At 46.8% G+C, this 71,706-nt stretch overlaps 1 long non-coding RNA gene across 1 annotated transcript; it reads left to right on the top strand.

Annotated features, from left to right (window-relative positions):
- Nucleotides 1-27,568: 27,568 nt before the first annotated feature.
- On the top strand, nucleotides 27,569-45,481 carry LOC140733449 (uncharacterized). The gene is made up of 3 exons (XR_012100291.1): nucleotides 27,569-27,652; nucleotides 37,993-38,059; nucleotides 44,645-45,481. It is a non-coding gene; the product is annotated as an uncharacterized lncRNA (long non-coding RNA).
- The last annotated feature ends 26,225 nt before the right edge of the window (nucleotides 45,482-71,706 follow it).

Raw genomic sequence — 71,706 nt, 5'->3', positions numbered from 1 at the left:
AACCGGGAAGGGTAAACAGAATTCGGAGCAGGTCAGAACCCGGGCAGGGTAAACAGAATTCAGAGCAGGTCAGAACCCGGACAGGGTAAACAGAATTCGGAGCAGGTCAGAACCCGGGCAGGGTAAACAGAATTCAGAGCAGGTCGGAACCCGGGCAGGGTAAACAGGATACGGAGCAGGTCAGAACCCGGGCAGAGTAAACAGAATTCAGAGCAGGTCAGAACCCGGGCAGGGTAAACAGAATTCGGAGCAGGTCAGAACCCGGGCAGGGTAAACAGAATTCGGAGCAGGTCAGAACCCGGGCAGGGTAAACAGAATTCAGAGCAGGTCGGAACCCGGGCAGGGTAAACAGGATACGGAGCAGGTCAGAACCCAGGCAGAGTAAACAGAATTCAGAGCAGGTCAGAACCCGGGCAGGGTAAACAGAATTCAGAGCAGGTCAGAACCCGGGCAGGGTAAACAGAATTCAGAGCAGGTCAGAACCCGGGCAGGGTAAACAGAATTCAGAGCAGGTCAGAACCCAGGCAGGGTAAAGAGAATTCAGAGCAGGTCAGAACCCGGTGATGCACCATCAATAACTCACGCCGAGACTTAGGAAGTGAGATATCGGCTTTTATTGACTGAAGAACAACAATACATCCTGGGAAAATGAGGGAGAGCAGCAGACCACAGTCGCCTTTATACAGGGGTCTGTGGGAGGAGCCACAGGAGCAGTCAGCAGGGTCTGTGGGAGGAGCCACAGGAGCAGTCAGACAGGTATATCTAGTTCACCACACCCGGGCAGGGTAAACAGAATTCAGAGCAGGTCAGAACCCGGGCAGGGTAAACAGAATTCAGAGCAGGTCAGAACCCGGGCAGAGTAAACAGAATTCAGAGCAGGTCAGAACCCGGGTAGAGTAAACAGAATTCAGAGCAGGTCAGAACCCGGGCAGGGTAAACAGAATTCGGAGCAGGTCAGAACCCGGGCAGGGTAAACAGAATTCGGAGCAGGTCAGAACCCGGGCAGGGTAAACAGAATTCGGAGCAGGTCAGAACCCGGGCAGGGTAAACAGAATTCAGAGCAGGTCAGAACCCGGGCAGGGTAAACAGAATTCAGAGCAGGTCAGAACCCGGGCAGGGTAAACAGGATACAGAGCAGGTCAGAACCCGGGCAGGGTAAACAGAATTCGGAGCAGGTCGGAACCCGGGCAGGGTAAACAGAATTCAGAGCAGGTCAGAACCCGGGCAGAGTAAGCAGAATTCAGAGCAGGTCAGAACCCGGGCAGGGTAAACAGAATTCGGAGCAGGTCGGAACCCGGGCAGGGTAAACAGGATACGGAGCAGAGTACGGAGCCGGCAGAGAGCAGGATACGGAACAAACAACCACCCGCCTGGTCTCAGTCCCAAGGCCCCTTATAAACACCTGCAGCTGAATTGGCCACAGGTGTGCCTCTTAAAGCCAAGAGGATCCTAACTGGCTCAAGGGTGACGGGAGGGACAGCTGCAAGACCCGGAGTCCGCGGACCGGATCAAGACCCGGAACACGGGTTACGGACTGGATCGGACCGGATCCCGACAGTACCCACCCTGTCCAAGGGAGCCTCCTGGTGACCAAAGAGGGGCTGTCGGGCTAGGGACGGTATGGGTGGGGGGGGGGGGGGGAATATCCAGATCAACGATGACTCCAGGCTAACGGGAACTAGTCTCCAGTGCCTGCGTTGCTGGGTCCATGTGTGGGGTGGTCATTCTGACTGGAACGGGGACCGGAATGGACCCAAGTGCAGGACGCAGGCACTGAAGTACTAGGGGTAGGACAGGAGGGGAATGCCATGGCATGCAAGGTGTAATGCTGGGGTTCAGGCAGAGCAGGATTCCAGAGTTCTGGCAAGGCAGGCAGAGTAGGTTCCCAGAGTTCAAGCAGGCGGAGTAGGCTCCCAGAGTTCAGGCAGGCGGAGTAGGCTCCCAGAGTTCAAGCAGGCAGAGCAGGATTCCAGAGTTCTGGCGAGGCAGGCAGAGTAGGTTCCCAGAGTTCAGGCAGGCGGAGTAGGCTCCCAGAGTTCAAGCAGGCGGAGTAGGCTCCCAGAGTTCAAGCAGGCAGAGCAGGATTCCAGAGTTCTGGCGAGGCAGGCAGAGTAGGTTCCCAGAGTTCAAGCAGGCGGAGTAGGCTCCCAGAGTTCAAGCAGGCAGAGCAGGATTCCAGAGTTCAGGCGAGGCAGGTGGAGTAGGTTCCCAGAGTTCAGGCAGGCGGAGTAGGCTCCCAGAGTTCAGGCAGGCAGAGTAGGTTCCCAGAGTTCAGGCAGGCAGAGTAGGCTCCCAGAGTTCAGGCAGGCAGAGTAGGCTCCCAGAGTTCAGGCAGGCGGAGTAGGCTCCCAGAGTTCAAGCAGGTGGAGTAGGCTCCCAGAGTTCAAGCAGGTGGAGTAGGCTCCCAGAGTTCAAGCAGGTGGAGTAGGCTCCCAGAGTTCTGGCGAGGCAGGCAGAGTAGGTTCCCAGAGTTCAGGCAGGCGGAGTAGGCTCCCAGAGTTCAGGCAGGCGGAGTAGGCTCCCAGAGTTCAGGCAGGCGGAGTAGGCTCCCAGAGTTCAAGCAGGCAGAGCAGGATTCCAGAGTTCTGGCAAGGCAGGCAGAGTAGGTTCCCAGAGTTCAGGCAGGCAGAGTAGGTTCCCAGAGTTCAGGCAGGCAGAGTAGGCTCCCAGAGTTCAAGCAGGCAGAGCAGGATTCCAGAGTTCTGGCAAGGCAGGCAGAGTAGGTTCCCAGAGTTCAGGCAGGCAGAGTAGGTTCCCAGAGTTCAGGCAGGCAGAGTAGGCTCCCAGAGTTCAAGCAGGCAGAGCAGGATTCCAGAGTTCTGGCAAGGCAGGCAGAGTAGGTTCCCAGAGTTCAGGCAGGCAGAGTAGGTTCCCAGAGTTCAGGCAGGCAGAGTAGGCTCCCAGAGTTCAAGCAGGCAGAGCAGGATTCCAGAGTTCTGGCAAGGCAGGCAGAGTAGGTTCCCAGAGTTCAGGCAGGCAGAGTAGGTTCCCAGAGTTCAAGCAGGCAGAGCAGGATTCCAGAGTTCTGGCAAGGCAGGCAGAGTAGGTTCCCAGAGTTCAGGCAGGCGGAGTAGGCTCCCAGAGTTCAAGCAGGTGGAGTAGGCTCCCAGAGTTCAGGCAGGCAGAGTAGGCTCCCAGAGTTCAGGCAGGCAGAGTAGGCTCCCAGAGTTCAAGCAGGCAGAGCAGGATTCCAGAGTTCTGGCGAGGCAGGCAGAGTAGGTTCCCAGAGTTCAGGCAGGCGGAGTAGGCTCCCAGAGTTCAAGCAGGCAGAGCAGGATTCCAGAGTTCTGGCAAGGCAGGCAGAGTAGGTTCCCAGAGTTCAGGCAGGCAGAGTAGTTTCCCAGAGTTCAGGCAGGCGGAGTAGGCTCCCAGAGTTCAAGCAGGTGGAGTAGGCTCCCAGAGTTCAGGCAGGCAGAGTAGGCTCCCAGAGTTCAGGCAGGCAGAGTAGGCTCCCAGAGTTCAAGCAGGCAGAGCAGGATTCCAGAGTTCTGGCGAGGCAGGCAGAGTAGGTTCCCAGAGTTCAGGCAGGCGGAGTAGGCTCCCAGAGTTCAAGCAGGCAGAGCAGGGTTCCAGAGTTCTGGCAAGGCAGGCAGAGTAGGTTCCCAGAGTTCAGGCAGGCAGAGTAGGTTCCCAGAGTTCAAGCAGGCAGAGCAGGATTCCAGAGTTCTGGCAAGGCAGGCAGAGTAGGTTCCCAGGGTTCAAGCAGGCGGAGTAGGCTCACAGAGTTCAAGCAGGCAGAGCAGGATTCCAGAGTTCTGGCGAGGCAGGCAGAGTAGGTTCCCAGAGTTCAGGCAGGCGGAGTAGGCTCCCAGAGTTCAAGCAGGTGGAGTAGGCTCCCAGAGTTCAAGCAGGTGGAGTAGGCTCCCAGAGTTCTGGCGAGGCAGGCGGAGTAGGTTCCCAGAGTTCAGGCAGGCGGAGTAGGTTCCCAGAGATCAGGCAGGCGGACTAGGCTCCCAGAGTTCAGGCAGACGGAGTAGGCTCCCAGAGTTCAGGCAGGCGGAGTAGGCTCCCAGAGTTCAAGCAGGCAGAGCAGGATTCCAGAGTTCTGGCGAGGCAGGCAGAGTAGGTTCCCAGAGTTCAAGCAGGCAGAGCAGGATTCCAGAGTTCTGGCGAGGCAGACAGAGTAGGTTCCCAGAGTTCAGGCAGGCGGAGTAGGCTCCCAGAGTTCAAGCAGGCAGAGCAGGATTCCAGAGTTCTGGCAAGGCAGGCAGAGTAGGTTCCCAGAGTTCAGGCAGGCAGAGTAGGCTCCCAGAGTTCAAGCAGGCAGAGCAGGATTCCAGAGTTCTGGCGAGGCAGGCAGAGTAGGTTCCCAGAGTTCAGGCAGGCGGAGTAGGCTCCCAGAGTTCAAGCAGGTGGAGTAGGCTCCCAGAGTTCAAGTAGGTGGAGTAGGCTCCCAGAGTTCAAGCAGGTGGAGTAGGCTCCCAGAGTTCTGGCGAGGCAGGCAGAGTAGGTTCCCAGAGTTCAGGCAGGCGGAGTAGGCTCCCAGAGTTCAGGCAGGCGGAGTAGGTTCCCAGAGTTCAGGCAGGCGGAGTAGGTTCCCAGAGTTCAGGCAGGCGGAGTAGGTTCCCAGAGTTCAGGCAGGCAGAGTAGGTTCCCAGAGTTCAGGCAGGCGGAGTAGGCTCCCAGAGTTCAGGCAGGTGGAGTAGGCTCCCAGAGTTCAAGCAGGCAGAGCAGGATTCCAGAGTTCTGGCAAGGCAGGCAGAGTAGGTTCCCAGAGTTCAGGCAGGCAGAGTAGGTTCCCAGAGTTCAGGCAGGCAGAGTAGGCTCCCAGAGTTCAAGCAGGCAGAGCAGGATTCCAGAGTTCTGGCAAGGCAGGCAGAGTAGGTTCCCAGAGTTCAGGCAGGCGGAGTAGGCTCCCAGAGTTCAAGCAGGTGGAGTAGGCTCCCAGAGTTCAAGCAGGCAGAGTAGACTCCCAGAGTTCAAGCAGGCAGAGCAGGATTCCAGAGTTCTGGCAAGGCAGGCAGAGTAGGTTCCCAGAGTTCAAGCAGGCGGAGTAGGCTCACAGAGTTCAGGCAGGCAGAGTAGGTTCCCAGAGTTCAGGCAGGCAGAGTAGGCTCCCAGAGTTCAAGCAGGCAGAGTAGACTCCCAGAGTTCAAGCAGGCAGAGCAGGATTCCAGAGTTCTGGCGAGGCAGACAGAGTAGGTTCCCAGAGTTCAGGCAGGCGGAGTAGGCTCCCAGAGTTCAAGCAGGCAGAGCAGGATTCCAGAGTTCTGGCAAGGCAGGCAGAGTAGGTTCCCAGAGTTCAGGCAGGCGGAGTAGGCTCCCAGAGTTCAAGCAGGTGGAGTAGGCTCCCAGAGTTCAAGCAGGTGGAGTAGGCTCCCAGAGTTCAAGCAGGTGGAGTAGGCTCCCAGAGTTCTGGAGAGGCAGGCAGAGTAGGTTCCCAGAGTTCAGGCAGGCGGAGTAGGCTCCCAGAGTTCAGGCAGGCGGAGTAGGCTCCCAGAGTTCAAGCAGGCAGAGCAGGATTCCAGAGTTCTGGCAGGGCAGGCAGAGTAGGTTCCCAGAGTTCAAGCAGGCAGAGCAGGATTCCAGAGTTCTGGTGAGGCAGACAGAGTAGGTTCCCAGAGTTCAGGCAGGCGGAGTAGGCTCCCAGAGTTCAAGCAGGCAGAGCAGGATTCCAGAGTTCTGGCAAGGCAGGCAGAGTAGGTTCCCAGAGTTCAAGCAGGCAGAGCAGGATTCCAGAGTTCTGGCGAGGCAGACAGAGTAGGTTCCCAGAGTTCAGGCAGGCGGAGTAGGCTCCCAGAGTTCAGGCAGGCGGAGTAGGCTCCCAGAGTTCAAGCAGGCAGAGCAGGATTCCAGAGTTCTGGCGAGGCAGGCGGAGTAGGTTCCCAGAGTTCAGGCAGGCGGAGTAGGCTCCCAGAGTTCAGGCAGGCGGAGTAGGCTCCCAGAGTTCAGGCAGGCGGAGTAGGCTCCCAGAGTTCAGGCAGGCGGAGTAGGCTCCCAGAGTTCAAGCAGGCAGAGCAGGATTCCAGAGTTCTGGCGAGGCAGGCAGAGTAGGTTCCCAGAGTTCAGGCAGGCGGAGTAGGCTCCCAGAGTTCAGGCAGGCGGAGTAGGTTCCCAGAGTTCAGGCAGGCAGAGCAGGATTCCAGAGTTCTGGCGAGGCAGGCGGAGTAGGTTCCCAGAGTTCAGGCAGGCAGAGTAGGCTCCCAGAGTTCAGGCAGGCGGAGTAGGCTCCCAGAGTTCAGGCAGGCGGAGTAGGTTCCCAGAGTTCAGGCAGGCAGAGTAGGCTCCCAGAGTTCAGGCAGGCGGAGTAGGTTCCCAGAGTTCAGGCAGGCAGAGCAGGATTCCAGAGTTCTGGCGAGGCAGGCAGAGTAGGTTCCCAGAGTTCAGGCAGGCGGAGTAGGCTCCCAGAGTTCAGGCAGGCGGAGTAGGCTCCCAGAGTTCAGGCAGACAGAGTAGGCTCCCAGAGTTCAGGCAGGCGGAGTAGGCTCCCAGAGTTCAGGCAGGCGGAGTAGGTTCCCAGAGTTCAGGCAGGCAGAGCAGGATTCCAGAGTTCTAGCGAGGCAGGCGGAGTAGGCTCCCAGAGTTCAGGCAGGCGGAGTAGGTTCCCAGAGTTCAGGCAGGCAGAGCAGGATTCCAGAGTTCTGGCGAGGCAGGTGGAGTAGGTTCCCAGAGGTCAGGCAGAAGGCGGGATCTTGAGGTACATGGCTTGGCTGGAGGAGAGCCCCCCCCCGGGAGGGCCACATACATCCCGGGTAGGGCCGCCTCCAAGGCGGAAACACGAAGGCCTGGGCAAGACTCGGACTCCAAGGCAGGTGCGGAGCACAACCCATCGGAAGCCGGGGGGAAGGGGTAGAACACCCTGCTGGGTAGCGGCAGTCCGGCTGGACATGCCCGACAGAGGCAAAGGGGTAGAACGGGGACTAGGTTCAGGGTGACCAGCACGACAGCCATGATCCCCAGGTAACTCGGGAGAGGCAGGCAGTCAGCGCAACAGCACGAGCAAGGCAAAACGGGCTGAGCAGCAGGACCAGTGCATGCGACAAAAAGCAGGGGAACAAGACCAACCTGTTCAGAACAAATACAGAGCAGGTCAGAACCCGGGCAGCGTAAACAGAATTCAGAGCAGGTCAGAACCTGGGCAGGGTAAACAGAATTCAGAGCAGGTCAGAACCCGGGCAGGGTAAACAGAATTCAGAGCAGGTCAGAACCCGGGCAGGGTAAACAGAATTCAGAGCAGGTCAGAACCCGGGCAGGGTAAACAGAATTTGGAGCAGGTCAGAATCCGGGCAGGGTAAACAGAATTCGGAGCAGGTCAGAACCCGGGCAGAGTAAACAGAATTCAGAGCAGGTCAGAACCCGGGCAGGGTAAACAGAATTCGGAGCAGGTCAGAAACCGGGAAGGGTAAACAGAATTCGGAGCAGGTCAGAACCCGGGCAGGGTAAACAGAATTCGGAGCAGGTCAGAACCCGGACAGGGTAAACAGAATTCGGAGCAGGTCAGAACCCGGGCAGGGTAAACAGAATTCAGAGCAGGTTGGAACCCGGGCAGGGTAAACAGGATACGGAGCAGGTCAGAACCCGGGCAGGGTAAACAGAATTCAGAGCAGGTCAGAACCCAGGCAGGGTAAAGAGAATTCAGAGCAGGTCAGAACCCGGTGATGCACCATCAATAACTCACGCCGAGACTTAGGAAGTGAGATATCGGCTTTTATTGACTGAAGAACAACAATACATCCTGGGAAAATGAGGGAGAGCAGCAGACCACAGTCGCCTTTATACAGGGGTCTGTGGGAGGAGCCACAGGAGCAGTCAGCAGGGTCTGTGGGAGGAGCCACAGGAGCAGTCAGACAGGTATATCTAGTTCACCACACCCGGGCAGGGTAAACAGAATTCAGAGCAGGTCAGAACCCGGGCAGGGTAAACAGAATTCAGAGCAGGTCAGAACCCGGGCAGAGTAAACAGAATTCAGAGCAGGTCAGAACCCGGGTAGAGTAAACAGAATTCAGAGCAGGTCAGAACCCGGGCAGGGTAAACAGAATTCGGAGCAGGTCAGAACCCGGGCAGGGTAAACAGAATTCGGAGCAGGTCAGAACCCGGGCAGGGTAAACAGAATTCAGAGCAGGTCAGAACCCGGGCAGGGTAAACAGAATTCAGAGCAGGTCAGAACCCGGGCAGGGTAAACAGAATTCAGAGCAGGTCAGAACCCGGGCAGGGTAAACAGGATACAGAGCAGGTCAGAACCCGGGCAGGGTAAACAGAATTCGGAGCAGGTCGGAACCCGGGCAGGGTAAACAGAATTCAGAGCAGGTCAGAACCCGGGCAGAGTAAGCAGAATTCAGAGCAGGTCAGAACCCGGGCAGGGTAAACAGAATTCGGAGCAGGTCGGAACCCGGGCAGGGTAAACAGGATACGGAGCAGAGTACGGAGCCGGCAGAGAGCAGGATACGGAACAAACTACCACCCGCCTGGTCTCAGTCCCAAGGCCCCTTATAAACACCTGCAGCTGAATTGGCCACAGGTGTGCCTCTTAAAGCCAAGAGGATCCTAACTGGCTCAAGGGTGACGGGAGGGACAGCTGCAAGACCCGGAGTCCGCGGACCGGATCAAGACCCGGAACACGGGTTACGGACTGGATCGGACCGGATCCCGACAGTACCCACCCTGTCCAAGGGAGCCTCCTGGTGACCAAAGAGGGGCTGTCGGGCTAGGGACGGTATGGGTTGGGGGGGGGGGAATATCCAGATCAACGATGACTCCAGGCTAACGGGAACTAGTCTCCAGTGCCTGCGTTGCTGGGTCCATGTGTGGGGTGGTCATTCTGACTGGAACGGGGACCGGAATGGACCCAAGTGCAGGACGCAGGCACTGAAGTACTAGGGGTAGGACAGGAGGGGAATGCCATGGCATGCAAGGTGTAATGCTGGGGTTCAGGCAGAGCAGGATTCCAGAGTTCTGGCAAGGCAGGCAGAGTAGGTTCCCAGAGTTCAAGCAGGCAGAGTAGGTTCCCAGAGTTCAGGCAGGCGGAGTAGGCTCCCAGAGTTCAGGCAGGCGGAGTAGGCTCCCAGAGTTCAAGCAGGCAGAGCAGGATTCCAGAGTTCTGGCGAGGCAGGCAGAGTAGGTTCCCAGAGTTCAGGCAGGCGGAGTAGGCTCCCAGAGTTCAAGCAGGCGGAGTAGGCTCCCAGAGTTCAAGCAGGCAGAGCAGGATTCCAGAGTTCTGGCGAGGCAGGCAGAGTAGGTTCCCAGAGTTCAAGCAGGCGGAGTAGGCTCCCAGAGTTCAAGCAGGCAGAGCAGGATTCCAGAGTTCAGGCGAGGCAGGTGGAGTAGGTTCCCAGAGTTCAGGCAGGCGGAGTAGGCTCCCAGAGTTCAGGCAGGCGGAGTAGGCTCCCAGAGTTCAGGCAGGCGGAGTAGGCTCCCAGAGTTCAGGCAGGCGGAGTAGGCTCCCAGAGTTCAAGCAGGTGGAGTAGGCTCCCAGAGTTCAAGCAGGTGGAGTAGGCTCCCAGAGTTCTGGCGAGGCAGGCAGAGTAGGTTCCCAGAGTTCAGGCAGGCGGAGTAGGCTCCCAGAGTTCAGGCAGGCGGAGTAGGCTCCCAGAGTTCAAGCAGGCAGAGCAGGATTCCAGAGTTCTGGCAAGGCAGGTAGAGTAGGTTCCCAGAGTTCAGGCAGGCAGAGTAGGTTCCCAGAGTTCAGGCAGGCAGAGTAGGTTCCCAGAGTTCAGGCAGGCAGAGTAGGTTCCCAGAGTTCAGGCAGGCAGAGTAGGTTCCCAGAGTTCAGGCAGGCAGAGTAGGCTCCCAGAGTTCAAGCAGGCAGAGCAGGATTCCAGAGTTCTGGCAAGGCAGGCAGAGTAGGTTCCCAGAGTTCAGGCAGGCAGAGTAGGTTCCCAGAGTTCAGGCAGGCAGAGTAGGCTCCCAGAGTTCAAGCAGGCAGAGTAGGCTCCCAGAGTTCAAGCAGGCAGAGCAGGATTCCAGAGTTCTGGCAAGGCAGGCAGAGTAGGTTCCCAGAGTTCAGGCAGGCAGAGTAGGTTCCCAGAGTTCAGGCAGGCAGAGTAGGCTCCCAGAGTTCAGGCAGGCAGAGTAGGCTCCCAGAGTTCAAGCAGGCAGAGCAGGATTCCAGAGTTCTGGCAAGGCAGGCAGAGTAGGTTCCCAGAGTTCTGGCAAGGCAGGCAGAGTAGGTTCCCAGAGTTCAGGCAGGCAGAGTAGGCTCCCAGAGTTCAAGCAGGCAGAGCAGGATTCCAGAGTTCTGGCAAGGCAGGCAGAGTAGGTTCCCAGAGTTCAGGCAGGCGGAGTAGGCTCCCAGAGTTCAAGCAGGTGGAGTAGGCTCCCAGAGTTCAGGCAGGCAGAGTAGGCTCCCAGAGTTCAGGCAGGCAGAGTAGGCTCCCAGAGTTCAAGCAGGCAGAGCAGGATTCCAGAGTTCTGGCGAGGCAGGCAGAGTAGGTTCCCAGAGTTCAAGCAGGCAGAGCAGGATTCCAGAGTTCTGGCAAGGCAGGCAGAGTAGGTTCCCAGAGTTCAGGCAGGCAGAGTAGGTTCCCAGAGTTCAGGCAGGCAGAGTAGGCTCCCAGAGTTCAAGCAGGCAGAGCAGGATTCCAGAGTTCTGGCAAGGCAGGCAGAGTAGGTTCCCAGAGTTCAGGCAGGCAGAGTAGGTTCCCAGAGTTCAGGCAGGCAGAGTAGGCTCCCAGAGTTCAAGCAGGCAGAGCAGGATTCCAGAGTTCTGGCAAGGCAGGCAGAGTAGGTTCCCAGAGTTCAGGCAGGCGGAGTAGGCTCCCAGAGTTCAAGCAGGTGGAGTAGGCTCCCAGAGTTCAGGCAGGCAGAGTAGGCTCCCAGAGTTCAGGCCGGCAGAGTAGGCTCCCAGAGTTCAAGCAGGCAGAGCAGGATTCCAGAGTTCTGGCAGAGGCAGGCAGAGTAGGTTCCCAGAGTTCAGGCAGGCAGAGTAGGTTCCCAGAGTTCAGGCAGGCAGAGTAGGCTCCCAGAGTTCAAGCAGGCAGAGCAGGATTCCAGAGTTCTGGCAAGGCAGGCAGAGTAGGTTCCCAGAGTTCAAGCAGGCGGAGTAGGCTCACAGAGTTCAAGCAGGCAGAGCAGGATTCCAGAGTTCTGGCGAGGCAGGCAGAGTAGGTTCCCAGAGTTCAGGCAGGCGGAGTAGGCTCCCAGAGTTCAAGCAGGTGGAGTAGGCTCCCAGAGTTCAAGCAGGTGGAGTAGGCTCCCAGAGTTCTGGCGAGGCAGGCGGAGTAGGTTCCCAGAGTTCAGGCAGGCGGAGTAGGTTCCCAGAGTTCAGGCAGGCGGACTAGGCTCCCAGAGTTCAGGCAGACGGACTAGGCTCCCAGAGTTCAGGCAGACGGAGTAGGCTCCCAGAGTTCAGGCAGGCGGAGTAGGCTCCCAGAGTTCAGGCAGGCGGAGTAGGCTCCCAGAGTTCAAGCAGGCAGAGCAGGATTCCAGAGTTCTGGCAAGGCAGGCAGAGTAGGTTCCCAGAGTTCAGGCAGGCGGAGTAGGCTCCCAGAGTTCAAGCAGGCAGAGCAGGATTCCAGAGTTCTGGCAAGGCAGGCAGAGTAGGTTCCCAGAGTTCAGGCAGGCGGAGTAGGCTCCCAGAGTTCAAGCAGGCAGAGCAGGATTCCAGAGTTCTGGCGAGGCAGGCAGAGTAGGTTCCCAGAGTTCAGGCAGGCGGAGTAGGCTCCCAGAGTTCAAGCAGGTGGAGTAGGCTCCCAGAGTTCAAGCAGGTGGAGTAGGCTCCCAGAGTTCTGGCGAGGCAGGCGGAGTAGGTTCCCAGAGTTCAGGCAGGCGGAGTAGGTTCCCAGAGTTCAGGCAGGCAGAGCAGGATTCCAGAGTTCTGGCGAGGCAGGCGGAGTAGGTTCCCAGAGTTCTGGCGAGGCAGGCGGAGTAGGCTCCCAGAGTTCAGGCAGGCGGAGTAGGCTCCCAGAGTTCAGGCAGGCGGAGTAGGCTCCCAGAGTTCAGGCAGGCGGAGTAGGCTCCCAGAGTTCAGGCAGGCGGAGTAGGCTCCCAGAGTTCAAGCAGGCAGAGCAGGATTCCAGAGTTCTGGCAAGGCAGGCAGAGTAGGTTCCCAGAGTTCAGGCAGGCAGAGTAGGTTCCCAGAGTTCAGGCAGGCAGAGTAGGCTCCCAGAGTTCAAGCAGGCAGAGCAGGATTCCAGAGTTCTGGCAAGGCAGGCAGAGTAGGTTCCCAGAGTTCAGGCAGGCAGAGTAGGTTCCCAGAGTTCAGGCAGGCAGAGTAGGCTCCCAGTGTTCAAGCAGGCAGAGCAGGATTCCAGAGTTCTGGCAAGGCAGGCAGAGTAGGTTCCCAGAGTTCAGGCAGGCGGAGTAGGCTCCCAGAGTTCAGGCAGGCAGAGCAGGATTCCAGAGTTCTGGCGAGGCAGGCAGAGTAGGCTCCCAGAGTTCAGGCAGGCGGAGTAGGCTCCCAGAGTTCAAGCAGGTGGAGTAGGCTCCCAGAGTTCAGGCAGGCAGAGTAGGCTCCCAGAGTTCAGGCAGGCAGAGTAGGCTCCCAGAGTTCAGGCAGGCGGAGTAGACTCCCAGAGTTCAAGCAGGCAGAGCAGGATTCCAGAGTTCTGGCGAGGCAGGCAGAGTAGGTTCCCAGAGTTCAGGCAGGCGGAGTAGGCTCCCAGAGTTCAGGCAGGCGGAGTAGGTTCCCAGAGTTCAGGCAGGCGGAGTAGGTTCCCAGAGTTCAGGCAGGCAGAGTAGGCTCCCAGAGTTCAAGCAGGCAGAGCAGGATTCCAGAGTTCTGGCAAGGCAGGCAGAGTAGGTTCCCAGAGTTCAGGCAGGCGGAGTAGGCTCCCAGAGTTCAGGCAGGCGGAGTAGGTTCCCAGAGTTCAGGCAGGCCGTGTAGGCTCCCAGAGTTCAGGCAGGCGGAGTAGGCTCCCAGAGTTCAGGCAGGCCGTGTAGGCTCCCAGAGTTCAAGCAGGCAGAGCAGGATTCCAGAGTTCTGGCAAGGCAGGCAGAGTAGGTTCCCAGAGTTCAAGCAGGCGGAGTAGGCTCACAGAGTTCAAGCAGGCAGAGCAGGATTCCAGAGTTCTGGCGAGGCAGGCAGAGTAGGCTCCCAGAGTTCAGGCAGGCGGAGTAGGCTCCCAGAGTTCAAGCAGGTGGAGTAGGCTCCCAGAGTTCAAGCAGGTGGAGTAGGCTCCCAGAGTTCTGGCGAGGCAGGCGGAGTAGGTTCCCAGAGTTCAGGCAGGCGGAGTAGGTTCCCAGAGTTCAGGCAGGCAGAGCAGGATTCCAGAGTTCTGGCGAGGCAGGCGGAGTAGGTTCCCAGAGTTCAGGCAGGCGGAGTAGGCTCCCAGAGTTCAGGCAGGCGGAGTAGGCTCCCAGAGTTCAGGCAGGCGGAGTAGGCTCCCAGAGTTCAGGCAGGCGGAGTAGGCTCCCAGAGTTCAGGCAGGCGGAGTAGGCTCCCAGAGTTCAGGCAGGCGGAGTAGGCTCCCAGAGTTCAGGCAGGCAGAGTAGGTTCCCAGAGCTCAGGCAGGCGGAGTAGGCTCCCAGAGTTCAAGCAGGCAGAGCAGGATTCCAGAGTTCTGGCAAGGCAGGCAGAGTAGGTTCCCAGAGTTCAGGCAGGCGGAGTAGGCTCCCAGAGTTCAAGCAGGCAGAGCAGGATTCCAGAGTTCTGGCAAGGCAGGCAGAGTAGGTTCCCAGAGTTCAGGCAGGCGGAGTAGGCTCCCAGAGTTCAAGCAGGTGGAGTAGGCTCCCAGAGTTCAAGCAGGTGGAGTAGGCTCCCAGAGTTCAAGCAGGTGGAGTAGGCTCCCAGAGTTCTGGAGAGGCAGGCAGAGTAGGTTCCCAGAGTTCAGGCAGGCGGAGTAGGCTCCCAGAGTTCAGGCAGGCAGAGTAGGTTCCCAGAGTTCTACAGGCAGAGCAGGATTCCAGAGTTCTGGCGAGGCAGGCAGAGTAGGCTCCCAGAGTTCAGGCAGGCGGAGTAGGTTCCCAGAGTTCAGGCAGGCGGAGTAGGCTCCCAGAGTTCAGGCAGGCGGAGCAGGATTCCAGAGTTCTGGCGAGGCAGGCGGAGTAGGTTCCCAGAGTTCAGGCAGGCGGAGTAGGCTCCCAGAGTTCAGGCAGGCGGAGTAGGCTCCCAGAGTTCAGGCAGGCGGAGTAGGCTCCCAGAGTTCAAGCAGGCAGAGCAGGATTCCAGAGTTCTGGCGAGGCAGGCGGAGTAGGTTCCCAGAGTTCAGGCAGGCGGAGTAGGTTCCCAGAGTTCAGGCAGGCGGAGTAGGCTCCCAGAGTTCAAGCAGGCGGAGTAGGCTCCCAGAGTTCAGGCAGGCGGAGTAGGCTCCCAGAGTTCAGGCAGGCGGAGTAGGCTCCCAGAGTTCAGGCAGGCGGAGTAGGCTCCCAGAGTTCAAGCAGGCAGAGCAGGATTCCAGAGTTCTGGCGAGGCAGGCGGAGTAGGTTCCCAGAGTTCAGGCAGGCGGAGTAGGTTCCCAGAGTTCAGGCAGGCGGAGTAGGCTCCCAGAGTTCAGGCAGGCGGAGTAGGCTCCCAGAGTTCAAGCAGGCAGAGCAGGATTCCAGAGTTCTGGCGAGGCAGGCGGAGTAGGTTCCCAGAGTTCAGGCAGGCGGAGTAGGCTCCCAGAGTTCAGGCAGGCGGAGTAGGCTCCCAGAGTTCAGGCAGGCGGAGTAGGCTCCCAGAGTTCAAGCAGGCAGAGCAGGATTCCAGAGTTCTGGCGAGGCAGGCGGAGTAGGTTCCCAGAGTTCAGGCAGGCGGAGTAGGTTCCCAGAGTTCAGGCAGGCGGAGTAGGCTCCCAGAGTTCAGGCAGGCGGAGTAGGCTCCCAGAGTTCAAGCAGGCAGAGCAGGATTCCAGAGTTCTGGCGAGGCAGGCGGAGTAGGTTCCCAGAGTTCAGGCAGGCGGAGTAGGTTCCCAGAGTTCAGGCAGGCGGAGTAGGCTCCCAGAGTTCAAGCAGGCAGAGCAGGATTCCAGAGTTCTGGCGAGGCAGGCAGAGTAGGTTCCCAGAGTTCAGGCAGGCGGAGTAGGCTCCCAGAGTTCAGGCAGGCGGAGTAGGCTCCCAGAGTTCAAGCAGGTGGAGTAGGCTCCCAGAGTTCAGGCAGGCGGAGTAGGCTCCCAGAGTTCAGGCAGGCGGAGTAGGCTCCCAGAGTTCAGGCAGGCGGAGTAGGTTCCCAGAGTTCAGGCAGGCGGAGTAGGCTCCCAGAGTTCAGGCAGGCGGAGTAGGTTCCCAGAGTTCAGGCAGGCGGAGTAGGCTCCCAGAGTTCAGGCAGGCAGAGTAGGTTCCCAGAGTTCAAGCAGGCAGAGTAGGTTCCCAGAGTTCAGGCAGGCAGAGTAGGTTCCCAGAGTTCAGGCAGGCGGAGTAGGTTCCCAGAGTTCAGGCAGGCGGAGTAGGCTCCCAGAGTTCAAGCAGGCGGAGTAGGTTCCCAGAGTTCAGGCAGGCGGAGTAGGCTCCCAGAGTTCAGGCAGGCGGAGTAGGTTCCCAGAGTTCAAGCAGGCAGAGTAGGTTCCCAGAGTTCAGGCAGGCAGAGTAGGTTCCCAGAGTTCAGGCAGGCGGAGTAGGTTCCCAGAGTTCAGGCAGGCGGAGTAGGCTCCCAGAGTTCAAGCAGGCAGAGTAGGTTCCCAGAGTTCTGGCGAGGCAGGCAGAGTAGGTTCCCAGAGTTCAGGCAGGCGGAGTAGGCTCCCAGAGTTCAGGCAGGCGGAGTAGGTTCCCAGAGTTCAGGCAGGCAGAGCAGGATTCCAGAGTTCTGGCGAGGCAGGCGGAGTAGGCTCCCAGAGTTCAGGCAGGCGGAGTAGGTTCCCAGAGTTCAGGCAGGCAGAGCAGGATTCCAGAGTTCTGGCGAGGCAGGTGGAGTAGGTTCCCAGAGGTCAGGCAGAAGGCGGGATCTTGAGGTACATGGCTTGGCTGGAGGAGAGCCCCCCCCCGGGAGGGCCACATACATCCCGGGTAGGGCCGCCTCCAAGGCGGAAACACGAAGGCCTGGGCAAGACTCGGACTCCAAGGCAGGTGCGGAGCACAACCCATCGGAAGCCGGGGGGAAGCGGTAGAACACCCTGCTGGGTAGCGGCAGTCCGGCTGGACATGCCCGACAGAGGCAAAGGGGTAGAACGGGGACTAGGTTCAGGGTGACCAGCACGACAGCCATGATCCCCAGGTAACTCGGGAGAGGCAGGCAGTCAGCGCAACAGCACGAGCAAGGCAAAACGGGCTGAGCAGCAGGACCAGTGCATGCGACAAAAAGCAGGGGAACAAGACCAACCTGGTCAGAACAAATACAGAGCAGGTCAGAACCCGGGCAGCGTAAACAGAATTCAGAGCAGGTCGGAACCCGGGCAGGGTAAACAGAATTCAGAGCAGGTCAGAACCCGGGCTGGGTAAACAGAATTCAGAGCAGGTCAGAACCGAGCAGGGTAAACAGAATTCAGAGCAGGTCAGAACCCGGGCAGGGTAAACAGAATTCAGAGCAGGTCAGAACCCGGGCAGGGTAAACAGAATTCAGAGCAGGTCAGAACCCGGGCAGGGTAAACAGAATTCGGAGCAGGTCAGAACCCGGGCAGGGTAAACAGAATTCGGAGCAGGTCAGAACCCGGGCAGGGTAAACAGAATTCAGAGCAGGTCAGAACCCGGGCAGGGTAAACAGAATTCGGAGCAGGTCAGAACCCGGGCAGGGTAAACAGAATTCGGAGCAGGTCAGAACCCGGGCAGGGTAAACAGAATTCAAAGCAGGTCAGAACCCGGGCAGGGTAAACAGAATTCAGAGCAGGTCAGAACCCGGGCAGGGTAAACAGAATTCAGAGCAGGTCAGAACCCGGGCAGGGTAAACAGAATTCAGAGCAGGTCAGAACCCGGGCAGGGTAAACAGAATTCAGAGCAGGTCGGAACCCGGGCAGGGTAAACAGGATATGGAGCAGGTCGGAACCCGGGCAGGGTAAACAGAATTCGGAGCAGGTCAGAACCCGGGCAGGGTAAACAGAATTCGGAGCAGGTCAGAACCCGGGCAGGGTAAACAGAATTCAGAGCAGGTCAGAACCCGGGCAGGGTAAACAGAATTCGGAGCAGGTCGGAACCCGGGCAGGGTAAACAGGATACGGAGCAGAGTACGGAGCCGGCAGAGAGCAGGATACGGAACAAACAACCACCCGCCTGGTCTCAGTCCCAAGGCCCCTTATAAACACCTGCAGCTGAATTGGCCACAGGTGTGCCTCTTAAAGCCAAGAGGATCCTAACTGGCTCAAGGGTGACGGGAGGGACAGCTGCAAGACCCGGAGTCCGCGGACCGGATCAAGACCCAGAATGCCAGTTCCGGACCGGACCGGACCCTAACAGAAATGTATCATTTATGTTAACAACCTACACAACCAAGGATGTGCTGGGGGCAGCCCACAAATGTCATCACACATTCTGCCGCCAACATAGCATGCCCACAATGCTCAGCACAACAAACAGAATGCATCAAGCAACAAAAGAACAACAACAAAACAAGCCCCGTTCCTTGTTAACACCCAACCCCCATTCATACACACACAGACACACAGTCACACACACACATAGTAAATGCATATGTATTAAAATAACCTATATATTTCATATGATTGATTGGCTCTATTATGGCTATTAGATGTATAGATAATTAAACACACACCATGGATGAACATGTGGGGTTGCCATGTTGTGATGTTGTGTGGAATGACAAACAATTCATAAAATATTTATCTTCAAACTAATCAAACAATGATGTGGATGTGAAGAATATAGATTGGTTTTTACACACTTTCGAGGCTTAGGTTCAGGTTCTCATTCATTGTCATTGGTGAGTCCTGGGGTCGATACTGAACATCCAAGTCCGATGGTCAATTAGCAGTCTAGAAGTTGAAGCCTGAATTGAAGTGAATTGACTTTATTTCTTACAACCTTCACATACATGAGCATTAATTGTTTTTACGTTACATCTCCATCTGAATGTGCAATGTGCAATCATAGTATTCTGCAATAAATAGTATGTACAACAGAACAGTCAAAGTAACATAGAAATACAGTTGTGTCAGCATGAATTACCGGTAATCAGTCTGACGGCCTGGTGGAAGAAGCTGTCCCGGAGCCTGTTGGTCCTGTTTTTTTTGTTGTGGTACTGTTTCCAGGTTGGTAGCAGCTGGAACAGATTGTGGCTGGGATAACTCGGGACCCAATGATCCTTTGGACTCTTTTTGCACACCTGTCACTGTAAATGTCCTGAATAATGGGAAGTTCACATCCACAGATGTGCTAGGCTGTCCACACCACTCTATGCAGAGTCCTGCAATTGAGGAAGTACAGTTCCTATAACAGGCAGAGATGCAGCCAGTCAGGACGCTCTCAATTATGCCCCTGTAGAATGTTCTTAGGATTTGGGGACTCATGCTGGGGACTCCGTCAACCATCTGAGGTGAAAGAGGAGCAGTTGTGCTTTTCTCATCACTCAGCTGGTATGTGCAGACGAAGTGAGATCCTTAGTGGTGTGCATACCGAGGAACTTAAAGCTGTTCATCCTCCCAACCCCAGATCCATTGTTGTCAGTAGGGGTGAGCCAGTCTCCATTCCTCCTGTAATCCACAACCAGCTCCTTTGTTTCTGTGTCTTTGAGGGAGAAGTTGTTTTCTTGACACCACTGTGTCAGGGTGATGTCTTCTCTGTAAGGTGCCTCATTATTATTTGAGATAAAGCCAATCAATGTAGTTTCATCAGCAAATTTAATTAGCTGATTAGACCTTTGCGTGGCGACACAGTCATGGGTACACGGGGGGTAAAGGAGGGGGCTTAGGACTCAGCCCTGAGGGACTCCTGTGTTGAGGGTCAGAGGGGCAGAGATGAGAGAGCCCACTCTTACCACCTGCCGGCGATCTGACAGGAAGTCCAGGATCCAGCTGCACAAGGCAGGGTGAAGGCCGGGGTCTCTGAGCTTCTTGTCAAGCCTGGAGGGAATTATGGTGTTGAATGCTGAACTTTAGTCCAAGAACAACTTTCTCACATAAGCATCCCTCTTCTCCAGATGTGTAAGAACAGTGTGTAAAGCTGCGACTGTTGCGTCTTCTGTCTATCGGCTTTGTTGGTGGGCAAATTGGAGAGGGTCCAGTGTGTGGGTGGTAGCATGCTGTAGATGTAGTCCTTGTCCAGCCTCTCAAAGCATTTGCTTATTATTGAGGTAAGTGTGACAGGACACCAGTCGTACCAACGTGTACCCTTGATTTTTTTATGTACAGGAACAATGGTGGAAGCAGGAGGGCACTCTACACTGATGACCCAGTTCTGAGTCTGAGTCTGCTGAAGAACCCAAGGCCCAATGGCTGCAAATTCATGCGTCCACTGGAGGTTGGAGGCCAAAGATGGCCTGTCATCGGGTTGGAGGACTGTGTGTGTGCATGGGTAAATGGGTGAGTGGGTGGGAGGGAAGAATTCGACTTGTTTTACAGTTGTTGTTTTGTTACTGGTTATGTTCTGTTTTATTGTATTTTGTGTATTCTGCCAAACATTATGGTCATGCTATGTTAGCGCTGAAATGCTTTGAGACACCTATGGGTTAACCCCCTACACATCCTTAGGTTGCATTTCACTGTAAGTACTGTATGTTTCAATGTACCTGTGACAAGTAAATCTGAATCTGAACATGAATCCGAATGTGGGATCCCACCTTCATTGCCTCTCTGATGGATGGGAGAGGGGGAATAAAGTGAGAAACTGAGAGGTGGAAGAGGTAAAGGGCTGAAGAAACAATCTGACAGGAGAGTGTGTGTTGCTCAGAAACATCTTTACTTTTAAAGATTTCATGCAAGGATATCCAGCTTACATCGTTATTCTGTTTTGCAACGACCAGGAAAGAAAAAGAACTAAGTGGACCTTGTCCTTTCTCAGTTTTGCAACACCTAAATCAGTCCTTTTGATTTTCATTCAAGTGCTCAATTTAAACATGAACTCACCGCAAGATGAGCAGTATGAATTTGAGAGGTCTCTGACAGCGAATGGAATATAAATTTATGCTAGTGGCATGGGATGAAGGAAGAATGCTTGTCTGAAGCATAAAACGTGGCATGGACCATTTAGGCTGAATGACTTGTTTCAGCACTAAACAGCCTAGGGGATCAACACAAACACAGGCTGTTTCTCCAGATGGACGTTGAAAACTTGCTTTTAACATTTCTTTAAAGACTGAGACAATTGCAATAAAAAGTTTATAACTTTGAGCAGCTGTTTCCAAGCAAAACACATCAAATGCTGGAGAAACTCTCCTATCAGGTTCCTTCTTCTTCAGCCACTTGTCTTTTCCATCTGTCACCTCCCAGCTTCTCACTTCATCTGCTCCTCCCCCACCCTCTCACCTTCCCCCTCACCTGGTCTCACCTGCCACATGTCAGCTTGCACTCCTTCCCCTCCCCACTTTCTCATTCAACCTTCATATCCTTGTTTTCCAGTCCTGATGAAAGGTCTCGGCCTGAAAAGTCAAATGCTTTTTCCTCTCCATAAATGTGGCCTGACTTGCTGAGTTCCTCCAGCATTTAGTTTGTGTTGCACAGCATCTGCAAAATCTCTTGGGTTTAGTATCAGCTGCTTCCGGGTTTGACAGAGTACCTATGCATGCCTACCAAACGGAAGAAGGGGAAATTTTAATGTACCTGAACAAGATTACAAGTTTCTCTATTATTTTGTGAAAGTCATCAACAATTGCAGAACTCCAGAATTGTTTCTATTTCATCATAACAGCCAATGAGACTGAAATTTCATTATTTTTGGCACAAACCAGATTAATGGACCTGCACTGTGAGACCTCAGTATGTTTACAACTAATAATTATATACGCACGCTTGGAGAGATTGTCTGAAGCATGTACAGGCTTTTGGTTTTAATCTGTATGAAAATGTGCAATCAGTCAGTGCAGCCAAGAGAAAATGCTCAGAAGTGCAATTGCTAAAATAAATTGACAGAAAAATTAACAAGAAAGTTCACAAAATTTTAAAATCTGTTAAAATACCTTTGAAGTTTAATCACAGTTACACAATGGAACAGATTTGCGTTCAAATTTGCGGCAGTTTCTCATTTAGTCATACTTCTCAGAGATCAATACAGTGGCAAAGATGAGCTGATTCCCTTATTAATCAAACTTCCTAACCATAATTTTGTAAGACACAACAGTCATTTGATGCAAATATTTTACATAGTAGGTTAGTTTATCACATAAGTGTAATAAGGCTATGTGGACTCATTAGTAATGATCTTTCAAGAATGTCCAGATTCTGGAATGATTCCAGAGGACTAGAAAATTGCAAATATCACTCCACCCTTTATGAAGGGAGGGACGTAGAAGGCAGGAAGTTATAGGCCTGTTAGCCTGACTTCAGTAGTTGGGATGTTGCAGATAATTATTAATAATGAGGTACTGGGGGCACTTGATAAGATAGGCTATAGTCAGCAAGGTTTTCTAAAGGGGAAGTCTTGCCTGACAAATCTGTTCGAATTCTTTGAAGAAACAACAGGAAGGATAGTCAAAGGAGAATCAGTGGATGTCATGTACTGGATTTTCAGAAGGTTTTTGACAAGGTGCCGCACATGAGCTTGCTTAACAAGAGCTCTTGGTATTACAAGAGAAATACTAGCATAGATAGAAGATTGGTTGACTGGCAGGAGGCAGAGAGTGGGAATAAAGGGAACCTTTTCTGGTTGGCTATTGGTAACGAGTGATATCTCACAGGGATTCATGCTGGGACAGCTTCTTTTCATGTTATACGTTATTGATTTGGATGAAGGAATTGATGGCTTTGTGGCCAGGTTTGTGGACAATACAAGGATAGTTGGAGGTGCAGGGAGTTTGCAGAAGAACCGAAACAGATCAGGACATTGGGCAAAAAAGTGGCAGATGGAATCTAGTGTAGGGAAGTGTATGCTGATGCACTTTGGCAGAAAGAATAAAGGCAAGCGCTATTTTCTAAATGGGGAGAACATTTTAAAAATCAGAGGTGCAAACGGAGTTGGAAGTCGTCATGCGATGCCCTAAAGGTTATCTTGAAGGCTGAGTCAGTGGTAAGGAAGGCAAATGCAATGCTAGCCTTAATTTTGAGGGGATGCAAATATAAAAGCAAAGATTTAATGCTAAGGCAGACTGACTTGGAGTATTGAGAGCAGTTTTTTGACCCTTATTGAAGAAAAGGTATTCTGACATTAAGAGGTTATAGAGGATTTTCACAAGAATGATTCCAGGAATGAAAGGGTTAACATATGAGGTGTGTTTGATGGCTCTGGGACTGTACTTGCTGAAGTTTAGAAGCATGAAGGATATCTCACCGAAACCTATTGAATATTGAAAGTCCTGGATAGAATGGATGTGCAGAAGATTTTTCCCGTGTGGGGGAGTCTACGAACAGAAAGCATGGCCTCAGGATAGAGGGATGTCTATTTATAACAGGGATGAGGAGAAATTTCTTTCACCAGAGGGTGGTGAATCTGTGGAATTCATTGGCACAGACAGCTGCGGAGGTCAAATCATTGGATGGTATTTGAAGTAGGGGCTAATTTGTACTTGATTAGCCAGGGTGCCAAAGGTTACCATTGACACTCGCAAATTGCTACAGATGTATTGTGGAGAAGATTCTAACTGGCTGTATTACTGTCTGGTGTGCAGGGAGGTGTGGCACTGCACAGGAATGAAATAAGCTGCAGAAAGTTGTGGACTCAGTCAGCTCCATCAAGGGCACTATTCTCTGTAGCATCCGGGACATCTTCAAGGACTGAAGCCTCAAAAAGGTGACGTCCATCAAAAAGAACTCCCTTCACCCAGGACTAGCCCTCTTCTCATTGCTACCATCAAGAAAGAGGTACAAGAGCTTGAAGGGACACACTCAACGATTCAGGAACAGATTTTCCCCCTCTGCCAGCAGTCTTTGCCAGTCTTTGTATGTAGTCTTTCATTGACTCTGTAGTCTTCCTTTGTTCTAATAGTTGGTCTCATCAACAATGACAATGAGGTGGTGTAAAGAGAGGAGGTAGAGTGGCTGGTAGAATGGTGTGAGCACAACACCCTCAGTCTCAACATGGACAAGACTAAAGAGATTATTTTGGACTTTAGGAAGGTGCATGTGGACTACTCCTCACTGAACACAAATGGCTGCTCTGTAAGAGAGAGTTAGGAGTGAGTGCACATAACAGTTGATCTCACCTGATCCCTCATCACCACCTCTTAGACAGGAAAGCACAGTACCGTCTCCACTTCCTGAGGAGGTTGAGGTGTGTGAAGCTTTCCTCCACGGTAACTAATTTTTACAGGAGCACCATTGAGAATGTCTTCATCAGCTGCATCACTCTCTGGTACGGGAATCATAAGTCCCAACAAAGGATTACAAGGACTGTTGAGGGGATTATCAGGGTCTCTTCCATCCATCAGAAATATTTATCATGAGTGCTGTGTGCGCAGAGCCCTTAGCATTGTCAATGATCCCTTCCACCTGCCCAACAATCTCGTTTGCGCCCTACTATCAAGCAGGCGATACCATAGCATTAGGACAAGGACTCTTCAATGGAAAACAGCTTTTTTCTCCGGGCTGTGTGACTACTGAACTCCCTGCTGCCACCCAGAACTCATCACGTTTACTGTTATAAGTTGTGTCGTAAATGCACCTTATTATTTGTTTGGGTATTTGTGGTAATATTACGTTATATGTTATGTGTGAGTTATGTTCTGTGTTGTGTACGTTGGTCCGGAGGAATATTACTTCTTTTGGCTGTACACATGTATATGGTTGAATGACGGTGAACTTGGTCTGGAACTGAAAATGAATTTCAAGGTAGTGTATATGTACTTTGACAATAAATTACTTTTAAACTTTGAACTTTTCCCATTGTCACTGCACATCAAGGCTGCAGTGTGCACCATGTACAAAGAGGAGTTACTCACTCAGGCAACTGTAACACCACGTTCCAAGCCCCTGGGGAAGGACAAGGGAAGCAGACATGTGCAAGGAAAGCACCTACATGCTCCTGTCAGATTGTGCAATAAGCGTACCTGGAAATGGTTTGCCTTTCCTTTGTATCATTATGTAGAAAGCTTGGAACTCTGTGGGAATGCCTCCTTTAGAATGACTGCAGTGGCTCAACAAACTGGCTTACTACCACCTTCTCTGGGTATCAGGTTCAGATTTGGAATCAGGCTGAAATTTATTTACATCATGTACATACAGTGAAATATGTCCTTCATGTTAAGAAGCAGCACAGTCTAAGGATGTGCTCGAGGAAGCCCACACGTGTCGCCATACATTCCGTACCAACCTAGCATGCACACAACACTCAGCAGAGCAACAACAGCACGAGCCCCATTCCTACCTCCCACCCATCCAGCTCACTTTCCCACAAAGATGTATAAACTATTGTGTGAATGCTGTTTATCTTTCTTCTTTGAAATTGATTCAACTTCAAATTAAAATATTATTGTTATAAAATTACTGTACAAATTGAGTCCAAGACAGCCTGTCTACCACCAAGTTACAGTGCACACACTGACTCCAGAATACAAATGATGTCTCTGTACAAAACCTGCTCTTGCTTGGCTAGTCATAGAGAGACCAGAAGCTTATGCGTTGGTCTTTCGATCCTGTAGTCATTAATCTTTCAGTCAGAATGGCATGGCCGGAGAACGTCACGCAGTGGATGCTTGCTGTGTGTTACAGTAGAACAGCTTTCGATCCTGTAGTCATTAATCTTTCAGTCAGAATGGCATGGCCGGAGAACGTCACGCAGTGGATGCTTGCTGTGTGTTACAGTAGAACAGCTTTCGATCCTGTAGTCATTAATCTTTCAGTCAGAATGGCATGGCCGGAGAACGTCACGCAGTGGATGCTTGCTGTGTGTTACAGTAGAACAGCTTTCGATCCTGTAGTCATTAATCTTTCAGTCAGAATGGCATGGCCGGAGAACGTCACGCAGTGGATGCTTGCTGTGTGTTACAGTAGAACAGCTTTCGATCCTGTAGTCATTAATCTTTCAGTCAGAATGGCATGGCCGGAGAACGTCACGCAGTGGATGCTTGCTGTGTGTTACAGTAGAACAGCTTTCGATCCTGTAGTCATTAATCTTTCAGTCAGAATGGCATGACCGGAGAACGTCACGCAGTGGATGCTTGCTGTGTGTTACAGTAGAACAGCTTTCGATCCTGTAGTCATTAATCTTTCAGTCAGAATGGCATGGCCGGAGAACGTCACGCAGTGGATGCTTGCTGTGTGTTACAGTAGAACAGCTTTCGATCCTGTAGTCATTAATCTTTCAGTCAGAATGGCATGACCGGAGAACGTCACGCAGTGGATGCTTGCTGTGTGTTACAGTAGAACAGCTTTCGATCCTGTAGTCATTAATCTTTCAGTCAGAATGGCATGGCCGGAGAACGTCACGCAGTGGATGCTTGCTGTGTGTTACAGTAGAACAGCTTTCGATCCTGTAGTCATTAATCTTTCAGTCAGAATGGCATGGCCGGAGAACGTCACGCAGTGGATGCTTGCTGTGTGTTACAGTAGAACAGCTTTCGATCCTGTAGTCATTAATCTTTCAGTCAGAATGGCATGGCCGGAGAACGTCACGCAGTGGATGCTTGCTGTGTGTTACAGTAGAACAGCTTTCGATCCTGTAGTCATTAATCTTTCAGTCAGAATGGCATGGCCGGAGAACGTCGCGCAGTGGATGCTTGCTGTGTGTTACAGTAGAACAGCTTTCGATCCTGTAGTCATTAATCTTTCAGTCAGAATGGCATGGCCGGAGAACGTCACGCAGTGGATGCTTGCTGTGTGTTACAGTAGAACAGCTTTCGATCCTGTAGTCATTAATCTTTCAGTCAGAATGGCATGGCCGGAGAACGTCACGCAGTGGATGCTTGCTGTGTGTTACAGTAGAACAGCTTTCGATCCTGTAGTCATTAATCTTTCAGTCAGAATGGCATGGCCGGAGAACGTCACGCAGTGGATGCTTGCTGTGTGTTACAGTAGAACAGCTTTCGATCCTGTAGTCATTAATCTTTCAGTCAGAATGGCATGGCCGGAGAACGTCGCGCAGTGGATGCTTGCTGTGTGTTACAGTAGAACAGCTTTCGATCCTGTAGTCATTAATCTTTCAGTCAGAATGGCATGGCCGGAGAACGTCACGCAGTGGATGCTTGCTGTGTGTTACAGTAGAACAGCTTTCGATCCTGTAGTCATTAATCTTTCAGTCAGAATGGCATGGCCGGAGAACGTCGCGCAGTGGATGCTTGCTGTGTGTTACAGTAGAACAGCTTTCGATCCTGTAGTCATTAATCTTTCAGTCAGAATGGCATGGCCGGAGAACGTCACGCAGTGGATGCTTGCTGTGTGTTACAGTAGAACAGCTTTCGATCCTGTAGTCATTAATCTTTCACTCAGGATGGCATGGCCGGAGAACGTCACGCAGTGGATGCTTGCTGTGTGTTACAGTAGAACAGCTTTCGATCCTGTAGTCATTAATCTTTCACTCAAAATGGCATGGCCGGAGAACGTCACGCAGTGGATGCTTGCTGTGTGTTACAGTAGAACAGCTTTCTCCAGCTAAAGCTGCAGACCCCCAGCCCCAGCCTCAATCTTCTTGTCTTGTAGAAACCTGGCATGAGCTGTCTCAGCATTTATAACTATACTGTTTTCGATATTTTAAGGTTCTGTTGTTTGTCAAGGTTCGAAGTGGGCAATTAGAGATGAATAATAAACACTGGTCTTGCCTGTGACACTCAGACCTTGATAATGAAATACTGCTGGAACTCTCAAAAGTGGCGCGGTAGCATAGCAGCTAACGTAAAGCTTTACAGCGCCTGCAAACACCAACCACGGATCAGTTCCCACTGCTGCTTGGAAGGGGTTTGTACATTTTTCCCATGACTGCATGGATTTCCTCCAGATGCTCCAGTTTCCTCCATGTTCCAAAAATGTACGGGTTAGGGTCAGTAAATTGTGGCCATGCTAAGCTGCCCCCAGTGCAAGCCTCACTGATCTGATTTGATGCAAATTCCATTGTATTTCTTTATTTTCCTGTAAATGCCTACAAGAAAATGAATCTCAAGGTAGTATATGGTGACATATACATAATTTGATAATAAATTTACTTTGACCTTGACTTTGAGATTTCATTGTATGTTTTGATGTTTCAATGTACATATGACAAATAAAACAAATCTTTATTTTACACAGTCATTAGACTTCTGTGAAGTAACCTATTCTGTTCTCAGATTTGTCTGAAACACTTTTCCTTTATCTACCATTTCTATATCTTATCTTCCACAGCTGATGCTCTCTTTATTGCCCTAGTGAGCTAGCTCACTGCTCCCACACCAGTCTCAGGTTGCGCAAATTTGTCAACGACCTACAAATCCAGCATGTGACTGATTAGCATTCACAGTTTTGTTAGTCAGCCTTCACTTCTGGCATGAAAAGTTTCAACATGTACTGTCCAATCCTGCATGTGAGGACACAGGCAGCTGCTAGCTGCTGGTAAAGCATTCCTGACTAACACAGAAAACCAAGAGACTATTTGAATTAGGGCTGTAATGGTTAATGAAATCACATTACTGTGCCAGATATCAGCATAGATTCCCACAGCTGTCTGTAAACAGTCTATATGTTCTCTTTGTATCCACATGGGTTTCCACCCACACCCCAAAGATATACAGATTAGGATTAGTGGGCATTGCTATGTTGACGCCAGATGCATTGCGACACTTGGAGGCAGCCCCAGCACCATCCTAAGAATGTGTTGGTTGTTGACACAAAATGACACATTTCTCTGGACATGCAACACAGAGGTAATCACTAAATTTACTCTTGTTTAAAACTTTAATAGAGCAGAGTGGCTTTGAAAGAACATTATAGTGGTTGATGGTCAATATTTACTGGCTTTGTGTTCATAATTACCTTCAAATTAATTAGAGCACTTTTAAAGTGTTACATTTATTTTTATTTCAGTCATGGTGTTCCCTTTCCCAATAGTTTTTTTTCTGTTGAGAATGAGGTTGAGAATTAGGTTTAACATCACTGATAAAGAAGTCGTGAAATTTGTAGTTTTGATATAGCAGTATAGTTAAGTACATAAAATATACTATAAATTACCATAAATATATATTAAAAATAAATAAGTGGTGCAGAAATAAAGCAAAAATACTGAGGTAGTGTTCATGGGTTTGCTGTCTATTTAGAGATCTGATGGCAGAGGGGAAGAAGCTGTTCCTGAATTTGTTGAATGTATGTGTTGCCTAGAGGTGTGAATTTCATACAGGGTAGAATTTCCCCAACTTCCTTAAAGAAGATGGAAAGGTTAACTTTATTTGTCACACACACATCGGAATATTGGAACATATAGTGAAATACCGGTTCAAATCAAATAAGCAAGGATTGTGCTGGTTCTCTGGCTCAGCTTTACCCACTTCCATTTCCATATCCCCTGCCTGACATATTCTCCTAGCTGGTCATCCTTAGGGGCTATCTCATGAGCATACTCATGAATGTTTCACATTTCTTCCAGGACTGTGGCCTTGACACTTCCAAATCTCCGTCCTCCTTTATTCCGATGAGTGTGCAGTCACTCAACGTTGGATTTTGGATGGAATCCTCATGTATTGTTAGTAGTTTCTGGGTCTCAATGTCAGTGGCTTCCAGTTCGTTCCTTGGCCAGCACACTATTGTGACTGGGTATTGGATGACTGGTAGGCTGAATGTGTTGGTGGCGTGTTCTTCCCATGCAGCTGTTTTTTTAGGACCTGTCTCACTCTTTGGAGGTACTTAAATGTTGCTGCCCTCCTTGTGTCCTCATTGTGGCTTCCATGTGCCTGTAGGATCCCCAGGTGTTTGTAGTTGTCATGTATATCTGGCGTGTGGCCTTCAGGTAACTTGACTCCTCAGTCTTCATAAGCTTCTGTCTTTTCACTAAAGAGTTAAATTAAATAAGAAGTGCAAAAAAAGTAGTGAGATAGTGCTCATGAATGCAATGTCCAGTCCATAGCTTGTGGAATCGGTTCAGGGTTGAAGTGAATGATGTTATCCATGTTGGTTCAGGAACCTGATGGCTGACGGATAGTAATTGCTCCTGAACCTGGTGGTGTGGGACCAAAGACTTCTTAGCCTTCTTCACGATGGCAACAGTGAGAAGAAAGATTGGTCTGGATGGTGGGGGTCCTTAATGATGGATGTGCTCATTGGTGAGGTGGGCTTTTCCTGTGATGGAGTGGGCTGTAAACATGACTTTCTGTAGCTTTTTCCATTATTGGGCCTTGGTGTTTCCGTTCCAGGCCACGCTGCAACCAGGCTGGATACATTGCCCTGGCAATCTAAAGAAGTTTTTGATGACATGCCAAATCTGTGCAAACTTCTAAGATAGTAGTAGAGCAGCCATTCCTTCTTTTTAATGGCACTTAAATGCTGGTCCTGGGACATATCATCTGAAATGATAACCCCGAGGAATTTAAGGTTTGTTGTTACTGAGCCAGCCAGATCAGCTAATTCCATCAGGCACTAACCTCTCCAGCAATGAAGACACCTTCAAAAGGCGGCATCTGTCATTAAGGACTCTCAGCATCCAGAACAGGCCCTCTTCACATTGCTTCCAATGAGGTACAGGAGCCTGAAGACCCATTCTCAATGTTTCAGGAACAGCTTCTTCCCCTCTGCCATCAGATTTCTGAATGAACAATGACTCATGAACACTACCTCACTGTTTTCTTCTTTGCTCATTTTTTTGCACTACTTATTTAATTTATTTTTATATATACCTAGGGTAACTTACAGTTTTTTTATTATTCTGTGTTGAAATTATTACTGCTGCAAAACAACAAATATCACAACATATGCCAGAGACATTAAACCTGATTCTAATTCTGATACTGAGGTGCCAGTCAGCTGAATCACATTGTCCTGAATCGCACTGAGCTTTTCGATAGTTGCTGGTATTGTACTCATCCAGTCTCAAAGAGAATATCTCAATATGCTTGTGATCTATAGTCATAGTTATTGTTATAGAACACTACAGCACAGAAACAAACTCTTCAATCTGGTCCATGCCAAGCTATTATTTTGCCTAGTCTCATCAACCCGCACCTGGACTATAGCTCTCCATACCCCTCTCAACTATGTGCTTATCCAAATTTCTCTTCAATTTTGAAACTGAACCCACATCCATCAGTTCCTCTGACAGCTCGTTCCTACTTACAACCCCCCAACTGAAAAAGTTTGCCTTTAAAATTTCACCTTTCGAAGTTCAAGGTAAATTTATTATCAAAGTGCATATATATCACCTTGAGGTTTATTTCCTTATAGACATTCACACTAGATACAAAGGAACATAATAGAATTAATGAAAAACTGCACCCAACAAAGGCGGACAAACAACCAATGTACAAAACACAACAAACTGAAAATACAAGAAAAGGAAATTACTAATAATAATATTATTAAATAAATAAGCAATAGATATTGAGTACATGCATGGTAGAGCCCTTAAGAGTGAGTCCTTAGATTGTGGAATTGGTTTAGCATTTCACATTTAACCCATAATCTCTGGTTCTAGTCTCACCCAACAGCAGTGGAAAAAGCCTGCTTGAATTTACCCTATCTATACACCATATAATTTTGTATACCTCCATCATTTTTATCCCTTTCAGTTGGTTAAAAGGCCTTGAAGAGTCAGTAACTAGCCTCTGATCTGCTTTTGCAGCCATTGTATTTATGTGGCTAATCCAGTTGAGCTTCTGTTCAATGGTGACCCACTCCTGAGTATATTGATCACCAGGGGCTCAGCAATGACAATGCCAATAGACAATAGACAATAGGTGCAGAAGTAGACCATTTGGCCCTTCAAACCTGCACCACCATTCTGAGATCATGGCTGATCATCTACTATCAATACCCGGTTCCTGCCTTGTCCCCATATCCCTTGATTCCCCTATCCATAAGATACCTATCTAGCTCCTTCTTGAAAGCATCCAGAGAATTGCCCTCCACTGCCTTTTGAGGCAGTGCATTCCAGACCCCCACAACTCTCTGGGAGAAGAAGTTTTTCCTTAACTCTGTCCTAAATGACCTACCCCTTATTCTCAAACCATGCCCTCTGGTACTGGACTCTCCCAGCATCTGGAACATATTTCCTGCCTCTATCTTGTCCAACCCCTTAATAATCTTATATGTTGCAATCAGATCCCCTCTCAATCTCCTTAATTCCAGCGTGTACAAGCCCAGTCTCTCTAACCTCTCTGCGTAAGACAGTCCGGACATCCCAGGAATTAACCTTGTGAATCTATGCTGCACTTCCTCTACAGCCAGGATGTCCTTCCTTAACCCTGGAGACCAAAACTGTACACAATACTCCAGGTGTGGTCTCACCAGGGCCCTATACAAATGTAAAAGGATTTCCTTGCTCTTGTACTCAATTCCCTTTGTAATAAAGGCCAACCTTCTATTAGCCTTCTTCACTGCCTGCTGCACTTGCTCATTCACCTTCAGTGACTGATGAACAAGGACTCCTAGATCTCTTTGTATTTCTCCCTTACCTAACTCTACACCGTTCAGATAATAATCTGCCTTCCTGTTCTTACTCCCAAAGTGGATAACCTCACACTTATTCACATTAAACATCATCTGCCAAGTATCTGCCCACTCACCCAGCCTATCCAAGTCACCCTGAATTCTCCTAACATCCTCATCACATGTCACACTGCCACCCAGCTTAGTATCATCAGCAAACTTGCTGAGGTTATTCTCAATGCCTTCATCTAAATCATTGATGTAAATCGTAAACAGCTGTGGTCCCAATACCAAGCCCTGTGGCACCCCACTAGTCACCACCTGCCATTCCGAGAAACACCCATTCATCGTTACCCTTTGCTTTCTATCTGCCAACCAGTTTTCTATCCATGTCAATATCTTCCCCCCAATGCCATGAGCTCTGATTTTACCCACCAATCTCCAATGTGGGACCTTATCAAATGCCTTCTGAAAATCGAGGTACACTACATCCACTGGATCGCCCCCGTCTAACTTCCTGGTTACATCCTCGAAAAATTCCAATAGATTAGTCAAGCATGATTGACTAAGGTTGCAGGTTGTCGCGGTGGCTTTCCTTGAAGGCTCAGAGTTAGTGTTTTAAGATCATACATAATCTCATGGATTATGAATGATCTGATTGGTATGGGTTCCAATGAGATTTGCTGATGAATAGGAGTGGTAGGATTACTCTGTGATCAGGTGTAGATATGATGATCCTAATGGTGGCAAAGTCTTAGTGTTTTGAAAGCAGGTTGGAAACGATGTTCCTTTGTCGTTTATACTCACTGAATTGACCTGCATTGGATCTTTAAATATAAAGAAAAGGCTATTGATGAAGCATTGAATTGGAACAGTTGTGAGTGTGAAGAGGATAATGGGGGGGGGGGGGGGGGAGGGGAGGGATGAAATCTAGAAGACCATACCTTTAATTTCTGATGAAGTGTCCTGATGCAGGATATTGGTCATACTGTCAACTGTTTGTTCTCCTCCATGGACGCTGCCTGAGCTGCTGAGCTCCTCCAGCATTCTGTGTATGTTGCTCTGGATGTCCAGCCTCTGCAGGATCTCTTGTGTTTATCTTATACTGATGCCAATGATGCATTAAAAGCATAGGTTTTACTGTTTCTATTCTTTTTTCAACACTTTCAGCAGCACTATTAAATGTGGCAGGAAGGAGCCAGCTCCCTCCCCGAGCTCGAGGGAAAGTTTCAATCTCCTGTGATTTGTACTTTGAAGATGATTAGTGAAGAAATGTCCCTTTGATGTAGAATAGCAAGGTTGTTGATTTAGTGAAGTTTGACACCTGTGGGCTGATATTGGATTGGAGATACTGCAACACTTTGAATTACTGAATGTACAATCTGTATCTGATGCTTGGATATTGGATTCATTCACCTTGTTGAAGACCAAGTTGCATCTTTACTAGTGCGTAGTTAATATAGCTACTCCCTGTGCTCTGCTCAGCTAGGTTACAGAAATTAATTCACAATTGTTCATTCACACGCCACTACCTAAAAATTTGAGGTACAGTATCAAATTCCTCTTCAATAAATATAAGAGTACTAGCACACAAAATACTGAAGGAATACAGCAAATCAAGCAGAATCTATGATCATGAAGGGTCTTGGCTTGAATCCTCAGCTGTTTATTTCCCTTCATAGATGCTGAGTTCTTCCAAAATTTTGCATGTACTGCTGAAGAGTTCCAACAATTGCAGAATCTCTTGTGTTTAAAATAAATGAGCCCAACCTTTCCATCTTGGTGTTTCTTGATGTCACTGATTCACGTTACAGAAAATGTTATGATGTGGACCATTGACTAGGAACCTGAGCACCCCGTAATAATTATACTGGGTAACTTAAAGTGGAGATTCTGGATTAAATAAATAAATAAATAAAATCAACTATAGCGTTCAGGGCTGAAGCAGAATAACACGGGATATGATCAGCAGATCAGGATGCATCAGTGAGAAAAGGAACTAAGCCAATGTGTGGGTTTCCTCGCATTTCACAAAGGCATACGTGTTAGTAGGTTAATTGTCACATGGGTGTAACTGGATTGGAAGGGCCTGTTACTGTGCTGTATGCCTAAAGGAGGGGCATGGTGGCTTAGTATAACGCTAGTGGCCTGGGTTCAATTCCCAGTACTGTCTGTAAGGAGTTTGTACGTTCTCCCCATGGCCATGTGTGTTTCCTCCAGGTGCTCTGGTTTCCTCCCACATTCCAAACGTGCACCATTAGTAAGCTAATTGGTCCCATGTATCTATTTGGGTGGTGCAGATAAAACCTACAGCACAATACAGGCCCTTTGGCCCACAATGCTGTGCCAAACATATCCTTACTTCAGAAATTATCCATAGCCCACTATTTTTCTAAGCTCCATGTACCTATCCAGGAGTCTCTTGAAAGACCCTATTGTATCTGCATCGATTGTATGAAATAGATGGAGTTGTTGATGCATCAGATATAGGTATTAAAAATAGAACATATACACTAAATATAAGCATGAGACTCTGTAGATGTTTGAAATTCAGAGCAACATACAGCAAAATGCAGGAGGAACTCTGCAGGACAGGTATCACTATAGAATGCAATAAAGAGTTGACATTTTGGGCTGAGATCCTTCATAAGGACCTGATCTCCAGCATTTTGTGTATGTTAATCGGATACACCTGTTACAGTTTACAATGAAGGTTCTTGCCTGAGGAGGGCAAGTTTCTTCATTTAGGGATTAATAAAGTATTCTCTCTTGTCGACTGTCAGACATGAATATATTTCCATACATTTGAGCAAACAGCCAGCTTCTGTATCTTTTAATGCTCTGGGCAGCCTCTCTCCGCCAGAGAGCTATTAATCTTTCATGAATCTCCATTAGAATTGACCTTCACATCCTTCAGAATGCTAAAATCTGCACCCAAGGTTATGGTGACAGCTGAGAAAATTATCACACCAATGAGTCTTTTAATGTAAACAAGAGATTTTGCAAATGTACATCAGGTTTGTTTAATCTGATTATTCCTCTTAAAAAATATTTTTTAATCCGTGCCTCCTTCACCAGATGTATCGTTGCCACGATTTGAATGTTTTGAAAGTGACACATCACCTTGGACTGTAGTCACAGATTTTTGGATGGAACCCACAACATTGCAGGCAATATATGGAAAGATGAGACGTGATACTCCCAATGGATGAAAGACAATCTCCTGTGATGGACGCTGTCACATCTGATGCATGAATGAGCAACCTTTGATAGCAGAAAGCCAAACTTTTGTCATTATGTTAAGAAGAAGGAGAAGTAAAATGAGTTTAACATTTGATGAAATTTGATGAAATTTTGTACATATCCCTTAGAATATAAAAATAGAAAGCAGGTAACAAAAAGTAATTACCAATGTGGCCTTTAATGTCACATTGAAACATACAGAGTTTGTGTCGCATCATATTAGAGAGGATTTTGCTAGGTAGTCTGCAAGGGTCATCTCATTCTGATACTAATGTTGCATTTCTACAACTCACTATCCCTAACCAGTACATCTCTAAACTGTGGGAGGAAACCAGAAGACTCAGAGGAAACTCACACGGTCATGGGGAGAATGTACAAACTCCTTACAGACAGCACGGGAATTGAACCCCTATCTTACAATCGGTACTGTAAAGCATTACACGAACTGCTAACCACAAAGTGTGGTTGTGCCTTATGCTCAGGGATTCAGACAAGCTATCTTATCATGTTCTGTATACCTTATGTACTATTGCTGACGCATTGCAAGCCTGAACTATTTTACAGTATGATTGTAGGAAGGATGTGTGTAAAGTTTAAGTGCTGCTTAGCAATAGACATTAAAATGTTCAAAGCAACACACAAAAACAAAATGCTGGAAGAACTCAACAGGTCAGGCATCATCTGTGGAAATAAACAGTCAATATTTCAGGCCGAGACACTTCTTCAGGATTGAAAAGGAAGAGATACCAGAATTAAAAGGTGGGGGGGGGGGGGGACGATAGCTCAAAGGTGAACAAGTCTGGGTGAGTGCATGCTGGAAGGGTTGAAGGGCAGCAGAAATCACAGAGGGGGTGCATTGAGAAAGGGTTTCCCTCACCTTCTATCTATTCTCCTTCCCCTCCCTCCACCGTTTTATTCTGGCATCTTCCCCCTTCCTTTTCAGTACTGAAGATGGATCTCAGACCAAAATGTCAACTGTTTTATTCATTTCGATAGATGCTGCCTGACCGGTTGAGTTCCTCCAGCATTTTGTGGGTGTTGCTTTGAATTTCCAGCAGTTGTAAAATCTCTTGTGCTAAAATGTTCAACATACTTGGAAATGAAAATAGAGCTTGGAAAAAAGGCTCATCAGTCCAATCTATGCTTCAAAAGTTCAAGTCAAACTCAAAGTTAATTTATTATCGAAGTACACATATGCTACCTTGGGTCTCATTTTCTTGCAGGCATTTCTGGGAAAATAAAGAAAAACAATATAATTTATGAAAAACTACATCTAAAAGACTGCAAACAACTAATAAGACAAATTGTGCAAATTAAAAAAAATTCTGAGAACGTTATTGTAGAGTCCTTGAAAGTGACTCCATGGGTTATGTAATCAGTTCATTGTTGAGGTGAGTGAAATGATTCATGCTGGTTCAGAAGCCTGATGGTTGGAGAGTAATAACTGGTCCTGAACCTGCTGGTGTGAGACCTCGGGCTCCTTTAACCTTGCTAACCTGACAGTCCTCCTACTTACTCTATCTCATCCTGCCAGTTATTAGACAAGGATGCTTGAAAGACAACTGTGAGCTGAAATTTGGAGCAAGGGCTGGAAAAAGTACCTAAAGAAATCACCTGCCTCAAAACATCCTGACGAGATGACCACATCCAGAGGGATCACCATATGTGGACAGAAACAAAGGATTATGACATTTAGAGCCCGAAATGTGCAGACTCTGATGGTGCAACCAGTAATCAGCCAGAGACAACAACTGCAGCCATTGAGGAAGAAATAAGGAATTACCAGATTAGCTGGAAGAACACTGGCGTGCTGGAAGAGCCAACATGAACAGCATCTCCACCATGATAAAGCAACACCGACTCTGATGGATAGGTCATGTCATCCGGACGACTGACTCTCTTCTCCCCAAACAGATCTTTTGCAAAGGAAACCCTCCAAAGTTAACATTAATGTCAGCCTGTAGAAATTCAACATTATATCTAAAAACTGGGAAGATAATGTATTCAACAGATATATCTGGAGGAATTGCACTACTAATAGATAGTAGTTCACATATTGTTCCTGCAAACATTTTGGATAAAAAGTTTGATGCAGAAGGTTCTAAGTGCCTTCGTTTAGGTTGGAATTGGAACCAGGTTTATCATCACTGGCATATGTTGTGAATTGTTGGTGTTTCATGGCAGCATTACAGTGCAAGACATAAAATAAAACAGTTACAATAGATAGATAGCATATGCAGGGTTCTCAGATTATTAACTGTAATGGTAACTGTTAACTGTATATATGTATAAAGTGGCTTTTCTGTAGCATTGTAATGAAATGGCTTCTTTGTAGGTAACTGATGTGGTAATGCTCTGTTTAGTTGAAATGTTTGGGTTATGATTATTGATAGCAGAGGAACTAACCATTGAAAGTGATGTTATTCTATCTGTATGTGTGAGAACCTGGAGTCAGTGTGCGGGTTTTTTCGAGAGGAGATCCGAAGAGAAAGGACGAGCTGGATGGTTGGTCCCAGGCAGCAGGTCGAGGAGGTCAGAGAAAATCGAATGGTGGACGGAAAGCTTTGATAATTGAGCTCCAACAGTTGCACATGAACTGATTGAACTGTGATCAGTTTTGGTGCCCTTTTATTTCTTTTTATATTGTATTGCTATTAATTACCTAGTTCTAGTAAGATATCTAAAGCGTAATCTGTAAAACGTATATTGTGTGCTGTCTGATACTGCATGTGCAAGTTTGTTCCAGTGTGTAATACACAACATCTACACAAACGGGAGACATGGTTTGGCGGGTGGATGGATTTTCCCCTAGACAAACAAGCCGATAGCCCTGGGTGTTATGTTTGTGGGGCGCTTGTCCTGGGATAGAATTCTCTGGATGCTGTGTGACCACTCTGCGTAAATAAAATACAGATGGGATGGTGGCTGCTGCTCTTTGGCGATGGTGTGCGGCTGTGAAGGTGGCAGAGAGCAATGTGTGCACGTTGAGGGGGATGGAGACTAGCGTACCGGATGGAGTGTTACTTCGAAGTTTGAGTGAGGTTAAAACTTTTGGCAAAGTGGAGATTGTATCGCGGAACTTTGGTTTTGAGGCAGGTACAGATATAGTGTTAGTGCAGATAAGTGAGGACATAACAGGGGTGGAGTTGCCAGAGGAGATTGGCGTCCCCCGGGGAGGCGGGGCCGTGGCGCCTGCAGAGTGTCGAGGGGAGGGGCCAAAGTTCAGCAAACAGAGTTGCCTGCAGAGGGGGGAGGAGATCTTAGGGAGCAGATTCTTTCGGTGCTGGAGGATGAAGGGAAATAGTGGTCAGATTTGGAAAAGTTGGTCAGTTCCTGTACCACAGTGAAAGGCGAAAGTTCTGAACTTACACTTCTGCACTTACCTCCTTAGCGAGAAGGACAGAGGGGCCCCGCCAGAAGATAAGAGTTTTCTTGGGGGATAACGCCCACTCCTGAAGGTAAGGAGGATTATGGGACATGGGTAGAGCAAACATCACAGTTGTTAAGTGAGTGGCAGTGCTCGGATGAGGAAAAGCAACAGAGATTGGTTGAGGATGCTGGGGTAGTGCGAGGCGTGAAGGTTAACCAGCCTTTGGCCACTCTGAAAGACTATATGGAGGCCTTGGAAAGTGCTTTTGGGTTGACTGGGAGCTCCTGGGAGCTCCTCGGGGAATTTCAAAACATGTATCAGGAGGAGGGTGAGAAGCTCTCTGCGTACCTTTTTTGGCTAGAGAGACAGCTTAATGGATTACGGCACCGGGGGGTCATTCGGGCTGAACAGGTGGATCAGGTAAGGATGAATCAGGTATTTCAGGGTGCCCAAGCCAAGGACAAGATTGTTTGGAGTCTCCGGCAGTCTTATAAAATGCGCCCTCCTCTGAAGTTCGTTCAACTGATCAGAGATGTGAGGGGGAATGAGTGCCCATTGAGGCCGCGGGAGGACTCTGTCAGTAGGGTGAGATCCTCAGTAGTAGCCCCTGGTGGGGACGGGACAGGAGCCGGCTCCACCCGGCAACTGATAAAGGAGGTGGTAGCTGAGCTGAGGACTGAGGGGTCGGTAGTGAGGGCTTTGCACCCCGCCCCACCAGAGGACGGACAGCGTAGGATGCTGCGAGTGGCGGGAGGTCTGCGAGAAGAGGGGCGGCTGGTGGTGTGTGCTATAACTGTGGGAAAGGGGCACTTCCGGAGAGACTGTGAGAGGCAGGGGGTGTGCATAACTTCAGGAGGGAGGACCACTTTCGGCGGGAATGTGAGCGGCCGGAAGCCTCTAGGAGGTCGAGCCCCTGGTATGCAAGAAGGGAGAGGTGTTGGGAAACTTAGAGGAGACCCAGTGAGGGAACGGCCTGGTGTCTCTAGGGGAACACGTTCCCAGCAATGTACCAAGGAACTCCCGAAATCAAAAGACTCAATTCCAGAAGGATTAGTGGGACCCCACTCTAACGTGTCGCTATGGATAGAGGGAATCTATGCTAAAGCCATACTCGACACTGGGTCGCAGGTCACGCTACTATACCGTTCAGTTTACAACCAGTACTTAAAGCATTTGCCATTGACCCCATTTTGTGTACTGAAGATTTGGGGCATCCGTATGACGGGTATTTGTCGGTGAAACTGGAGTTTGCGGTAGCCGATGTGGGAGTGTCCGAAGCTTTGAAGACATTAGTGCTGGTTTGTCTAGACCCGATTGAGACAGGGGGTTCTTCAATTCTGGTGGGGACCACCACACCACACCCCTGTGGTGCGGAGGCTCATGGGGGCCTGCCAGGAGAGGGCGCGTGAGAACCGTTTGGAGACCCGGGCTGTGCACCCAGAGTTTTGAGCTGTTTTTGAGGAAGTGCGGCGCCGCCATGGGCCGGATACTGAATTTAAACGAGGGACTGTGTGGTGCACCCAGTCAAAGCCTGTGATACTAAGGCCCGGGGAAGTAGTGAGAGTGATGGGAACCCCCAGATATCCCAGAATGCCTGATGGCGAGGCCCTTTTAGTGGAAGACCTCGAAGGGGAAACACGATTTCCAGCTGGGGTGTTGGTGAGGCCTGAAGTGCAGAGGCCCTCGGTGGTACAGGCGAGACGGACAGCCGTGAGTGTCAGGAACACTACGAAGAGATAAATTACCTTTAAGAGAGGGATGCTGCTGGCACATTTGTTCCTGGTGACGGTAATGTCTGGCGCCCCTGTGAGGCCACTGGGGGGAAGGATTGGAAAATAGAGGAAAGCTACCCGCTGAGGCCTTTAACTTTGGGGAGTCTCCTGTGCCGCCGGAGTGGAAACGCAGGCTGGTGGAGAAGATGTTGAAGCTGGAAGATGTTTTTTCTTTTGGGGAGTTTGATGAGGGTTGTTCCAAGAGCACTCGCCACACTATCCGGGTGAGTGAGGACACTCCATTCAGAGAGAGGTCGCGGCGACTGGCCCCTGCAGATTTGGAAGATGTGTGGCAGCACTTGTGCACGTTGAAGGAAACTGGAATCATCACTGAGTCCCGAAGCCCCTATGCGTCCCCAATAGTAGTGGCCCGGAAGAAGAACAGAAAGGTACTCATGTGTGGACTATATATCCCAGACCAGTATACAGTCCCAAGGGTTGAAGACGCATTGGCCTGTCTGAGTGGAGCGAAGTGGTTTAGTGTGCTGGACTTGAGGAGTGGATATTACTAGATCCCGATGAGTGAGGCCGACAAAGAGAAGACGGCATTTATATGCCCTCCAGGGTTTTTCCAGTTCGAAAGAATGCCCAAGGGCATATTGGGAGCCCCTGCCACCTTCCAGAGGATCATGGAGAAGACCGTGGGGGACATGAATTTGCTTGAAGTGTTGGTGTGTTTGGAGCCACCTTGGAAGAACACGAAGCGAGGCTACTGAATGTGTGAAGCCGACTGAAGGAGGAAGGGTTAAAACTCTCTCTGGACAAGTGCCAGATCTGCAAGACATCTGTTAGCTATGTTGGGCACATGATCTTGCTGGATAGACTAGCTATACCTGGCTAAGATAGAAGCGGTGACCACGTGGCCAAGGCCCTGGACTGTGAGCGCTCTGTGCTTGTTCTTGGGGTTCATTGGTTATTATCGGAGATTCATGAAGGGCTACGCCAAAGTGAGTCACCCCTTGAATCAGCTTCTGCGTTGTTACCCTCTCTTGGGGAAGAAAGGAAAAGGGGGACAGGAGGTTGGAGAATATCTCAACCCGTTGGAGCCCTTCGGACAGAGGTGGGATGCCAAATGTGAGGAGGCTTTTAAATCGCTGAAAGAGTGTTGACCCAGGCACCGGTGCTGGTTTTTGCAGACCCCCGATTACCCTATGTACTACACACCAACGCCAGCCGAGAGGGATTAGGGGCCGTCTTGTATCAAGATCTGGGCACTGGGTTGAGACCTGTTGCATTTGTCAGCCGGAGTTTGTCGCCCTCTGAGAGAAACTATCCCTCCCATAAGTTGGAGTTCCTGGCGTTGAAGTGGGCAGTGGTGGATAAGCTGATGACTATTTCTACAGAGCCAAGTTTGAGGTAAGGAAGGACCCACTTACTTATATCCTGACTTTGGCAAAACTGGATGCCACAAGTCATCGGTGGTTGGTGGCCTTGTTGGTTTATGATTTCAGCCTGAAGTACCGGCCGGGGAGCAGGAATGTCAATGCAGATGCTTTGTCTTGATGGGAACATGAGGAACAGGAGATGGACAAGGAGTAGGAAAGCGTTCCTCCCCTGGGGTGAAAGCCATGTGTCAGTTTGCTATCACTGTTAAGGCCAAGGAAAAGGGGAGGCCGGAGCGAGCAGTGGACCCATTCAGGGCTTCTGATGACGTCCTACCCCCAATTTACTGTGACCTGACTATTTTAACGCAAGGAGTGTTGTGAACAAAGCAGATGAGCGTAGAGTGTGGATCAGTACTTGGAGATATGATGTGGTGGCCATTACAGAGACTTGGATAGCTCAGGGACAGGATTGGTTACTTCAAGTGCTGGGTTTTAGATGTTTCAGAAAGGACAGAAAGGGAGGCAAAAGAGTTGGGGGTGTGGCACTGTTGATCGGAGATAGTGTCATGGCTGCAGAAAAGGTGGACGTCATGAAGGGATTGTCTGTGGAGTCTCTGTGGGTGGAGGTTAGGAACAGGAAGGGGTCAATAACTTTACTGGGTGTTTTTTATAGGCCACCCAATAGTAACAGGGATATCGAGGAACAGTAGGGAAACAGATCCTGGAAAGGTGTAATAATAACAGAATTGTCGTGATGGGAGATTTTAATTTCCCAGATATCAATTAGCATCTCCCTAGAGCAAGGGGTTTAGATGGGGTAGAGTTTGTTAGGTGTGTTCAGGAAGGTTTCTTGACACAGTATGTAGATAAGCCCACAAGAGGAGAGGCTGTACTTGATTTGGTATTGGGAAATGAACTATACTATAGCAACTTCCACCAATAAAGCCAAGAAATATCTCCAGGTAAATGCAGTGAGTGAAGGAGATTTACTTAAAAACTATGCAAATAAAACATATCTTGTTTGTTGGTGGTATTAGGCTTGGTAGACAAGGCAGTTACTCACTAAGTCTCATGGTCACAGGGACAAGTATTGTCACGGGATGTAAACGTCTTGTAAAGATTAGCATTATTTGTCACATGCATATCAAAACATACAGTGAAATGTATCAAATCAAATCAGCAAGGATTGTGCTGGGAGCAGCCACACTTCCAGCACCAACATAGAATGCTCACAGTCTCTAATCATAATCGTTCTCTGACGATCGTCACCTTGCTGTGGTGGAGAGCGTTGTGAGTTCATTAGATCTCGAGAGTGAGGCTGTTTGCAGTCTAGCTCCTGGTAGAGTCACCTATGGCAGTGAGGCCAAGGAGGAGGTTCCAGATGAGAAGTAATCCAACCAGGTCCTCAACGGTGGAGCTGGCAGCAGGTGATGACACATCACAACAACAGCAGTGAAGGCGGAGGAAGGCTACAGCAGGAAAGGGTCCCCCAGTCATCTTGCATTCCATGTCACTAGACCCATATCCCCATCTGTCAGGGACTTTTTAGTGGCTGCCTATGCATCTGCCTCCACAGTAGAAAGCAGTTTGTGGAATGAGGTACATAGTCTCTCTATTTAAAGTAATGCTTTGAAAGCAGTTCAGAGAAAGTTTACTGGGTGAATACTACAAATGGGTGAGATCTATACTCATTGACCACTTTACTGGGTGCTTCCTGTATGAAATAGAGTGGTTACTGAATGCATCTTTGTGGTCTTCTATTGCTGTAGTCCATCCACTTCAAGGTTTGGCATGTTGTGCATTCACAGATACTCTTATGCACACCTCTGTTATAATGTGGGGTTATTCAAGTTACTGTCACCCTCCTGTAAGTTTGAACCTGTCTGGCCATTCTTCTCTGACCTCTCTCATTAATCAAGTGTTTATGCCCACAGAACTTCACTGAATTTTTATTTTTTTGTTTTTTGCACCATTCTTTGTAAACTCTGTAAATCCCAAGAGATCAGCAGTTTCTGAAATACTCAAACCACCCCATCTGGCACCAACAGTTATTCCACATTCGAAGTCACTTAGATTACTTTTCTTCCCCATTCTGATGTTTGGTCAGAGGAACAACCGAACCTCTTGACCACGTCTGCATGCTTTTATGCATTGCATTTCTGTCACATGGTTGGCTGATTAGATGTTTGCATTATTGAGCAGGTGTACAGATTTAACTAATAAAGTGGTCACTGAGTGTACGAGGAGAGTTTGGACAGGGAAAGCATGTATTCACTGGAGTTAAGAGGAGTGAGCCAGAATTTGATTGAGATATGAAAGTTCCTCAGGCATTTTAACATAATGGATGTGGAGGAGCCATTCATAAAAAAATTAAGGGGATCCCCATTTCATACATATATATTGCAAATTTTTTTCTCTCTCTCTGGTTTGTGAGTCTTTGGAACTGTCATTTTGAAAGGACCGCAGAAGCAAAGATTATAAATATTTTCAAGGCAAAGGTAAATTATCAAGGGGAAAAAAGGTCACCTGGGTAGATCATGACCTTGTTAAATGTAGAAGTGGCGTGTGTGTGTGTGTGTGTGAGAGAGAGAGAGAGAGGCATACACTGTGCGCGCGTATGTGCATGCACACACACATACACACACTCTCCTTTCCAGTCCCTCAACACCCTTCTCACTCTTCCTCCCCTCTATTTCTCTTTCTCTCTCTGTCTGTCTGTCTCTCACACACAGACACCATCCTTCCCTCTCCCTCTCCACATCCCCTGCTCTCCACCCTCTCCCATTCACCCACTGTCTGCCTCTCTTTCTTTCTCTCTCCCTGTCTTTTTCTTCCTCTCTTTTCCTGTCTTCATAACTGCTTCTGATTCTCTGTTCGGATAGCTTACATAACTTGTTGATAGAGCTGGCAACAAGAGTAATTTCAAGCTTGCACAAGAAGAATGACATATCAAGAGATGGATTGAATAACTTGTTGGAGCATCTGAAGGATTCATTAAGTGGATGTGTAAGTTCAGCATTGCCACTGCTTTGGCTTATTTGGTGAGGAAGACTGTGGGTTAAAGGAACACAAATGAAATCCTGGAGATCCCTCTCCTTTCTCTCTTTTCCCATTCGCCATTCTGGTTCCCTCCTCACCTGCCCATCATCTCCCACTGGTGTCCATCCTCCTTCCCTTTCTCCTATGGTTTACGATCCTCTACTATCAGATTCCATCCTCTCCAGGCCTTTATCTCTTCCACCTATCACCTCACAGTTTCTCAGTTCATCCACACATCTCCCATCACCTCTTTCACCTATCACCAACCAGCTTGTACTCCTTCCCTTCACTCTACCTTCTTATTTTGGCTACTGCCCCCTTCTTTTCCAGTCCTGATAAAGGGTCTTGGCTCAAAGCATTGACAGTTTATAGCCATTCATAGACACTGCCTAACCTGCTGAGTTCCTTCAACATTTTGTGTGTGGGCTCCTGGAGATGTTGTAAATCTGAAATAAAACAGTAATTTTCTGTAAGTAGTCAGCAGAACAGGTAACATCTGTGAATAATGGACACATTTAACACTTCACTCTGTTCCAGAGTTGCACAGTGCAAAGCATCCTGTTTGCATCATGGCCAGGTATGGGAACTCCAGTGCAAGAGACGTCAGACAGTGTGGACTTCAGCAAATCCATCATTCTACGGTTCTCCTCACCACTGAGGACATAAGAGATGATGTCTCAGGAAGGCAACATTCATCATCAAAGACCCCCACCGTCCAGGCCATGCCCTCCTCCCATTGCTGCCATCAGGTGTAGAAGACACAGGAGCCTAAAGACCCATACCCCAAGGCTCAACAACAGCTCAACCATCAGGTTCTTGAGCTGACTTAATAAACCCTAACATTAACTTAGACCATATTTCTTCTTGTTTCCCTCTCAGCTTGCAGTAATATCATAATGTTTATTGTGTTTATTCATTGTGTAATTTATGTATAATTTATGTTAGCCTATTTTGTCATGTTTGTAAAGTACTATGGTGCTAATAATTTTCATAGCGTTTATTATATCCTGAGTAGGTATACCTTTGATAATATTTTGAATTTAACAGTAAAGTTTTGAATTTGAAATGACATCAACCTACAAATTTAATACTGTCTCTCTCCTCAGTTGCTACCCGACCCGATGTGTATGTATGCAAGCTTAAGGGAATATGGCTCCTGCAATGTGTGCTTGTACTAAAGAGTTGAGCAAGATTTCCACTGGCCTTATCCTTTCTGAATAAGTTCATGACCTTGCCTCCACCTAGACCTAACAACCTCCTCAGAGAATGAGTAAAATATATTGTAATCTAATGACAAACAAGAAAAAGTGTGCAGATGCTGGAAAACCAAACAACACACAAAATGCTGGAGCAACTCATAAAGCATGTTGTAAAGCATGATTTTAATTGTGTTCTTTAAAATAAAGGATTTTTCACTTACTTGTTAAAAACAAAAGATGCTTGAAGTTCTGAATATAGGCTCTGAGCCTGTACTCCATGGAATTCAGAAGGATTGGGGGGTGGGGGGAAGTTGCTTTGAAACGTACCAGAGACAAAAAGATCTGGAGAGTGAACATGGGGAAGATGCTTCAATTGGTAGGAGATTCTAAGATCCAAGGACACAGCCTCAGAACAATGGGACAAGAATAAGAATAAGCCTTATAATAAGTCTCTTGAGAAATGAGATGAAGGGGAATTTCTTCAGCCATAAGGTGGTGAATCTGTAGAATTAATTGCTACAGCAGGCTATGGATACCACGTTGTTAGGTACATTTAGTACAGAGATTGAGAGATTCTTAGTTGGTAAGTGGGTTACAGGAAGAAGGCCCGAATGGTATTGGAAAATAAATAGGTTATAAATGAATGGCAGATCAAACTTGATGGGCCAAGTGATGTAATTCTGCTTCTATATCTTATGATCTTATTAAAAGGGGACAGAGAAAACTGGAATAAAAATGTATGACCTTGTCTATCTTGGAGACAGCAGTGAGATGACTGGCATTGAAATGCAAGATCTGTTAATGGTAACCTTGGACTTTTAAGTCAATAATGAATTGCCTGGAGATGGAGCAAGATAAAAGAGATTACATAATCTGGTTCTCCAAGCACTTTAAAGCCTTGTAAATATTAAATGTTTTATCAATATTTATGTTCATATTTTGCATAGTCTAATAAATGATAACATGACACAGTTTTCCCCATAAGCTGGGACAATAGCTATTAAATTAACATTTACAAAGACACAGTATTAGGTTCCTGTAAGCCTATTTATTTTCTGGCATGGATCTGCTGTGTGGGAAACAGTTCCGATTATTCTGCTTCAGAAAAATAGAATCGGCCCCACTCCCTGGTGCCCTTCCGTGTCCCAGGAAGGCCTGTCATAAAGTCATAGAGCACTACAGAACAGAAGCAAGCCCTACGGCCTCTCTAGTCCATGCCAAACTATTAATCTGCCTAGTCTCATTGACCTGCTCCTGGATCATAGCCCTCATGTGATGTGGCTACTGTCATATCAAGCTAAAGAATGATCAGCCTCTTCTGCTGGTTGTCTCATACTGAAGCAAAACACCTTATCTATGTTAAAGCTCTGCCAAATAAGAAGGTCCTTTACGTTGATTCAGGGGAAGCTGCCTTCAAGGAAAGGCCAGTAAACCTTCAGCAAAATAAGTATTCTCATTGTTTGAACTTGCCTCGATAAAGTCTGGTTATCTCCAGTGGAAGGAATGCAATGTTAAGACCTGCTACCACTGAAATTTGAGGAGGTGAGTGCTGCATAATATCAAATACTTGAAGTTTTTGGTTATTCTCCAAAGCTTAGAATCAGAATCAGGTTTATTATCACTGACATGTATATAATTATACGTATACTCAGTGGCTTGGATACAACTCTACACCTATATAGTAATGCAAATATTTAATCAGCCATCCAGGTGGCAGCAACTCAACACTTAAAGGATGCAGACGTGTTCAAGAGTTTCAGTTGTTGTTGAGACCAAATATCAGAAAGGGTAAGAAATGTGATCTCAGTGACTTTGACAGGGGTATGACTGTTGGTGCCAGATGGGGTTGTTTGAGTATCTCAGAAACTACTGATCTCCTGGGAGTTTCCTACCTAACAGTCTCTAGAATTTTCAAAAAGTGGTGTGATTCTATAGATGAAGGAAAGAAATTCGGATGGTAGTTTGCCTCCCAGGTGCCAGAGTCCGGGATGTTTCAGATCGCGTCCAAGATATTTTGCGGTGGAAGGGAGAACAGCCAGAGGTCGCGGTACATATTGGTATGAATGACATAGGTAGTAAAAGGGAAGAAGTACTGAAAAAACACTACAGGGAGTTAAGAAGGAAGTTGAGAAGTAGAACTGCAAAGATAGTAATCTTGGGATTACTAACTGTGCCACACGACAGTGAGAATAGGAATAGAAAGAGGTGGAGGATAAATGTGTGGCTGAGGGATTGGAGCAGTGGGCAGGGATTAAGATTTCGGGATCATTGGGACCTCTTTTAGGGCAGGTGTGACCTGTACAAAAAGGACGAGATGCGCTTGAATCCCAGGGGGACCAATATCCTGGTTGGGAGGTTCACTAAGGAACTAAGGTTCACTGGGAAGAGTTTAAACTAGAATTGTTGGGGGGTGGGAACCGAACTGAAGAGACTGGGGAAAAGGAGGTTAGCTCACAAATAGAGAAAGCTTGTAGACAGTACGAGAGGGAAGATAGGCAGGTGATAGAGAAGGGACACGCTCAGACCAGCTGTTTGAGATGTGTCTATTTTAACACAAGGAGTACTGTGAACTAAGTGGATGAGCTTAGAGCATGGATCAGTACTTGGAGATATGATGTGGTGGTCATTACAGAGACTTGGATGGATCAAGGACAAAATTTGTTACTTCAAGTGCCGGGTTTTAGATGTTTCAGAAAGGACAGGGAGGGAGGCAAAAGAGGTGGGGGCATGGCACTGTTGATCAGAGATAGTGTCACAGCTGCAGAAAAAGTGGACGCCATGGAGCGATTGTCTATGGCGTCTCTGTGGGTGGAGGTTAGGAACAGGAAGGGGTCGATAACTTTACTGGCTGTTTATATAGGCCACCAATAGTAACAGGGATATTGAGGAGCAGATAGGGAAACAGATCCTGGAAAGGTGTAATAGTAACAGAGTTGTCGTGATGGGAGATTTTAAGTTCCCAAATATTGATTGGCATCTTCCTAGAGCAAAGGGCTTAGATGAGGTGGAGTTTGTTAGGTGTGTTCAGGAAGGTTTCTTGATACAGTATGCAGATAAACCTACAAGAGGAGAAGCTGTACTTGATTTGGTATTGGGAAATGAACCTGGTCAGGTGTCAGATCTATCAGTGGGAGAGCATTTTGGAGATACTGATCATAATTCTATCTCCTTTATAATAACATTGGAGAGAGATAGGAACAGACAAGTTAGAAAAGCGTTTAATTGGAGTAAGGGGAATTATGAGCCTATCAGGCAGGAAATTGGAGGCTTAAATTGGAAACAGATGTTCTCAGGGAAAACGACAGAAGAAATGTGGCAAATAGGGGATATTTGTGTAGTGTTCTGTCTAGGTACGTTCCAATGAGACAGGGAAGTTATGGTAGGGTACAGGAACTGTGGTGTACAAAGGCTGTAATAAATCTAGTCAAGAAGAAAAAAAAAGCTTACAAAAGTTTCAGAGAGCTAGGTAATGTTAGAGATCTAGAAGATTATAATGCTATTAGGAAGGAGCTTAAGAAGGAAATTAGGAGAGCCAGAAGGGGCCATGAGAAGGCCTTGGTGGACAGAATTAAGGAATACCCCAAGGCATTCTATAAGTATGTGAAGAGCAAGAGGATCAGACATGAAAGAATAGAACCTATCAAGTGTGACAGTGGGAAAGTGTGTATGGAACTGGAGGAAATAGCAGAGGTACTTATTGAATATTTTACTTCAGTATGCACTATGGAAAAGCATCTTAATGATTGTAGTGATGACTTGCAGCAGACTGCAAAGCTTGAGCATGTAGATATTAAGAAAGAAGAAGTGCTGGAGCTTTTGGAATGCATCAAGTTGGATAAGTTGCCGGGACCGGACAAAATGTCCCCCAGGCTACTGTGGGAGGCGAGGGAGGAGATTACTGAACCTCTGGTGATGATCTTTGCATCACCAATGGGGAAGGGAGAGGTTCCGGAGGATTGGAGGGTTGCGGATGTTGTTTCTTTATTCAAGAAAGGGAGTAGAGATAACCCAGGAAATTATATACCAGTGAGTCTTACCTCAGTGGTTGGTAAGTTGTTGGAGAAGATCCTGAGAGGCAATATTTATGAACATTTGGAGAGGCATAATATGATTAGGAGTAGTCAACATGGCTTTGTCAAGGGCAGGTCGTGCCTTACAAGCCTGATTGAATTTTTTGAGGATGTGACTAAACACATTGATGAAGGAAGAGCAGTAGATATAGTGTATATGGATTTCAACAAGGCATTTGATAAGGTACCCCATGTAAGGCTTATTGAGAAAGTAAGGAGGCATAGGACCCAAGGGGACAATTTATTGTGGATCCAGAACTGGCTTGCCCACTGAAGGCAAAGAGTGGTTGTGAACGGTTCATATTCTGCATGGAGTTTGCTCACCAGCAGAGTGCATCAGGGATCTGTTCTGGGACCCTTACTCTTCGTGATTTTTATAAATGACCTGGATGTGGAATTGGAGAGATGGTAAGTTTGCTGATGACACAAAGATTGGAGGTGTTGTGGATAGTGTGGAAGACTGTCAGAGGTTACAGTGGGACATTGATAGGATGCAAAACTGGGCTGAGAAGTGGCAGATGGAGTTCAACCCAGTTAAGTGTGACGTGGTTAATTTTGGTAGGTCAAATATGATGGCAGAATATTGTATTAATGGTAAGACTCTTGGTGGTGTCGAGGATCAGAGGAATCTTGGGGTCTGAGTCCATAGAACGCTCAAAGCAGCTGCACAAGTTGACTCTGTGGTTAAGAAGGTATATGGTGTATTGGCCTTCAGCAATCATGGAATTGAATTTAGGAGTGGAGAGGTAATGTTGCAGCTATATAGGAACCTGGTTAGACCCTTCTTGGAGTACTGTGCTCAGTTCTGGTCGCCTCACTACAGGAAGGATGTGGAAGCCATAGAAAGGGTGCACAGGAGTTTTACAAGGATGTTGCTTGGATTGGGGAGCATGGTCTATGAGAATAGGTTGAGTGAACTTGGCCTTTTCTCCTTGGAGCGACAGAGGACGAGAGGTGACCTGATAGAGGTGTATAAGATGTTGAGAGGCATTGATTGTGTGGATAGTCAGAGGTTTATTCCCAGGGCGGAAATGGCTGCCACGAGAGGACACAGGTTTAAAGTGCTGGGGAGTAGGTACAGAGGAGATGTCAGGGGTAAGTTTTTTTACTCAGAGAGTGGTGAGTCCATGGAATGGGCTGCCAGCAACGGTGGTGGAGGCGGATACGATAGGGTCTTTTAACGGACATTTAGATAGGTACATGGAGCTTAGTAAAATAGAGGGCTATAGGTAAGCCTAGTAATTTCTGAGTTAGGGACATGTTTGGCACAACTTTGTGGGCTGAAGGGCCTGTATTGTGCTGTAGGTTTTCTATGTTTCTATCTTTCTATGAAAATATCATGGTAATGAAAGAGGTCAGAGGAGAATGGTCAGACTGGTTCAAGCTGACAGGAAGGTGACAGTAACTCAAATAGCCATATATTATAGAAAAAATTTCACCCTTATGGGAGATGTGTATGTGTATATTTCTCACAATATTGTATCCTCTACCAGAAGCCTGAGAGCTTAAGGTTTGGTCCACTATATTTGCTGTTCCTAGAGGTGTTCTCTTCTGGACCAAGATCTCAGATGGTGTTCCCAGGATTTGTTGGAGCTACTCTCCAAGTCCAGGTGTCACAGTTCCAAGTGCTCCTATCACCACTGGGATTACTCTGGCTTTAATATTTCACATCCTCTCTATCTGCTCTTTCAAGCCCTGAGATTTCCCAGCTTCTCATATTACTGTCATTTGGGATTGCCACATCTGTTACTTGTCCTTTCTTCTGTTCCTTCTCCCGTACCTGTTGTCTGGTTGGTTGACCAGTTAAAAAACATAGAAAATCTACAGCATAGTACAGGCCCTTCGGCCCACAAAGCTGTGCCAAACATGTCCTTACCTTAGAAAACACAAAGTACACTGCCGATGCAGATACGTGTTGATCCTTACCTTACAACTACCTAGGCTTTACCCATAGCCCTCTATTTTTCTAAACTCCATGTACCCATCCAGGAGCCTCTTAAAGGACCCAATTGTTTCTGCTTCTATCACCGCCACTGGAAGCCCATTCCACACACTCACCACGCTCTGCGTAAAAAACTTACCCCGGCATCTCCTCTGTACCTACTTCCAAGCCCCTTAAATCTATGCCCTCTCGTGCGAGCCATTTCAACCCTGAGAAAAAATCCTTTGACTATCCATATGATCAATGTCTCTCATCATTTTATATACCTCTATCAGGTCATCTCTCATCCTCTATCACTTTTATATATATAGAAAATGTATAAATAAATTACATATATGTGCCACTTGTGTGTTTGTATTCAAAAAACAGTGATGTTTGTCACTGATAGTTGGCGAGTAATAAGAAGCAGGGAGAAAGCCAGAACCATTTTGCTCACTGTGGTTTCAAGCAATCTGGCTTCTTAATGATGCCAGAAATCACCAGGAGTGAAAATGAAACAATTTCACAAGTTTGGACTATGAAGAATTTGAAGGTACCAACAATCATCTTGAATGTTGCATTTAAAAGATGGTTTGGAGGATGCAATCATCGAAAGCACAGTTTGAAGCTGTCCACTACCTGCACTAGATGCTTACCTTGCACTGATTTTGTTCATCTGCAGTAAATCAAAAGAACATGTCAGTGCATACTGAATTAATTCCTCTGTCAATAACTTTTAGGAACTAATACACGGATTTATTGGTGTTCTAATTTATTCTATATTTCATTTAAATATATAATTTTACTCAGTTAAATGGCAGTTTGTCTTTTTATACCTTTTTAACTATTTGCATGAAGCTTTAGGTAATTAGGACAGCCTTTTAATTTGGCCAAAATTTATTGGTTCCAATGTATCCCAATTAACTGTAATCTATTTTATGTACATATAAGTGAGCAAAAATAGTGAGGTAGTGTTTGCGTGTTCATTGTCCATTCAGAAATCTCCTTAATGATGGATACCACTTCTTTGAGGTTGTTATCAAAGGAGACCAGAAGAGTGGCAGTGGCACAGAAATAGTAAAAAGAACTGGAAATGCTCAGCAAGTCTGGCTGCATCTGTGGAGTGAGGGAAAGACTCACCATTGCATTTTGAGACTCTTCATCAGAGCTTTTGTTTTAAGGTTGCATTGTGCTCCCTTGAGCACAAAATGAGAAGTCATTCCTCAAGCTTGCATTGGAACTCAGTGTGAGAATACCCTGAGGGGCTATAGAGGACAGTGGTCCAGATGGGAATAGGCAGGTTAACAGTTCGGCATGGACTAGATGATCTGAAGGACCTTTTTATGTGCTGCACACACAAAACACAGGAAGAACTCAGCAGGTCAGGCAGCATCTATGGAAGGAATAAACAGTCAACGTTTTCGACTGAGACCCTTCATCAGAACTGGAAAGGAAATGGGAAAATGTTTCTGAGCTGCAGTGCTCTATATCTCTCTGAATCTTTAGGAGGCCACCGATAGGTTAGTTGGATAAAGCTACAGGCCCAGATGGAGTTCCAGGACGGGTACTTAAAGACTGTGCTGAGTACTTACTAGAATTTTCAATCTGTCTCTATCTCAGGCAATGGTCCCCAAGTGCCTGAAGTCAGCCATCATAATGCCCATCAGGAAGAAAACAAACAATAACAATTTGAATGACTATCGTCCGGTTGCCCTCACACCAATAATAATGAAGTGCTTTGAGGGACTGGTCCTCTCCCACATCAAAGTCACTGTCCCTGTTACACTGGACTCACACCAGTTTGCCTATAAAGCAAACAGGTCTGCGGAGGATACTATCTTATTAGCTCTTCACGCTGTCCTGACACATCTGGAGGGAAAGGGCACATAAGTGAGGATGTTGTTTGTTGATTATAGCTCTGCTTTTAATATTGTCATCCCCAGCAAGCTCATCTCCAAACTCCACCAGCTAGGCCTCAGCTCATCATTCTGTAACTGGGTCCTGAATTTTTTGTCAGAGCGTTCACAGGCAGTGAAACTGAGCCCTCACTTGTCCTCCACTACTATCCTGAACACAGGTACACCACAAGGTTGTGTATTGAGTCCCATACTCTAATCCCTCTTCACTTATGACTGTGTACCTGCATTTAACACTAATATCATTGTCAAATTCACAGACGACACAACAGTGATCGGGTTGATCTCTAACGGAGACGAATCAGCGTACAGAGTGGAGGTACAGAACTCAGTGAGCTGGTGCTCAGGGAACAACCTGACTCTTAATACAGCAAAGACCATGGAGCTAATTATCAACTTTGGAAAGTCACGGGATGACGAGTACGCTCCCGTCTACATTAATGGAGACATAGTGGAGAGAATGTCCAGTTTCAGGTTTCTGGGAATACACATCTCAGAACACCTTACATGGTCCACTAACACCACAACAATAGTTAAGAAAGCACAGCAACGCTTGTTTTTCCTCAGGACGCTGAAGAAAGCTGGTCTACCTGAACAGATGCTGGTGACCTTTTACCGCTGCACCATAGAGAGCATCTTAACGTACTGCATCTCTGTGTGGCATCTCAGTTGTACAGCAGCTGATAGGAAAGCACTTCAGCGGGTCATCTCTAGCGCACAGAAGATCATCCGGACACAGCTCCCAGCCCTGGAGGACACCTACAGCTCATGCGGCCTAAGGAAAGCTACAAGCATCTGTAAGGACAATACACACCCATGCAATCATTTGTTTGAACTTCTTCCATCTGGCAGACGTTATAAGATTTTCTGTGCCCGCACTTCCAGACTGAAAAATAGCTTTTTCCCCAGAGCTATAATTGCTCTGAACCAATCAATCAAGCATCATCCATAAATTTGTTATATTGCTACTTTTAATACTGGTTTTACGGCTGTCATGCATCTGAGTTGTGCTTTTGTACTGCTGGACATTGATTGTACTGGCTGGTTACTTGATTTAATTTATTGTTTATTTATTTTATTTGTTGTTTTATAGCATTGAGTACGAGCGTTGCAAACTCATTTTCGCTGTATTGGTGCATGAAAATTGTACTATGCAATGACAATAAAGATTTCAAATTCAATATTTCAATTTCAGTAAGGAATTAATGTGGCAAGTAAAGGAATGTTCAGAGTCAACCTTGAGGAATAAAATTAGGTGAATGAAAAGAGTAAGTCCATGTCAGATTTCTCCAATGTAGAGGAGAACACATTGAGAACACCGAATGCACTGGAAGACTGGAAGAAGAGTAAGTGGATCTCTACTTTGTAGAAAAGGTTATTTACTTCAGTCATATTACTCACATCAAAACTGAACATATCCCAGAATTTATGACCTTTGTTTCAAGGACTCTGTAACTCATGTTCTCAGATAAACATTTATTTGTTTGGTTGGTTGCTTGTGTGTTTATTTATGTGTATAGTTATTTATCTAATTATTTATTTATTGTACATGCACAGATTGTCTTTTTTTGCACATTGGTTGATTATCACAGCAACCCCATGATAGTCATTCTCCTCCCACGAAGCCTGGATTCCAGTGCCCATACACTTCAATGGATTTCCACACTGATAATTGCAACTTGCTGTTCCAGTGTATCTTACACTTTGAGCTCCAGCCATCTCTGAGTTATACAAACTGAGCCAAGATTACCTCCAACAGCTCTCTCCTGACAGGAGTCACCCAAAACTCCTCTCATCTTGAGTTACCACAAGCTCCCCACTCACGAATCTCACTTCACCTGTCATCTAGTTCATCTACATCATATATGTCAAACTTGAGGCTCACGGGCCAAATCCGGCCCGCGGTGGAATTATCTTTGGCCCGCGAGATAATATCTAATTACTATTAAAGCTGGCCCCAGTAATCAAAGCGCCTATGGCATTTTGCTCAATCCGGCCCGTGACCTAAAATGAGATTGACACCCCTGATTACATTAATGACATTCTCATCTTCTTAAAGACCGGTAAGACCATGTCTGTCACCTCTGTTCAGTCTGTAGCATCTCCTCGACAACAGCTGTGCTGAAAATTAGAAATATGCCAGTGCCATACCCCAATCAGTCATTTCCTTCCTGGGTTATGTCTTTTCACCCCAAGGAATAACCATTGACCCAGAGAAAGTGTGTGCTTTTGTTGAATGGCCCCAGCCGCACTCCTTCAAGCAGGTATGGTGCTTATTGGGCTTCTCCAAATTCTACTGTCATTTCATGAGGAACTATAATCGAATCTTTGCTCTTCTCATCTCCCTCACCAATTCACCTACTTTATGGATAATCTGATCTGCTGCCATAGATGGCACTTTCAAGGAGCTCAAGAAATGCTTCACCACTGCTCCCATTCTCTGCCATCCGATCCCCTCTGGACTTTTTGTGGTAAAGGTGGACACGTTTGACATGGGAGCCTGGGATATCCTCTCCCAGTGAGGACCAGACAAGAAAACAGACCCCTGTGCCTTCTTCTTGTGCAAGTTTAACTCCACCCAGCATCCTTTTGTGTAGGAGACAGGCAGCATCTCACCATTGAATAGGCCTTAGAGGACTAGAGATTGGCTGATGGGAATCATTGAGCTCTTCCTGATGTGGACTGGCCATATCCATACAACAGATCCATCAACCCAACCCACATCAGGCTCACTGCGCCCTCTTCTTCGCGCAATTCAACTTCACCACTTCCTACCGATGGGCTTCAAGAACTCTGAAGTGAGCTCCCTGTCATGACAGTTCAACACAGCTGAAATGGTGATTCACCTCAGCCCTTCATTCCATCCTTGCAGATCCTCTCCCCAGTCTTCTACGACCTTGAGAAAAAGTTCCACCAGGCCCTGCAGCACCAGTTTCCTCCAGCTGAAACGCCTAATAACTGCGAGTATGTGCTGGTGGCCATGCACTCTGAGGCACTCCAGTTGCCCAGTCGCCCAGGTGCATGGAGGACCTCGAGGCTCTTGCAGTCTTATCGGTCTCCTGATTGCCATGGTTGCACATTGCCACGGATTTCATCACAGGTTTGCGACCTTCTGATGGGGCCATGGCGATCATGATGGACAGGTTCTCCGAGGCAGGCAACCTACTTCACTGCCCTCCGTCCTTCACTTCTGTTCTGCAACAGATAGTCTGCCCGTATGGTCTCCTTTAGCACATGATGTGAGACTGGTGCTCACAATTCATCTCCCACCTCTGCTCCTGCCTCCACAGCTCAGTTAGATTGTCCTCTGGCTATCATCTGAAGATCAGCAGTCAGTCAGAAGACACTCTGCGACCGGAAAGGTTTCTGTGCTGCTTTCCACCGCTAACCATTCCACATGGAGGAAGTATCTGCTCTGGGCTGAAGTATTCCATAATCTACACACCTCTTCTGCCACAGGTATGTCACCTTTTGAAGTGGTCCGTGGCTACTAAACCCATTGTTCACCACAGAGGAACCAATGGTGAAGGACCCATCCACTAGGTCTCTGGTTTGCTGATGCTGGAATGCTTGGAAGAGAGCATGAAAGGCCATCCAAGCTGAAAATTGCATCTACGGCTGCCAGGCTAATGGCTGTCGGTGCCCAGCAAGACTACTCTGACCTGGAGGCTGTACCCCCAAGATCTGCCCCTGGATACCTACTACTGCAAGGTCTTTCCCCTGTTCATTTGTCCCTTTAAGATGATCCATTGGATCAAACCAGTCACTTACCATCTCCAGTTGTCACCGTCCCTAAGGATCACATCTATCTTTCATGTTAACAAATTTAACAAAGTAAGCGAATTTCACAACACATGCCGGTGATAACAAACCTCATTCTAATCCTCATGTGTCCTGCCTCAAGGCCATTGTCCATGGGTCACTCAACCCACCTGAGCCTGCATCTCCACAACTTTGGATGGTGGAAGGTGGTCCAGTGTACATAGTTTGCTGGTTGATGGATTCATGTTGTCATGAATGGGGTTTGCAGTACCTGCTCAAATGGGAAGTATATGGCCCAGCAGAGAGGTCCAGCCATCTAGAATCCATCACTCATCAAGGAATTCCACCAGACCCTTCCAGATGTCATGGGCTGTTGAGTGCCAGCCGTAGGAGGAGGATTCTGTCAGGCCTACCCAGGGAGACACCTCCCAGTCTCCTCTCAGCTAACCAGAGTCACCTGCCACTTGTTTCTAACTCATCACCTGTAGCCTATTTAAACCCAGCTCTTACCCACAGTCCTTTGTTCACACATCAAACCAGCCAGCCTCAGTGAGATTCTTTGAGACTTCAGTTACCTTGTTGTCATGTCATGATAAATATTTGCTCTGTCTTATTTTGTGGTCCCTTGTGGCTTGTTATTTTGCAGTTAATTAGCTAAATATGCCAGTGTCTAGTGATGTGCTGCTGGGGTCAATGTTGGGACAGCTTCATTGCATGTTATATGTCAATGATTTGAATGAAGGAATTGATGGCTTTGAGGCCAAATTTGTGGATGATATAAATGGAAGGGTAGCTGGCACTGAGGAAGCAGGGTATCTGCAGAAGGGTAGATTTGGGGAATGGGCAAAGAAGTGGCAGATTAAACTAGTGTAGGGAAGTGAACGGTCACACACTTTGGTAGAAAAAATAAAGGCTTGGACTATTTTCTAAATGGGGATATATTTCAAAACTTAGGTGTGAAAAGGAATTTGGGAGTCTTCGTGCAGGATTCCTTAAAGGTTAACATGCAGGTTGAGTCAGTGGTAAGGAATGCAAATGCAATGTCCTCAGTTCGAGATGACTAAAATGCAAAAGTAAGGATGCAATGCTGAGGCTTTGAAAGGCATTGGTCAGACCACACCTGGAGTATTGTGAACAGTTTGAAGCTCGTTATCTGAGAAAAGATGTGTTGACATTGGAGAGGTTTCAGAGGAGGGTCACAAGAAAGATCGCAGGAACAAGTGGACTAGGGAGTGCTTGATGGCTGAGGGCCTGTACTCGCTGGAGTTCAGAAGAATGAGGGTGGGATGTCATTGAAACCTATCGGGTGTTGAAAGGGCTAGATAGAGTGAATGTGGAGAGGATGTTTCCTATAGTGGGGGAAGCTAGGACAGAGGGTACAGCCTGAGAACTGAGGGATATTCATTTGGAACAGTGAAAACATTTCTTTAGTCAGAGAGTGGTGAATCAGTGGAATTCATTGCCACAGACAGCTGTGCATTGGATGTATTCAATGAGGAGTTTAATAGGTTTTTCATTAATCAGGGCATTTTTGGTTGTGGGAAGCAGGCAGGAGAATGGGTTTGAGATGGGTAATTAATCAGCCATGATGGAATGCTGGAGCTGACTCAATGAATCGCAAGGTCTAATTCTGCTCCTGTAGCTTATGATCCAATGGTCCTCTCCTCTGGCACCTTGAGCAGACCCAATTCTCATGACTTTCTCATTGATGGCCATGATTTATGTGTCCAGGCACTAAGCTCTGGAACATCCCCTAAACCTCTTAACCTGCCAATTATGTCCCCGAAAGACTTGGTCAAAATATGACAATTGTGTTGTAAATGACTTTACTCTCCTTTACTCTTTGTACACCACGGCTCCAATCTGCTAACTAAGTTTGCTGATGATACTACATTGATTGGTCTTATCTCAAATAATAATGAGGTAGCCTACAGGGAAGAAGTTATCTGTCTGACACAGTGGTGTCAAGAAAACAATCTCTCCCACAATGGAGCTGGTTATGGATTACAGGAGGAATGGAGACAGGCTCACCCCTATTGACATCAATGGATCTGGGGTTGAGAGGGTGAACAGCTTTAAATTTCTTGGTATACACATCACTGAGGATCTCAAGTGATCTGTACATACCAGCTGTGCGGTGAAAAAAGCACAACAATGCCTCTTTCATCTCAGATGGCTGAAGAAGTTTGGCATGAGTCCCCACAAGTCCTAAACACATTCTACTGGGGCACAAATGAGAGCATCCTGACTGGCTGCATCACTACCTGGTATGGGAACTGTACTTCCTTCAATCACAGGACTCTGCAGAGAGTGGTGCGAACAGCCCAGCGCATCTGTAGACGTGGACTTCTGACTATTCAGGACATTTACAGAGACAGGTGCGTAAAAAGGGCCTGAAGGATCATTGGACACCCGAGTCACCCCAACCACAAAATTTTCTACCTGCTGCCATCTGGGAAATGGTATCACAGCCTAAAAGCCAGGACTACCAGTCTCCGGGACAGCTTCTTCCACCAAGCCATCAGACTGATTAATTCATGCTGATACAATTGTATTTCTATGCTATATTGACTGTCCTGTTGTACATACTATCGGTGTTGGTGATGAGCCCAACCACGTCCTCGTTGTTGGTGATCTTGATGATGTGATTGCCCTGGTGTTTGGCTGCACAGCCACGCATGAGCACAGTGTACAGCAATGGACTCAGCACACGTTGAGGAAGATGAGGAGAGGGGAGTGGCTGTGCATCCTGACTCTCTGAGGTCTGTTCACTAGGAGGCCCAGCACCCAGTTGCTCTGTGGTGTACATAGACTGAGGGATAGGAATTTGTTCAGAAATTAGGAGCAAGAAGACTGTGAGTGAACAGCTGGTTTTTTGGAGCAAAGGGAGTTTTTCACTACTTGGGTTAAAGAGAGGTGAGACTGCACATTAAGGTTAGGGTGACATCAGCTAGTAGAGCGCGAAAGGTTTAAAAAGAAGGCAGCCGTATCCAGCGGGCAGCGGAGTGAGAGGGCTTTGGCCCAACGGGCTTAGGCAGTAACAGGACGAGGCGAGGTAGGAAATAAGTGTGTGAGGCCAGTTTTCTGTGCTCGGTGTCAGATGTGGGGTTTCCTGGAGTGTCCCAGCCGCTTGGACGGCCATATCTGTACCAGGTGTGTCGAACTGCAGCTCTTGAAGGACTGAGTTAGGGAACTGGAGATGCAGCTCGATGACTTTCGTCTGGTCAGAGAAAGTGAGGAGGTGAGAGAGAGGAGTTATAGGCAGGTGGTCACACCGGGGCCACGGGAGACAGACAAGTGGGTCACAGTCAGGAGGGGAAAGGGGAAGAGTCAGGTACTAGAGAGTACCCCTGTGGCTGTACCCCTTGGCAATAAGTACTCCTGTTTGAGTACTGTTGGGGGGGGGGTGGCCTACCTGGGGGAAGCAACAGTGGCCGTGCCTCTGACACAGAGTCCGGCCCTGTGGCTCAGAAGGGTAGGGAAAGGAAGAGGAAGGCAGTAGTAACAGGGGACTCGATAGTTAGGGGGTCAGATAGCTGATTTTGTGGACGCAGTCACGAGACCCGGATGGTAGTTTGCCTCCCAGGTGCCAGGGTCTGGGATGTTTCAGATCGCGTCCAAGATATCCTGCGGTGGGAGGGAGAACAGTCAGAGGTCGTGGTACATATTGGTACCAATGACATAGGTAGGAAAAGGGAAGAGGTCCTGAAAAAAGACTACAGTGAGTTAGGAAGGAAGTTGAGAAGCAGGACCACAAAGGTAGTAATCTCGGGATTACTGCCTGTGCCATGTGACAGTGAGAATTGGAATATAATGAGGTGGAGGATAAATGCAGGGCTGAGGGATTGGAGCAGGGTGCAGGGATTCAGATTTCTGGATCATTGGGACCTCTTTTGGGGCAGATATGACCTGTATAAAAAGGATGGGTTGCACTTGAAATCCAGGGGGACCAATATCCTGGCGGGGAGGTTTGCTCAGGCTACTGGGGAGAGTTTAAACTAGAATTGTTGGGGGGTGGGAAACGAACTGAAGAGACTGGGGTACAGGAGGTTAGCTCACAAATAAAGAAAGCTTGTAGACAGTGCGAGAGGGATGACAGGCAGGTGATAGAGAAGGGACGAGCTCAGACTGAAGGCTTGAGATGTGTCTACTGTATTTTAATGCAAGGAGTGTTGTGAACAAAGCAGATGAGCTTAGAGCGTGGATCAGTACTTGGAGATATGATATGGTGACCATTACAGAGACTTGGATGGCTCAGGGACAGGATTGGTTACTTCAGGTGCCGGGTTTTAGATGTTTCAGAAAGGACAGGGAGGGAGGCAAAAGAGGTGGGGACATGGCACAGTTGATCAGAGATAGTGTCACGGCTGGAGAAAAGGTGGACGACATGGAGGGATTGTCTACAGAGTCTCTGTGGGTGGAGGTTAGGAACACGAATGGGTCAATAACCTTACTGGGTGTTTTTAATAGGCCGCCTATAGTAACAGGGATATTGAGGAGCAGATAGGGAAACAGATCCTGGAAAGGTGTAATAATAACAGAGTTGTCGTGATGGGAGATTTTAATTTCCCAAATATCGATTGGCATCTCACTAGAGTGAGGGATTTAGATGGGGATATATGTTAGGTGTGTTCAGGAATATTTCATGACACAATATGTAGATAAACCCACAAGAGGAGAGGCTGTACTTGATTTGGTATTGGGAAATGAACCTGGTCAGGTGTAAGATCTCTCAGTGGGAGAGCATTTTGGAAATAGTGATCATAATTCTATCTCCTTTACAATGGCATTGGAGAGAGATAGGAAGAGACAAGTTTGAAAAGCGTTTAATCGGAGTAAGGGGAATTATGAGGCTATAAAGCAGGAAATTGGAGGCTTAAATTGGAAATAGATGTTCTCGGGGAAAACGACAGAAGAAATGTGGCAAATATTCAGGTGATATTCGTGTGGAGTTCTCTATACGTACGTTGCATTGAGACAGGGAAGTTATGGTAGGGTACAGGAACTGTGCCGTACAAAGGCTGTAATAAATCTAGTCAAGAAGAAAAGAAAAGCTTACAAAATGTTCAGAGAGCTAGGTAATGTTAGAGATCTAGAAGATTATAAGGCTTCTCGGAAGGAGCTTAAAAAGGAAATTAGGAGAACCAGAAGGGGCCATGAGAAGGCCTTGGAGGACAGAATTAAGGAAAACCCCAAGGCATTCTACAAGTATGTGAAGAGCAAGAGGATAAGACGTGAAAGAATAGGATCTATCAAGTGTGACAGTGGTGAAGTGATTGTAGTGATGACTTGCAGCAGACTGATAAGATTGAGCATGCCGATATTAAGGAAGAGGATGTGCTGGAGCTTTGGAAAGCATCAAGTTGGATAAGTCGCTGGGACCGGATGAAATGTACCCCAGGCTACAGTGGGAGGTGAGGGAGGAGATTGCTGAACCTCCGTTGATGATCTTTCCATTATCAATGGGGATGGGAGAGGTTCCAGAGGATTGGAGGATTGCAGATGTCGTTCCTTTATTCAAGAAAGGGAGTAGAGATAGCCCAGGAAATTATAGACCAGTGAGTCTTACCTCAGTGGTTGGTAAGTTGAAGGAGAAGATCCTGAGAGGCAGGATTTATGAACATTTGGAGAGGTATAATATGATTAGGAGTAGTCAGCATGGCTTTATAAAGGGTGGGTTGTGCCTTACGAGCCTGATTGAATTTTTTGAGAATGTGACTAAACACATTGATGAAGGAAGAGCAGTAGATGTAGTGTATATGGATTTCAGCAAGGCATTTGATAAGGTACCCATGCAAGGCTTATTGAGAAAGTAAGGAGGCATGGGATCCAAGGGGACATTGCTTTGTGGATCCAGAACTGGCTTGGCCACAGAAAGCAAAGAGTGGTTGTAGATGGGTCATATTCTGCATGGAGGTCGGTGACCAGTGGAGTGCCTCAGGGATCTGTTCAGGGACCCTTAATCTTCGTGATTTTTATAAATGACCTGGATGAGGAAGTGGAGGGATGGGTTAGTAAGTTTGCTGATGACACGCAGGTTGGAGGTATTGGGGATAGTGTGGTGGGCTGTCAGAGATTACAGCAGGACATTGATAAGATGCAAAACTGGGCTGAGAAGTAGCAGATGGAGTTCAACCCAGGTAAGTGTGAAGTGGTTCATTTTGGTAGATCAGATATGATGGCAGAATATAGTATTAATGGTAAGACTCTTGGCAGTGTGGAGGATCAGGGGAATCTTGGGGTCCGAGTCCATAGGACAGTCAAAGGAACTGCTCAGCTTGATTCTGATAAGCAGGCATATTGTGTATTGGCTTTCATCAATTGTGGAATTGAATTTAGGAGCTGAGAAGTAATGTTGCAGCTATATTGGACCCTGGTCAGACCCCATTTAGAGTATTGTGCTCAGTTCTGGTCTCAGTACAGGAAGGATGTAAAAGCCATAAAAATGGTGCAGAGGTGATTTACAAGGATTGGGGAGCTTGTCTTATGAGAATAGGTTAAGTGAACTCGGCCTTTTCTCCTTGGAGTGAAGGAGGACGAGAGGTGACCTGATAGAGGAGTACAAGATGATGAGAGGCATTGATCATGTACATAGTCAGAGGGTTTTTCCCAGGGCTGAAATGGTTACCACAAGAGGACCCAGGTTTAAGGTGCTGGGGAGTACGTACAGAGGAGATGTCAGGGTTAAGTTCTTTTCTCAGAGAGTGGTGAGTGTGTGGAATGGGCTGCTGGCAACCGTGGTGGAGACGGATACGATAGAGTGTTTTAACAGGCTTTTAGATAGGTACATGGAGCTTAGTAAAATAGAGGGTTATAGGTAAGCCTAGTAATTTCTAAGGTAGGGATATGTTCGGCACAACTTTGTAGGGCGAAAGGCTAGTATTATGCTGTAGGTTTTCTATGTTTCTAAGGTGTGTGGGGCAATAATGCTGAACGCCAAACTAAAATCCAGATGCAGAATTCGGACGTAATTTTTTGACATGTTCCATTAACAGCCATTTCAAGCAGTACATGATGAATAATATCAGAGCCACTGCATTGTAGCCACTAATTCCAAAGGTGCAGGGTTCATTGGTAAAGGGATAATGGAGGCTGATTTGAAGCATGTGGGGACAACAGCCTGTATGAGTGAAGTGTTGAAGCTGTCAGCAAGCTGGTGTGCACACTCCCTGAGAACTCAGCCTGGCCTGGGGTTGACTCTCTGCAGAGTCCTTCTCATGTCTGTAGCTGTTAGAAACAGTGGCTGCTCTTCTGGGAGGAGTTGGGTGGGTTAGCTTTTGTGGCTGGCACTGTTACATGACTCAAAGTGTGCATGCAAGTTGTTTACAGCAGCAGGGTCATAGGCATCATTGGTACAGTCGATGTCGATTCCCTTGTGTCGTTAGTAATACCCTTGATGCCCAGCCACATACACCAGGATTGCTATTGGCCAGGTGTTTCTCTTTTTTTGTGCATAAGTGGCCTTTGTCCTCTCGATGCCTAAGGCTCTCAGGAAGGGCACACCTCTGCGTCAGCCAAGGAATTCTTGACGTATCAATGTCGTCTACATACATGCCAATCTAGCCGATGACAGATGAGGCATATTTCTCAGGATCTGTGCCCTATTCCTTTTGAGGTGGCCCCCTTGAACATTTACCTGTCAGTCCATTCAAAACAGTCCTGAAGCATAGACCTCATCAGACCATACAGTGATTGTCCTTTTGACTGGTTTCTCCATTTTTTGCAATGGTCAGTATGCTGGGATTAACATTATGAAGATGTGGTCAGAGAGACCAAGATGAGGACATGGGATGGCTTTGCAAGTACTGCTTCTGTTTGATAAACATGGTCCAGTCTGTTTGTTTCCGTTATGGCTATGTTAACATGTTGTTGGAATTTGCTTGGTTATTTGAGTTACTGCTACCTTCCTGTCATCTTGAATCAGTCTGGCTATTCTCCTCTGACCTCTCTCCACAAGGCTTTTTCACCAACAGAACTGCTGCTTACTTTATGTTCTTTTGTTTTTCATACTATTCTCTGTAAATTCTAGAGACTGTTGTGCATGAAAATCTCAGGAGAACAGCAATTTCTGCAATACTCAAACCACCCCATCTGGCACCAACAAACATTCTAGGGTCAAAGTCACTTTGTTCACATTTATTGCCCATTCTGATGTTTGGTCTGAACAACAACTAAACCCCTTGACCATGTCTGCACCCTTTTTTGAGTTGCTGCCACATGATTCACTGATGAGATATATGCATTAACAAGCCGGTGTACAGGTGTACCTAATAAAATGGCCGCTGGTTATGTGTGATGATGGGATTTCCTCTTTAAATTTATTTGTCACAATTAGCAGAGGCAGTCTTTGTTACTGATGATTTGAATGCTAAGGGAAGATCTTGCATTAGGTAGTATAAGTTAAAATTAGTCTGATTAGTATTTCCATGCACATTGTGATGTGTGCTAGGTCGTTGGTCATAGTGATTCACAGAGTTTGCTCAACATGGGTTATGTAAATGTCATTTAATTCTGGTCTATTGTTTCATGGGAACAGTACCTGCTGCACCAGCTATGTACTGGTGTGCAGCTAGTATGAAGGACTTCATGGAATATGATCTCATATTTGAGAATGTTATTCAAGAGAACACAATGAAACTTGACTGCCCTCACAGAGGTATCTCACTGCAAGTGGAAACTTTACAGTGAGTCATTCCTCTTCCTCTTATCTGGAGGACCCCTGACTGATCCATTAACCCTTGTGTAGTCTATTCTGTATAAATGTTTTTTTTAGTAGAGGACTTTGCAAACAGGTGTATCGCCTGGAATTGTACTGAAGTACGCCTACTGAGGAAGGCACCTTTGCTGTTCTATAAACCATTGGTTAAGCGGCTGCTTTCACTCTTTCACACTTTCACTCCATCTGCAACATGCAGGATTTCCTGGTGACCCATTTTAATTCTACTTCCCATTCCCATTCCATCATGTCGGTCCATGCCCTCCCCTCTGCCAGGATGATGCCACTCTCAGGTTGGAGGAACATATCCAGATATTCAATCTGGATAGCCTCCAACCTGATGGTATGAACATCCATTTTCCTAACTTCTGGCAATTTCTCAACCCTCCTCCTTCTCTTTTTTTCCCATTTCCCATCATTGTTCTTCTCATGCCTTTTCTTTTCCTCACTTACCTAGCACCTCCATCTGGTGTGCACCTCCTTCCCTTTCACCCACTCTCCTCTCCTAACAGATTCCTTTTTCTCCAGCCCTGTACCTTTTTCACCTATCACCTCCCAGCTTCTCACTTCATCCCTCCCCACACACTCACCTTCCTTCAAACCTGGAGTCACCTACCATCTTCCAGTTTGAACTCTTTACCTCGCACCAGCTTCTTATACTGACTTCTTCTACCTTCCATTCCTGTCCTGATGAAGGGTCTTGTCCCAAAATAGTGATGTTCAGTCATCTCCATAGATGCTGCCTGACTTGCTGACTTCCTCCAGCAGTCTATGTGTGTTATATTAGTTAGCCTTCATTTGGAACATTGTATGTAGTTCTGGTCACCAAATTACAGGAAGGCTGTGGAAGGTACAGCAGACATTCACCAGAATTCCATCTTCTAAATTAGAGGGATGATCCATTGGGCATACTTGGATTGTGTCTTTTTTTCTGGAGTATCAGAGGCTGAGCTGGTGGAAATATATAAAATTATTGGAACTATAGATCAGGTCAAAATGTCAGGTACAAGGGATATTGCATTTAAGAGGAGAGGGGGAATGTTTAAAGGAGATGCACTGTAAAGCACGTTTTTTCACACAAAGTCCCTGCAATGGGCTGCCAGGGGTGGTAGTGAAAGCAGATATGAAAGGGACAGTTAAGAGATTTTTAGGCAGACACATGGATATCCAAGGAATGGATGTGCATGTAGAGGAGATTTAGTTCCATTTGGCATCATGTTCAGCACTGACATCTCGGGCCGAAGGCTCAGTTCCTGTGCTGTACTGTACCGTACAGCATTCAGGACAACACACATTAGTCCTCCTTGAGGGGTCAGCAGTGGAAAGGCTGATCAGCTTCAAGTTTCTGGATATCAAATTCTCTGATGTCTACCTTGAGCCCAACATTGATGCAATTATGAAGAAGGCATGCCACTGGTGAAGGAGAGGGTCAACGTTTGGAGCTGAGCCCCTTCGGCAAGGACTGGAGAAAAAAAGATGAGAAGTGGGGGTGGGGGGAAGAAAACACAAGGCAATAGGTGAAACCGGGAGGGGAAGGGTTCCTTCATCAGTCCCTATCCCCTTTTCCCGCTCTCATCTTATCTCCTTACCTGCCCTTCACCTCCCTCTGGTGCTCCTCCCCCCTTTCTTTCTTCCATGGTCTTCTGTCCTCTCCTATCAGATTCCCCCTTCTCCAGCCCTCTATCTCTTTCACCAATCAACTTCAGCAGCCATTTACTTCATCCCTCCCACTCCCGGTTTCACCTGTCACCTTGTGTTTCCCTCTCCCTCACCCTCCCTCCTTTTAAATCTACTCCTCAGCTTTTCTTCTCCAGTCCTACCAAAGGGCTTTGGCCCAAAAGGTCGACTGTACTCTCTTCCATAGATACTGTCTGGCCTGATGACTTCCTCTGGCATTTTGTGTGTGTTGCTCATAAACAGGTGCAAAGGGTTGTAAACTCAGCCAGCTTCATCATGGGCATTAGCCCCCCCCCCCCCCCACAACTTTCTTATTATAACCTATAGTAATTTTTATGTTTTGCACAGTACTGCTGCTGCATAAGCTCCAATTTTACAATATATATCAGTGATAATAAACCTGATTCTGATTGTGTGATTCAAAAATCATTGGACTCTGACATGGTAGCAGAGGACTGGAAAATTGCAAACGTCACTCCACTCTTGAAGAAAAGAGGAAGGCAGCAGGAAGGAAGTTATAGATCAGTTAACCTGACCTCAATCATTGGGAAGATGTTGGCATCAGTTGTTAAGGATGAGGTTATGGAGTACTTGGTGACACAGAACAAGAGAGCACAAAGTCAGCATTGTTTCCTTAAGGGAAAATCTTGCCTGATAAACCTGTTGGAATTTTTTGAGGAGATTATAAGTAGGTTAGATAAGGGGGATGTAATGGATGTTATATATTTGGACTTTCAGAAGGCCGTTGATGAGGTGCCACACATAAAAACATAGAAAACCTACAGCACAATACAGGCCCTTCAGCCCACAAAACTGTGCCGAACATGTCCTTGCCTTGGAAATTTCCTAGGGCTACCCATAGTCCTCTATTTTTCTAAGCTCCATGTACCTATCCAGGAGTCTCTTAAATGACCATATCGTATCCACCTCCACCACCATCACCGGCAGCCCATTCCGTGCACTCACCACTCTCTGCATAAAAAACTTGCCCGTGACATCTCCTCTGTACCTACTTTGAAGCACCTTAAAACTGTGCCTTCTTGTGCTAGCTTTCCAAGTAAAGAGCCCATGGCATTACAGAAAAGTTACTGGCATGGTTACAGCTTTGGCTGTTTAATAGTAGGAATAAAAGGATCCTTTTCTGCTGTTAGCTAGTCAATTGAAGAATGCTTTGGTTAAACGTCAAATTACTAAGATCCGTCAGCAGAATGGGGATCTGACAGTTAACCATGATGAGATAAATAAATCATTTCAAGATTTTTATACCTCCCTGAATCATTCTGAATTCCCTAATGATCGTAATACCATGTGTGATTTTCTTGGGAAATTGAATTTTCCAAAATTATCATCAGATGATCTTTCAATATTAGAAACTCCTATTACGGATGCAGAAATTAAAGGGGTTATTTCCTCTATGAATTCTGGGAAAGCACCAGGTTCAGATGGGTATACAGTAAATTTTTTAAATGTTTTTCCGCTACTCTTTCTCCTTGGTTATGCAGGGTTTTTGAAGAAGCAATTAGATTGGGCAATCTGCCACAATCTTTTTATAGAGCTTCCATTTCTTTAATACTGAAGAAAGATAAAGACCCTACTGACTGTGCATCCTATAGACCAATATCTTTATTGAATGTTGATTCCAAGATTTTTTCCAAGTTACTGGCATCCAGGCTGGAGAAGGTATTAGCCCAAATTATTTCGGAAGATCAAACCGGTTTGATTAAAAATCGCTATTCTTTTTTCAATGTTAGGAGATTATTGAATATTGTTTATACTCCTTCACATAGCACTTCAGAATGTGTTATTTCATTAGATGTGGAGAAAGCATTTGATAGAGTTGAATGGCCATACTTATTTTATGTGCTTGAGAAGTTTAATTTTAGTCCGACATTCATTTCCTGGATTAAACTGATATATCATACTCCAGTAGCCTCGGTGCTTACTAACAATCTAAGATCCCCCTTTTTTCGTTTATTTCGGGGTACTAGACAAGGCTGTTCTCGTAGTCCATTATTATTTGATATTGCTTTAGAACCCTTGGCAATTGCTATCAGAGAATCACAGAACATTTTTGGCATTAATCGCGGGACAGATATACATAAGTTATCATTATATGCAGATGATTTATTATTATTTATTTCTGATCCTGAGAAATCCATTCCTGCAGTTTTATCATTGTTAGTTCAATTTAGTGATTTTTCCGGGTATAAATTAAATCTTAATAAGAGTGAATTGTTTCCTTTAAATAGACAGGTTCCAATTTATGGAAATTTACATTTTAAATTAGTTAATGACTCTTTTATTTACTTAGGGATTAAAATCACAAAAAACTATAAAGACTATAAAAAACTATATTATTTAAGGTTAATTTTTTACCCTTAATTGATCAAATTAAATGTTTGTTTACTAAATGGTCACCACTATCTTTATCTCTGATAGGTCAGATTAATGCTATTAAGATGGTTATTTTACCCAAGTTTTTATATATATTTCAAGTGGTACCAATTTTTATTCTGATAAATTTTTTTGCTAATGTTGCTAATGTTGATTCAAAAATTTCCTCGTATATATGACAGAATAAAAATCCTAGGTTAGGTAAAATACATTTATAGAAGGCAAAGAAGGAAGGTGGATTGGCATTGCCTAATTTTAGATTTTATTATTGGGCAGTTAATATCCGATATTTGATATGTTGGTTAAAGGATTGGGATATATCTTTTAGCCCTCATTGGGGGAACTTGGAAATTAAATCTGTACAAGGATTTGCATTGGGTTCTATTTTAGGGACTTCTCTTCCCTTTGCTCTTTCTAAATTGCCGAAACGAATTTACTTTACGTATATGGTTTCAATTTCGGAAATTTTTTGGGTTGACTCAGTTTGTTTTAAATATTCCTATTGTATCCAATTGCTTTTTTTATCCTTCTATTATAGACCAAGCTTATTCAGCTTGGAAGACTAAAGGATTATTACGATTTTCTGATTTATTTTTGGATAATTGTTTTATGTTTTTTGAGCAATTATCTAATAAATATAATTTGCCTAGATTTCATTTTTTTAGATATTTACAGATTAGGAATTTCTTAAATACTGTACTTCCTACTTTTCCAAATTTTGTGTCTTCAGGTATTTTGGAGAATTTGTTTGAACTAAATCCTTTTCAGAAAGGGCTAATATCAAAACTTTACAATATAATTATGAAGATACGTTCAGAGCCCTTTTATAAGACTAAAAATGATTGGGAAAGAGAACTTAACCTTACTATTCCTATTGAGAATTGGGATAAAATTCTTCAATTAGTTAATACATCATCTGTATGTGTTAAACATTCATTGATACAGTTTAAGGTTGTGCACAGGGCTCATATGTCCAAGGATAAATTGGCTTGTTTTTATTCCTATATAAATCCTATTTGTGACAGATGTCATTCTGAGATAGTGTCTTTAACTCATATGTTTTGGTCGTGTCTGCTTTTGAAAAAATATTGGAAAGATATTTTTGATATTATTTCTGCAGTATTGAACATAGATTTACAACCTCATCCTATTACTGCAATTTTTGGTTTACCGATGATGGACTCACTCCATTTATCCTCTTCCACTTGTCGAATGATTGCATTTCTTACATTAATGGCTAGAAGATCTATTTTGTTGAATTGGAAAGAAATTAATCCTCCTACCGTATTTCATTGGTTTTCTCAAACTATGTTATGTTTAAATTTAGAAAAAATTAGAAGTGTTCTATTTGATACTTCTATTAAATTTGAAAATATATGGAGACTATTTATTCAATATTTTCATATGATGTAATATGACCCTGTTCCAAGCCTATTTGTTTTTCCAGTTTTGATTGTATATATATTGAGAGGATCGGAGTTGACGACACTGATGATTTTCTATTGTTGTGAGATATTATAAACAGCCCTTTTTTTTCTATTTTTTCTTTTTCGCTTTTTTCTCTATTAGTTATTAGATTATTAGATTAGTTTTTTTGCATAATTTTTTTCTTTTTTCTGTTTAAAAAAATATATTATGATATACCTAGGTTTGACTTGTTTATTTGTATATTGTATCGTTCATGATTTGGGAATACTCATTTATACTGTAATCATTGCTTATGTATTCTCTCATGTTTAGTTGGAAAGTGTATGTTTGTAATCCCATTATCTATGTACCATTTTATTTTGTTGATATTAATAACAATAATAAAAAGATTGAAAAAGAAAAAGGATCCTTTTCTGGTTGGCTGCCAGTGACTAGTGGTGTTCCGCAGGGGTCTGTGTTGGGACTACTTCTTTTTATGCTGTTTATCAATGGCATAGATGATGGAGTCGGTGGCTT

Source organism: Hemitrygon akajei, chromosome 1 (assembly GCF_048418815.1).
Source record: "Hemitrygon akajei chromosome 1, sHemAka1.3, whole genome shotgun sequence".
Lineage (NCBI taxonomy): Eukaryota > Metazoa > Chordata > Chondrichthyes > Myliobatiformes > Dasyatidae > Hemitrygon > Hemitrygon akajei.
The sequence above is the reverse complement of the archived record's forward strand: the minus strand, read 5'-3'. Positions and strand labels throughout refer to the sequence as shown.